Raw genomic sequence first — 60,948 nt, 5'->3', positions numbered from 1 at the left:
ACAGACAAACAGACAGACAGACAGACGGACAGGCAGACAGACATACCGATATCTTAGACACATACCGACACACACAGAATACACCCTCGAGCACGATGGATTGATTTGCAGAGAAATGTATAGATGGATAAAACGATGGAGAATTATAGCAAGAGAAATAGGAAGATTAGACGAGGAAAATTGTTACGGAGACAAACATACTCCGAGGTTAATATAATCACATTCTAGAAGCACCCATTCTCTCCCCCCCCCCCCCCCACACACACACACACGCACATACACGGACACACCCAAGCGCAAACACAAGCACGTACTTCCTTTGTGTATGTTCATTCACAAAGCCCTATCCTTAAAGAAACCCTCACAGTCCTGTCGTCAACGGGAAAATGTCGACACCAGATTACGTAACCATCTTTTGTCCTGGGATTGTCCTTGTTCGAAAGGAGAGAATTAGACTTGCATGCATTACCAGAACTTTCAGACGAGCCTAAAGCTGCCACAGGAGGAGCAACAATAAAGTCTCGTTGACCTCCGTTGGTATAATTATCATTTGAACGCTTGTTGCAGAAATCGTGGAACAAAATGCGGCGAAATACTTAGCTGGATAACTCAGAGAGGGAGGACATGTCTGTGATCTCGCTAGCGACTGAAACTTCTGTTTGATGAACGCGAATTATGGCACCTGTTCGCTTGAAATGGAGGGTGAAGCAGAGTTTGTACACTTTGATGTGTTTGTCGCTGTCAGTCACCTGTATGGGTCTTCTCCTACTCACCGAGCTTCCGGTGGATCTCGCCGAATGGACAGCCATCATCAGAAAGCGAACTTCCTCGTCGATTGACACTACCGACTACGATGATTACGCGTTCGACGTGCAGTCTCTTGCCAAACGCTTCGACGATCTGGCGTTCGGAGCGACCACCAACTTGTCGGGCCTGGTGGACGAGGTCATGCACGAGTCTGCCTTATCGTGTCTCAGAAGGAGTGTCGTGAATCTTGACAAGGATATACTTCACTTAAACATTCAGGAATACCTGGGCGGAATAGCTCGAGTGCAGAATGACGACAACCGGGTGCTGTACAAGATGCAGCATGCCCAACTGTACGGCGCGCCAAAATGCGTCATTCGCATCGCCAAGTATTGCTCTACGCGCTGCAGTCACTTCGTCGGAAATTTTTCCACAGAGTGGCTCCGGTTTAGCTGTCCTGGTGTGACGTCATGTCAAGTGGAAACGCGCTTCGTGAGTCATCTCACCTCGGGTATCATGTCTTCGACGGACATACTCATCATCGTTGGTTCCCTACACGAAAGACTTCATCTGGACGAGCTCATGGCAAGCCGACCCCCAGGTCAGCTCTGGATGTTCTACTCAAGGGAAAGCCCCCAACACGATCCCGAGTACGCTCCTCCTCAGGGAATCCCGAATCCATATAATCTCACTATGACCTATATGCCAGAATCTGATATGTACTTTCCCTATTGTCATTACAACAAGAAGACAGAAAGCCGTTTTCCACCACTACAAAAGAAGACCAAGTTGATGGCGTGGATGGCTTCAAATTGTCATCGTCTGTCATGGAGGCGGAACGAGATTGTTGAAAAGCTGCAGAATTACTTGCCGATAGACACGTACGGAAAGTGTGGGACGCTCGGCAAACTAAATGAAAAGGAAGCGCGGGAAACACTAGCGCAATACAAGTTTTATTTGTCGCTGGAGAATAGCGAGTGTCAAGACTACATCACTGAGAAGATGTGGCGCACGAGCCTGCCGAATGGTATCGTTCCGATTGTTTATGGCGCCAGCCGCAAGGACTACGAGAGAATAGCACCGCCAAATTCCTTTATTCATCTAGAAGATTTTACTTCAATGAAGGAATTTGTAGATTACATACGCGCTCTGGACGCGGATGATGAGCGCTACAACGAGTTCTTCGCGTGGAGGGAGCGCGGTGCAGTGGAGTGCCATTCAGCCCGGTTTTTCATCATGATGCGGCCAGAAGTGAATTTCTGTTTTCTCTTGAGGAAAGTGGTCCATCTGCACAAGAAGCCGGAGACTTCCTGGCAGCGGAAGGTTCCGGACTTCAAGAGCTGGTGGACTAACCAATGTAGTAACACTAGCCAAGAGAAAAAGGTGCTTGGATTTGACGTCCATCAACCAAAAATAAAGAGAACGAAGAGTCGAGTCCAGGCAAGCCACAATGAATCATAAACGTCTCTGCTACAGACAGCCTAAATATGAGCTGAAATAATTGAGTAAACTGATTTCTACACTTTGTTTTGCGAATAATATTTATTCGTGAGTATTGTAGATCGGTTGCTACCTCCAATGTTAGGCTATATACAAGTTTATTGTAAGTATCCATTTTAATTAGATTAACGTAATTCATGCAGAGATAATATGGAGACGGGTGGAATGTGGAACGATCAATGGTTACACTGAAATTTCAGTGTCTTAGAATAAGGCTTAAAGTTATGGTATAGTAATAGTTGAGGTGAAGATTCAGCTTTAAACTTTTTGCGAAATACTTCGAGAACAGTTTATAAATGTTAAAGAGTATACAATAAATCTAAGAGGAAATCAAAGTTTGTTTGATGAAAATCGGTTTTGGAATCGCTGCGATATCCAAATAAAAAGTAAAACAATGCGATCTAAAATAGAAGGTGGTTCCCACCTTTCATTACGTTCTATTTGTTTTGGATATCTCACCCATTTCAAAACCAATTTTCGTAAAATAAACGTTGAATTCCTCTTGAATCATATGTTCTTTCATGTTCCATAAGAAGTTTCTCATTATTTCAACAAATTGTCACTAAAAAAGTTTGAAACATAAGCCCCATCTCAACTGACACTGTACCATCTCTTTAAAGACGGTATATGGAGTGCATACATTGACATATAATAAAATCGTGGTTTTCATGATTGTGCGTGGCGACGCTTAATATTTGATGGCTCCATCTATACTTGACGACTTGTACGCGTGTACTATTTTTCACACATCTCTCCTCTCAAGATGTATGATATACTAAGTACAACAAGAGAGAGAACGGGGGAGAGTAATTTGTTACACTGCAGATAGAATAGAATTTCTTCTCGGTGTTAAGATGAGAAATATATACAAGAACGTTGGTTTGTATGAGTTTCCATTGGTCGACTAAAGCGCTTACGAGTCACACTCGACTTGCGTGATAATCTCCGACCAAGGCGTCTCTGTGGGAGAACCCTTGTACCTGAGCTACATGAGATCGTTAATACTTCTGCTCTCACCAAAGCGTGAGTATTATTGTGGTTCTCTTCTTAACGACATTTAAAGGGATCGTATGGTTTTACTTGAGCCCTAACCTCAGGTTTGCAACATTTTGTGGTGAGTTAATGAGAAACCTCTTATGAAAATAGTCATGAAAAAAAAAACATGTAATTCCAAGAGGAATCCAAGATTTATTTGATAAAAATTGGGTTTGAAATGGCTGAGATATCCAAAAACAGACGGCAATCCAACTTCAAGGTGGAACCCCCTTTTATAACGAGCGCTTTGTTTTTCTTTGTTATTGGATTTCTCAGCCATCCCAAAACCAATTTCCATCAAACAAACTTTCAATTTCTCTTAAAATAGTATGTTCTGTTCTATTTCATTCGTGGTTTCTTGGTATATCACAAAAGTTAAAAGCCTAATTCTCTTCTCCGCCAATACTATACCACCACATTAATGTGATGGTCTTGAGAGATATTGCTCTAAAATGTCAATTCAACTTCTACATGTAGTCTTAATACTGGCACACAACCTCCGTTTCTTAATGTCATAACTTCACTCTCGTCGTTTCAACCGTCATAGGGATCGCCTCTTTGAAGTATCACTGCCGTGTATACTGAACTTGTATAATGTTATACTGTATGGCCCGAATTCACGAAGGTGGTACAAATGAAACCATGGTTTAAACCATGGACAAAAACCATGGAGCGCCAAGTGTCGCATGGAATATTTCGTCACGAAATCAGTCATTTCGTCGATGAAATTATTATTTTGTAACAAAATGACAACATTTTGTAACTAAATGAATATTTCGTCCACGGAATGATAATTTCGTTAACGAAACCTGTCATTTTATCGACAAAATGACCAATTTCGTAACGAAATAGTCCGTGCGACACTTGGCGCTCCATGGTTTTTGTCCATGGTTTAAACCATGGTTTTGTTTGTACCACCTTCGTGAATTCGGGCCAATGTGTTTAAACTGGTTACAAAACAGAAGAAATAGATAGATCGGTTCATCAAAATGGGCCCTAAATGAGAAAGTTATCAAAATTTGCTATTTCACTTATACATCTCAACAGTGGTATTAATGGCAATTACATTTGCAAATAAGGTTAGGTAATGATGTTATATATGGAAGTTTATTATACGTGAAATAAAGAAGACTATTTTGATGTGTTGCAATAATGAAGCAATGATTACTTTAGTATTCAAGCAAGTTTTTGCCCTTTTTCAATCATTATGTTATAAAAAATAGCCTTGGTACACTGTATCCACTTGTACGGTAGTGGATAGCAATGATTGATAGTGTACAATTTTGTGTGTAGCAGTTTTTATAATGATATGATTATAACAATGATAATGATTATGATTGATACGAATATTGAGCGTAATATTAATCATAATGATAATACATATCAATTCATAAACTCGCTGAAGCCGAATCGTGTCAAATCAGAATTGTTTGATCTATATTATTGTGCATTCCCCTATGTGTATGAGTGTGTGTGTGCGTGTGTGTGTGTGTGCGTGTGTGTGTGCGTGTGTGTGTGTATGTGTGTATGTGTGTGCGTACTTGCCGTTTGCCGTCTCGTATTACGTCGACAAGATATGATTTCTTGTGAAGTTGCATACAATCAATCTCAGTCATCATTGAACCTTGTGTCTTAAAGTGTACATAAAAAACATGAAGTTTTTAAGTTACAGGACGTCATTTCGAATAAAAGTACAATGTGTAGATACAATGTAAAATTCCATATTGTAGACACGTATTTTTAGAGATTAAAATCACATCGCGCGTGAAATACAAACTACGAGTAGATTTATGAGATACATATTTGGATGTCACACTACGGTTATTATCAGTGCATCACAAAGGAGACACTAATTTGTATCACCTTCACGTTTTCAACTATATCATATCCCACTCAATATGTTTTACTTCTAACAATGCCCACACACTGTCACTCTAAAGCTGGATCCAGAGTTTTATGTAATACTTTTTGTATATATATATATATATATATATATATATATATATATTACTGTATGAATACATATGTATAATATATCCATATGTGTTTATACAATATGTTTTAGATAATGATATATTACACATACATGTAAACACAAAGTACAGTTTATTCGTTAAAGCAAACGCACATAAAACTTTATTTGTATTCGTTTGTGCCTTTTCGAATACTGATGAGTTTGGGTTGTCTTCGGCTGAATTGTCTTTTTTACTTGTAAGCTACATCTCAATTTGGGTGAAGAAAAAATTCAACACAAGAACCAAAGTTTTACAGTCTTGCTTCCCCGACTGCTTTCTTACGGTTTCTACAGTGCATGGCGTAGTGGAACAAGTCTATATTTAAATCATAATAATGATAATAAAAGATGCATTGTGGAATTTTGCCTTAGAACATTTGGCGAACACGAGACTTAAATTACTTTTTTTTTCTCTTAAACTGAACCGTTCTGATTATGAAATACTAACTATGAAAATAAAAACTCATGAGGAAAGAGCGCCATATCACACGAATATGGTTTCTGGTTAATGTGTTTGGAGGTTAGCATTCCCTTGGCTATGGGACCAAGATCCTTGAGACACCGCCAGGCAGAAAAGGTCTTCTTTGTCTATTGAAGCGTTTCCCAAATCGGACGATGCCATCTACTGTGTTCTCACGGTGTCGCGTCCTATAGACCGCCTGTGCAATACCGGTAAGTCCATCATTAGCTGCTGAATCGCGTACAATGTAAAGCTGGCCGTTGACGTAGTTTAATCCTATTGAAAGTTACTCAGTAATACTCATTGACAATACGCACAGCGACACACCCTATAACATAAGCGGGGGGTCGAAAGTTTAAAAGAAAAGTCAAGTTCCGCTCCCTCCACAAACTAAGTAGACCATGCTTGTTTTCAAATTTTAATTGTAACAAACAAAATTCTACAGGTCTACCTCAAAAAATTGTTGCGAAAGCCTCCAAATCCAAGATGGCGTCCATGATATTTACTGAATTTGTTATTTGAAAGATAGGATTTGATAGAAACATCAGATTTCACCAAATTTGATGCCACATGAAAGAGAATAAATTTCTTTTTTACAAGTTGATGCTATTTTTGTGGATTATTGTGATAACTTGGTGGAGATTTTAAAGAAAAAACTCATTTTTTTAATATTCTTCCGAAAAAAGGGGAAATCATCAAAATGCTTAATTCAGCATAAATCAGAGAAAAACTGAAAGATTATCTTGAAACGTTTCACGAATTTTGTTCGTCATATAATTAATATTTGGAGAAAATTAAAGGTCAGTACCATTTTTGATTCAGGAGTTATAATGTCTCAAACTTGAAAACTCATTTTAGGTAGAATTGTTACTTTTTGCACAATCTGTTCACATCAACTTTGGACATTACATAGTCAAGGAGAAGGGACCCAGAAAAAACTGACTTCCTTCAACCCACCCCACAGAAAAGGTTTGACTGCATCGGTGGTCGGTTGGACCCTCTGGAACACCCCTAGGTAGTATGTGGTTCCAAATTGTGGTATCAATAAAATTTTACAGGCCACTTTAGTTGTGACAAGACTCTGTTGGTTGTAAAAAAAGTCTGCGCACGCCAAGACTACTACACGCACCACTTGCACTGTAGCACTACAGGCGCCAGGAGTGCCAGTGGTGAATGTAGTAGTCTTGGCAAACGCAGACTTTTTCTTTGACAAACAAAGGTTTGTGCCTGCAAACTAACTTTTCATACCAAGTGGTAGGTGACGCTGATCGCTATTATTTTAAAGTAGATTGTTCTGAAGCAGATAAGATGAAGCAAAACATATTTTTCAAATAGAGGTAGAAGCTTGAAACTTGGCACCAACCCTGCTATAGATAGTGTAAGACAAAATATATATCAACTACTAAAAAAAATTCAAGATGGCGGCCATCAAAGTTGACATAGTGTATTGCGCAAAAATAAATGTGTTATTTCGATTTTGATACAATTTTGTCTATTTTGCTGTCTGTTTATATGTTTCATATATTCTGAACATTGTAATGCTATTTTAAACCGTCTCCAGTTTTTATGGAGGCATTTTTCAGAATGCACCATGAATATTTCTTTAAAAAGTTGAAAATGAAATTTAAAAATTTTTATAAAACCCATGTAGAAATTAATATCTTTACCATGAATACAGAGAGTAAAGCCAGTGATATTCTACTCTCAAAAAAAAAAATCGAGTGAAATTTTTCACTCTTAAAGGAGTGAATAACAGAAAAGAGTGAATTTTGCCTTTGTCATTGTGAGATCTGGAATGTCAGATGGATGGACTGATACACCTCGGCAATCACTGATTTGTGATTTGATGAGCTTTGAAGTGTGGTACAGCAGCCTGACTTGATCTGTATCAGATTCCATGCAAGTTCCATTGTGGTTTAGTGCTACAGTTAAAGGCACAGTAATTTTTTTAGATCTATTTTGTATATCTAACAATATTTAGCATTGATTATACTGATTCAAGTTTGTACAGTATTTGTTCTATTCCTAACTCACATTTTAGAACTATTTTGAAGGACTAAAGCTGAGTTTTTGTTTCACGTACACTAATGGTAAATAATGGCTTTAAAGACAACCTTGATTAATTACCGCCATCTTGAATTTTGTGTGGATACTATTTTTGTCGCAAAATATGACACATTGGCAAAGTTGGTGCCAATTTCCAAGCTTCTATCTCTTTTTGAAAGCTACTTTCTGTTCAATCTTATCTGCCTAAGAACAATCTACTTTAAAATACTACAGCAATAGCGACCAGCGTCACCTACCACTTGGCATGAAAAGTTAGTTTGCAGGCACTTGCAAGTCACTAGACCATTACAGTATTACATGTGATCACGTCAACACATTGGTGCAAATGCATAAATATGATTTTTTTTTTTCAAGTTTGAGATGTTAACATGTCAACTACAGTGTATGATATTGCCTGTAATTTCGTAAATATGAATTGTGTCTCAACCTCAGTAAATCTCAATCTCAATCTCAATCTCAGGTTTCAAAATAATCCTTCAGTTCTTCTTTGATAAATACTAAATCATGCATTTTTATATTTCTTCTTTTTTTCAAAACAATATGAAAATATGGATTTCCTTCCCCCCCCCCAAAAAAAAAAAACAACAACAACACCCCCCCCCCCATTTATCACAATACCCAGGTAAAGTGGTATCAAGTTGTAGGAAGTTTTACTCTCCTTCATATGACATCAAATTTGTTGCAATCCAATGTTTCTATCATATTTTATATTTGAAATTTTAAATTCAATAAAAATGGCGGCCCTATTGGATGCCATCTGTACTTTGGAGGTTTTTGCAACAAATCTACTGAGGTGTACCTATGGAACATTGCTTAGTATGTTTGAATGTTGAAAATATGCATGGTCTTGTTTATAGAGAGAGTGGAACTCGAAAAGTAAGCACGTTTTTGGATTTGACCCTCTGTGACATCTTTGGGAACAGATGCGTGTTAAAACATGATATTATGTAAAATGAGTTTTCATGTTTGAGACATTATAACTTCTGAACCGAATACAATACTGACCTTTAATTTTCTCCAAATATTGATTATATGACAAACAGATTCTTGAAACGTTTCAAGATAATCCTTCAGTCTTTTTGTTTGATTTATGCTAAATCAAGCATTTTCATGATTTTCCTTTTTTTTAGAAAAATATCAAAAAATTAGGTTTTTTCCTTAAAATCTCAATCCAGTTATCACAATTACCCACAGAAATGGTATCAACTTGTAAAAATTTTTATCCTCTTTCTTATGACATCAAATTTGTTGAAATCTGATGTTTTTATCATTTAATCCTATCTTTCAAATAAATTCAGTAAATATGGCGGACAGCTTGGACGCCTTCTTGGATTTGGAGGCTTTCGTAACATTTTATAATTTTTTTTTTTTTTTAGGTAGACCTGTGGAATGTTGTTTGTTACAATTAAGACTTGAAAATAAGCATGGTCTACTTAGTTTGTAGAGAGAAAACTCACTCGAAAAGTAAGCGAGTTTTGAGGGTTTGGCCCTCCCCTTAAGACGCGTTTTGTTGTTGTTTTTTTTTATTGGACAGACAGTGACTATAATACAACGGATAGGAGAGGTATATATACTAGAAAGGTGTCTAATAATCTTTTTGAATGCCTCGTCTCGGTTGATAACAGTCACTTTAATCAAGGGCGCCAACTTTCACTCAGATTTATTTTCTTTTTCCAGTATCCCTTTCACGTCTGCATAATCAGAATGTCTGAATCAATTGTGTTGAGAATACAGGTCATAATAACAATAATGAAGATAGTATTGATGATAACAATGAGAAGAAGATGAGAAAAAGGAAAAAAGATAGGAGAAAGGAAGAACTTAAGAAGGAAGAAAACCATCAAAATAGCAATGGTTTTAGTTGACAAACCAGTAATTCATTGTAACCGATTGACAAATTGCCATTCATCGACGTATATAACTATAAGCACCGATTGTTCAGTGCTTATAGAGTTACTATGGCAATGATAAAACTCATAGGCATGTATCCTCGGATGGGATTCGAACCCACGACTTCTTGAGTTCTTGACCAACGTCATATCCACTAGACTCCAGACTGTCATAGTCGTCTAGTGGATCTGAATCTTACTTAGGAGGGGGGGGGGGGGGGCACTGGTACAGAGCAGTATAGGTGTCCTTTGTGCGAAGACCCCTAAAACCGGACAATCGCGGATACAATGGAAGGACGCTACGCACACACAATCATGCATGGACGTCTTCTCTTTCATGTTGTTTGCGCATATGAAAAGGTTTGCGCATATGAAAAGTTGTCTTCCCGTGTTTTTCGTTGTGTTGCTAGTTCGTTTGCGGGAACCAAGGAGGTTCGAGAGATGGAGTTACAACTGACTATAATTATTCAATCAGCTGTCAGTTTTCTATGGATGGACAAAAGAATTCCACAGGTGCATTTGTGCCTTTGATGTTCGATGATTGAAGACACCATCTTTCTGAGCAATCTGAAGATTCATTTTTAACGCTAACATAATATCGGGAAAATGCTGCTCGTTTATATATCAAATGCAATGAAATTTCACCTAATGATAAAGCATATAAAACAAAAATCAATTCCGTTCGAAAATATGTGCAAAAGTGTAAATCTGAGCTGTATTTTGTGAAAGTGTTTGAAGTTTTACCCTCATGGAAAGCCGGTTTTATCACTTTTCTCCTTATTTCCGCTAAATGAAACTATGGTATCATCTTCAAGTATAGTTCTTTATGTCAGATTAGCGTACAGACACGTACAGTCGAGTAATTTTGATATCTATTTCAGAAATATTTGAGCAATTTCTATTCGCGCACCCCCGTACCTTTACCATTGTCTACCACCCATCGTTTGTAAGTAGGGATAGCGAAAAGTAATTACCATCACAGAGACATATCTTCCTTGGAAAGTGGCTGGTGATTATGCAATGAGACACGAGTCAATTGTCTTCGCATCTGAGCGGCAGATCCAGTTTGACACATACTTCAAATATTTTTGAGTGGCGGCTTCGAGCATGGGATCAAAGCGATGTTGTGACTCCATTTCACTCTCTAAAGCTGAGAACGTATCGAATGAAGAGAGAAGACGTTTTGGTTCGTATTATTCAACGCAAACTTCAAGGGGGAAATCCAGTCCAAAAATAAGTTAGTCTAATTTTTTTTTTAAAAGAGTAAAATCTTACGAGTTCAATAGTAAAGATTTACCCGAAATCGGATGCCAAAATAAGGAAGTTGTGAAATTTTGAAGTTTTGCTAATTTATGCAAAACATTTCATGTAAAGTGGATACGAGTATGCAAAATAGAGAGCTGATCATGTCATAACCTCTGTTTTCTGTTGATCGTGTACAAAAACAAAAAAAAATGATGAAAATTCAATGTTTCTGTCATTGAAGTCTGAAACATGAAGTTATTCCTGGTTTTAATAACTTTAGAATAGTGATCAGTTAGATATATCAGGATTTATGCCTCGCGCATAATGATATTGCGTTTTAATGAAAAACTGGAAATTTTAAAACTTTTATGTACAAACTATATGGCAAGGTGTGAGGGAATGACATGGTCACTTTGCCATTTGCATATTCATGTTGACCGTTCAAGAACTGTTTACTGAAAAATCAGCAAAACTTCAAAATGTCATAGCTTCCTTATTTTTCACCCGATTTCAATCAAAATTTTACCGATGAACTCGTAATATTTTACTCTTTCTTATTAGACTAACTAATATTTGGAAGTCCTTCTGATGGACCCACTGATAAGCTTGTGTGTGGAGATTCCACTATCATACTCTGAAGCCTCCTACGTTACTCACCTCTCGAGGAAGGAAAGTGAACGTAAAATACAGCCTGTAATCCCTTCCTGGAATTTCCAAGAAGTGATCTGATTATATTCAATGGGTTAGTCAAATACCGGTTAGTGATTGGCTAAACACAGTCACGTGATGGAGGAACATTGGTTATGTTCGCCCATGGGAGAGCATTTTGTAAATGTTCTCCCATGAGAAAACATTTTCACGTAACGAATGACAGAAGGACCCACGCACAGTGAATTTGGCTCTGCGCGAGCGATCGAGCGCGAGCGATCGAGCGCGAGCGATCGAGCGCGAACGATCGCGAGCGATCGAGTGCGGGAGGCTATAAGTCCCTCGACTTCGTCTCGGGACTTATAACCTCCCTCAATAGCATTTCAAACCCTTCGGGTGGAACATTCGGTATGTTCCCTCCCCCGCCAGTCATCATCTAAACAATGTCGTATCTTCATGCACTAAGCTGCTAAAGGTATATTCATTCCCCCCTCCCCGTGTATGTTTCTTTCTTTCATTTTCTTTTTCTCTCTAATACCTAGTTCACGCCGACGCCGAATTGATGGCGAATTAAAGCGTAACAAAGCTTAATTAAAGCGTAAAGACCGTAATAGAGCGTGAGAAAGCTTTGAGCAATTCGGGACATTCGGCAAAAAATTTTAAACTGTTTAAAAATTTGAGGCGATCTGTCACGAATTGCGTAAAGCGGGGAGAGCGTATTAAAGCTTATCAAAGCGTCACAAAGCTTATCAAAGTTTTGCTCAAAGCGTATGAAAGCTTAACAGGGACACCCTGTACAAAACATAGTAAAATAGAAAGGCAATAGAATAAAAAAAAAAAAATAAATAGAAAAACTTTTTCACAAAAGCTTTTCACAAAGTTTCTTTCTATTTATTTTTTTATTATATTTCATTTTCTAATTTTATAATGTTTTATATTTCATTTCCTTTGTTTTATTTTCTTTGTTACAATTAGGGTTATTTATCTCACATATAACATTGATTTTCTTACTAATTTTTTTAATAAGTAAGAAAATCAATTTGTAATAATAATTGTAATTATCAATTTAACAAAAAATTGCGTATTTTGAAGATCTTTTATCGCACATATGTAAATTTCAAATTCTACAACTTGATTTCTCTAAATTTTCACTCCTGTTTTACAATAGTGGTATTATCTGATTTTTCATGGGGAAAGAATCAATAGAGTCTGTATTTATATTATTTACAAGCAGATGAAATACATAACAACAACAATAACATCAATAATAGTAATAACATCTTCACAAGTACACATAATACAAAAAATTATTTCAAACTTATATTATAAATAAACAAAGTGTGCATATGGGAGAATGTTCTTATTTCCAGACACACAAGTCTTTATCTTCATCATCTGCTTCTGACGATATCTGAGCCACTCCTTTCTTAACTCAATCAGGAAGTACCAACCCAGCCATTCTTTGTTGCCAGTCAACAGCACCCACTGGAGAGACGAAGTATTCTCTGAGATGATCTCTCTGATGTCTGGCATCCACAGTGGCGAGGTTCCCCCTTGCAGGTGGTTGCGGAACATCTTCCCAGTGAGGTCCATCTCTCCAGGCCCCTGGTACGAAGTTGTGCTCTTCATCTTCGTGGTCCACCTCATTGGCTGCCAGCGCCACCCTCTTCCTCAGCAGGTTGTAGAGCACCACAGCAGTCTCCACCAAATCTCTGACGTTATATACCTTCTGTTCCAGTGTTCCCAACAGGCACCGGAACCAAAGGCATTTTCCACCACTCTTCTCCCCCTTGAGATCCTGTAGTTGCAGATCCTCTGTTCATCTGTCATCCCTCTTCTACTGTATGGCTTCATCATGTAGCTCTTCAGGGCAAAAGCATCGTCACCCAGGATGAAGTAGGGAATATCAGGCTGATTTTCTCCAGGGAGAGGGCATGGTGGGGGCAGCCCTATGGACCCATCTTCTAGGCATTCGAAGAGCTCAGAGTCTGTGAATATCTGGGAGTCAGACATGTGTCCTTTACCTCCCAGCTCAATCCAGATGACCTTGTACTCTGCATCTACCATTGCCAGCAGTGGTATGGAGAAGAACCCCTTGTAGTTGTGGTAGAGACTGCCTGTGTTTGCTGACTTCTTAATGGCTATGTACTTTCCATCCAAGACATCAAGTGCATGTTGGACATTCTATCTCTGTTCAAACTGCTGGGCAAGGGTGCTCCATGCTTCAGGGGTGGTAGGTATGTTGAAGACCTCATCTTTATACGCCTCTACAATGGCCCTGCACACTAACTTCTGGAATCATCTCAGATATGGTTGAGATATCACATCTGAAACCATATGCCAGTGATCTGTAGTTGTCCCCAGTAGCCAGATGTCTCAAGGTGATTGCCAGATTGAGGCCAGCTGACAAAGGGTGCCTGTAGTTAGTCTCTTGCTTCTAGATGACTGGTGCCACTCTCTCCAGGATCTCATGGAACACCTCAGGGGTCACTCTGGTGAAGTTTCTGAAGGCAACAGGGTTCTCTAATCTCAGTTATGTGTCCAGGAGGCTAGTGTACTGGCCGTACTGCTGTCTTCTTTCTTCAGTGAGCCATGGCCTGGTCCAGCAGCTCCTGATGAATGGTCTTCTCCCTCCTGCTGGTAGTTCAACCTCCTCTTGTCTTTGCTGTTCTTCCTCTCTCTCCTCCGCCTCGAGGGCTAGGATGTAGTTATAGAGCAGGGAGACAAACGTCATGTCTACTTCATAAGATGGTTCATACTCTGGTACATCTTGAACTTCCATATCTTGTTCTTCTGCCAAAGATGCAATGATTTCGTGTATCTGCTGCATCAAACATGCTCTGGATCAGAGGCGGGATGCAATCGGGATCTCGAAATTCTCCATTGCGTAACAGAGCTTAAAGGACAAGTTCACCATCATTAACACAAGGATCAAGAGAATGCAGCGATATTAGTAGAACACATCAGTGAAAGTTTGAGGAAAATTGGACAATCGATGCAAAAGTTATGAATTTTGAAAACTTTTGTGTTGGAACCGCTAGATGAGGAGACTACTAAGGCTTGTGATGTCATATGAGTACAACAATATAAAGAAAATGTAAAGAAAATTCAACATATTTTCACTTTTTTCGCATAAAAAAAGAGCACTTGACTTGCCTCTTTCTAAAGGCAATGGGAATAATATTACCCATAACATATGTCAGTAACGAGTCAAGGGAATATGTACTTTTTTCAAAAGATGAAATTTTGTGAAATTCTCTTTATATTTTCCTTATATTGTTGTACGCATGTGACATCATACACTGCAGTAGTCTTCTCATCCAGCGGTGAGGGCAAAAAAACGTCAAAAATTCATAACTTTTGAACGGATTGTCCGATTTTCCCCAAACTTTCAGTGATGTGTTCTACTAATATTGCTACATTCTGTCAATCCTTATGTTAATGAAGGTGAACTTGTCCTTTAACAGAGCCTATCAATGCGCAAGAGAGCTTGATAATTGTATCAGAGCGTTATTTAAAGCGTGATAAGCGCATCAAAGCTTATCAAAGAGTATTAAAGCATATCAAGCGTGATTTAAAGCGTAACAAATCCTGATCAATCGGCATCAAAGCGTGAGAAGCCGTAGCGATTCGGGAAATATATTTGTCGCCCAAAGCGGGAACGAACTTCGTATCAGAGCGTATCAGAGCTTATCATAGCATAACATGTCTGAGGAGATCGTGAGATTTTTTTGAAAAGTAAACAAAAATGACGCCGAATTAAGCGCCGATTTAAAGCGCGACATTCGGCGTCGGTGTGAACATAGCTTTAAGAAGATGGTTGGATAGCTCATATTTAGCTGCAATAGCTGGTCTCCTGTAGGGTCCAGTTGAATGTGAGGCGGGACCATTTCACCGGGTTAAGCACCCTGCTCTTTACGATGAATGAATGAAGTGATGGGATCTTTTACGTACATGAGTTGTGACTCTCTCGCACACAGTACCTCCATTTTTTGTCCTATACATGTACATTGCACTATCTGAAGGACAGAGTGTTTTGTATCTAGACTAAAGGGGACATTATAATCACACAGAACATTCAGTAAATGTAACAAATAGAACACATATTCAGCGAAATTAAAGAAATGTATATACAAGTTCAAGTATTCTATACACAAGTAGGCTCAAACATTTATGAAGTTTTGAAGCATTTGGTAAATTCGTGTGCACTCAATGAGTAATTGAAAGGCCACAACAACACAAGATGCAGAAGAATTATATAAAGATAATTCCTCAAAATTTAACTATGTGAAACTACACATTCCCTCGACTTGTTCTGACATAATTATGTTAAGGCATTGTAATTCATTTTATAATCATAGTAGAACGATGCTTCATCAAACCGCAGAAATGTGATGTTTATAGACTTGATGGGGGAAAAAAGAATCAATTTTCAGTTTCACTTTTTTGTGAGATATTGAGAAACTAAGTATGAATTATGAACAGTGGCGTATCTAGGGGGGGGGGCAAGGGGGGCACGTGCCCCGGGCGCCACTCCTTGGGGGCGCAAAAAACGAAAAAAAAAAACGAAGAAGAAGAAGAAAAAAAAGAAAAAAAAGAAAAAAACGAAGAAGAAGAAGAAAAAATATAAAAAAGAAAAGAAGAAGAAGAAGAAGAAGAAGAAGAAAAAAAAACTCACCCGGAAAGGGGGGGGGGGAGGAGGGAGAATGGTCGGGGGGGAGGCAGAAAACCAAATCAAACAAGATAAAAACAAAACATGATGATGACGCGAACAAAATGACAATGTTTATTGTGTTCACACAAGAATTCCACGTTCTGTAAGCTGAAATACAAAATTTTTCGGCTCGCTCGCTGCGCTTGCTCGCCAAAATTTATATTAAAAAAAAGAAGACAAGAACAAAACGTGATGATAACGCGGACAAAATGACGATGTCTGTTGTGTTCACACATGTCATTTCATATTTAGCAGGCAAAATATTTCACGGAGCAGCGGCTGCAATTTCTTTTGTTCTGAAGCGATCGCCAAGATTATTGGATCAAAAGAAGGCGCCAACGGTTCCGAACATACGGGTGGGGGGGGGGGGGGCGCAAAAAAAACCCCAAATCAAACAAGATAAGAACAAAAAGTAATGATGACGCGGAAAAATAAAAATTTCGGCTCACTCGCTCGTACTGATTTAGAATATTTTTTCAAGTCCTCAGTTTGTTGGTATAAATCGCTATAATATATAAAGCAGTCATTATATCTTGATTAGAATTGTAAGATTTAAGCAAAAAATGACAAGAGTTCCATGTTTTGTAAGCTAAAATACAAAATTTTCGGCTCGCTCGCTGCGCTCGCTTGCCAAAATTTATCCCTCCCCCCCCCCAAAAAAAAAAAATAAGAGAAGAAGATAAGAACAAAACGTGACGATGACGCGGACACAATGACAATATCTATTGTGTACACACATGTCATTTTATATTTAACAGGAAAAATGTAACACGCTGCAGCGGTCGCAATTTAATCAAAAGAGGACGCCAACGGTTTCTAACATACGAAAGGGGGGGGGCACAAAAAATCAAAAAAGATAAGAACAAAACGTGATGATGACGCGGAAATATACAAATTTCGGCTGACTCGCTCGTACTAATTTAGAGTATTTTTTCAAGTCCTCAGTTTGTTGGTATTAATCGTCATCTATAACAAGGTCGTCACTATATCTTGATTAGAATTGTAAGATTTAATAAGCAAAAAAAAAAAATGACAAGAATTTCATGTTTTGTAAGCTGAAATACACAAATTTTCGGCTCGCTCGCTGCGCTCGCTCGCCAAAATTTATATGAAAAAGAAGGTAAGAACAAAACGTGATGATGACGCGGAATTATATAAATTTCGGCCGACTCGCGCGTACTAATTTAGAGCATTTTTTTAGGTCCTCAGTTTGTCGGTTTAAATCGTTATCTATAAGGCCGTCACTATCTTGATTAGAATTGTAAGATTTGATAAACAAAAAATGACAAGAATTCCATGTTTTGTAAGCTCAAATGCACAAATTTTCCGCTCGCTCGCTGCGCTCGCTCGCCAAAATTTAGCAAAATTCATTACATTTAAATCACCCTCAAAAAGACGCCTTTTAAGTGCTTGAAAAAAACATATCACGCGGACTTTGTTTAAAGTCCCTACCGGGATGGGGTTGGGGTTGGGGTTGAACACTTTTTCAGAAATTAGGGGCGCAATTTTCGCGCTTGCCCCGGGCGCCGTCTTCCCTAGATACGCCACTGATTATGAAAGAAAAACTATACCATCTCTTTAGAAATGAAATATACAACAAAGCATCACCAAGATAGGGTTCAAATTAAGTAGGGGGTTTTAGTCCACCTTATGGAATATGGTAGTGAATCATTAAAAAATATATGAATTATAATGAAACGATGCATTATTAATCCACGGAAATGGGATTTCCAAGACTTGATGGGAAAATTTATTTTAATTGATTCCATACCATGTCTAACTTGACTTCCACAAAAGAGCCAAAATCTAAAAGTATGTGATATAAAACTTTCAACAAACAGACAAATCATCGGATTGAAGTGTGAGAGATAATTATGGAATTGTATCTTTTAACAGTCATGTTTTTACCAGATAGTGACGCTGACGGAATACGAAATAGATTTTATGTCAAGAACAGGATTAGGTAAGTATAATGTTCACTAGAGACTAACTTGTGAGGTGATAACATCATCACCAGAGGCCGCGGAGAGTTTCATAATGTGTGTATGTGCGTGTGTGTGTGTGGGGGGGGGTAGGGGTCAAGGGTCAATGGTACCCCCCCCCCTCTCTCTCTCTCTCTCTCTCACACACACACACACACACACACACACTCTCTCTCTCTCTGAGGTGAGAACATTCTCTGGGAGGAACTCTGTGACTTTCCACTTATTTTTTTTCCCCAGTATTTCGTTTTAAGAGTAAAAAGTGTGTGTAAGTGTGTGAGGCGTGGGGCTGCAGCCCCCCCCCCCACCCCCACCCCTTGAGCGACTCCTGATCACTTCTGCCAATTTGAGCACTAGATAAATGAAATGCAGCTATCACCGATTTGTAAAGGATGGGAAAAGTTTTAGAATTCCATATCTTAGCTTTATCTTGAGTCCGCTTGCGTGAACCTTTTTACGTTTTGATCGTTTGAATTCAGTGCATTCAGTACAACCCACACAAAAATATGGTGCGAAATAACACTTTGAATTTACTTTAAACATCAAAAGTCGATAGATTTCTCATTTCTTCTCTGCGATGCAATAGAAACTTTGGAGTTTAAAGAACAAGTTTACCTTCATAATATTATACGTGTAGATTACGTGAATGCAGCAATGTTAGTAGAACACATCAGTGAAATTTTGAGGAATATCCGAGAATCCGTTCAAAAGTTATGCATTTTTGAAGTTTCAGAAGTTTCATCGGTGGAAGAGAAAACTACAGTTTCTGATGTCACATATACAGAACGATATAACGTAACTATGAAGAAAATCCAACTTATTTTCATATATATATATATATATATATATATATATATATATATATATACGGCATTATACATTTCATCTTAATCAAAGTATTTAGATAAAAGAACATACAAATCACATACGCTCACACAAACCGAGGGGGAAGTCAATTTATTTGATTTCATCCGTGCAAGGGAGGGGACAATTATCTTCCCAACTACAAGACTTTGCGTGTCGGGTCGGTAATTCGGATCCCTATCGCAAACACATGATTGTTCCTCAGAGCCTGCTTGAATAAGAATGTTTTATTTGGGGGAAAGGCGAGTCTGAAAAGGGGACACAGCACAATAGAACTTAGGCTTCAACTGATATATTGGTGTCTGTTGACGAAGCTTGGGGTACATGAAAACAAGATGTCACCGGATTGTCCTACTAGACTCACTTTTTTTCTTTCTTTCTTTTTTTTTTCCCCACTCATGTGATCTTTAATTATACGGCACAAGTTGCTTGGCGAGAAAGCCAATTATCAAACACTAGGGCAGGGTCTGAATTGCAGCAATTGTGCGTGTGTGTGTGTATGTGTGTGCGTGTGTGTGTGTGTGTGTGTGTGTGTGTGTGTGTGCGTGTGTATTACAGACACTTGGAAAGTTATGACATCACCTTACGATCTTGTGGAAATTCGAGATATGCATCGGGCAGATATTTTTGCAGGACTGTCCGGTAGTTCAGTGAGACTTAAGTTGTCAATTTTTTGCTTATATTGCTGAAATACATTCTTACCATCCTTTTACGCAATTCAGAAAGTAATAGCATAAAGTACTGAAGGGAAAAGAAACTGGCAATTATGAGAAGGAAATTAGGTTTGCAGTTAGTGAAGTGAGAATAACTGTATTTATTTGAAATACACGTAGTTAAGTGAATGAAGCGTTGTAAAGTGTACATGTATTCTATTTGATTGCTGGAGTGAGGTGAGGGTTTTTAAGGAGATAAGATTAGTTTTACAGTGTATAATGGTTCAAATTTTGGGGATATTTTCTGTTGCTTAGTGCAAACGCCTACAATTGTGATTACATTTATTTGTTTGTTTGTTTGTTTGTTTGGGGGAGGGGCGCTGCTGGCAAACGGTAGGGGGGGGAGGGGGTCTGTAGAACCCCATGAACCCCCCCCCCCCCAGTTACGAGCCTGCTCTTTCTACAGAACTTTTGATGAGTTGCTTTCAAGCCATTTCCGCCTCGTGTTTTAGTATCAAACACGCTTCATGGCAAATCTTGAAAGTGCAGAAGTGCATTTTCCAGTGTTCAATGTTAATAATTATTTCATGCTCATTACAGTGGGCCCTAATAATAAAGAAGTCCATGGGACCAGTGAAAGCACATACTGTAGTTTATCATATCTCGCTTTAAAAAACAAAACAAAACAAAAAACAAAACAAAAAACATGAATGGGGGGAACAATCTTGCTATGCCCAGAGTTTGCAACATCCCTGTGCTTAAAGGGATGGTACAGTATCATGGTGGAGATGAAAATTGGGCTTTAACTTTTTTGCGAGATACCAAGAAAACACTTATGAAATACAGTAGTACAGAGCATACCATTTTAAGAGGAATTCAAATTTTATTTGATGAAAATCGGGTTTGGAATAGCTGAAACATCCAAAAACAAAGAAATACAAAACGATCGTAATAAAGTGTGGGTCCCGCACTTTATTAGAATCGCTCTTTTTCAAAAAAAAATTTTCATCAAATAAACGTTGAATTCCTCATAGAATTACATGCTCTTTCATATTTCATAAGAGGTTTCTCATTATCTCACCCCCCAAAAAAAAAAGTTAGAAACCTGAAATTAGGTCTCAACCAGAACTATACGATCCCTTTAAAGTAGGATCCACTGCACTCGGCACCCATGCATGAAAACAGGAAAATGCGAAGCAAATACATCATGCAAGAGAAAATCACGGATCACGTGATTAATACGAATCAATGACGACAGGATTAATGGCAAGAGTTTAAAGTAATTTAATCGGTTGGAGAAGTTAGTATTTATATGCACACAGAGCATACGTCTCCTTGGCAGCGGGTGTCATGCACATGAATTTCACGGAGGATTCGTCACACTAACTACATACTATCCAAGAATTGATATAGGACCAACTTTATGTGACACGCGACATCGAGATATCACTCAGCAATATGAACTTTTTCTCTCGCTTTTTTTTTTTTCTCAAGAACACAAAGAGTCAAATTTTTTTCTGTTCCACAGACCTGCACCGAACACCTTCATGTACGCCTTTCGTAGACTGCTGGGAATATGTTATGCTACAAACACTGACTTATTGTTTTTCATATACGCACAAGGGGGGAAACTGCAGACTCTTATTTCCGCATTTAATGACGTTAAATGTTGAATCTTTGTGACATTTTAGGCAGACAACAGTTATGGAGTCCCGCGTTCGCATTTTGTATCAGTAATACAACAAAACATTTATCATTACATGACTTTACATAATGAATATGAATTCTAGGAATTGCGAGTTTCAACGAAAGTTAAAATCATCTGAATCAGGTACAAACAACAGTGGGTTACATTCTCTTGAAAAGATGAGTCTCTTTTCTTTTGACTGTTTTTGATCTCTTTTCTTCGTCGCTACTGACCAAGATCCAAGACTATCCCTGCAGTACACGTTTCACAAACAGGGTATATCGTTATCAACACGATACGGACATTTCCTACAAAATGCCAGTCCCTTCGAAAGAAATCAATATTTTGCGTGGCTTTTGTTTGTTTTATAAGATGTACTCTCAATGGGAACCAGTTCTTCCCTCTACAGTTACTTATATCATTCAAAAAATATCAGATAATTTGCATAAATTCATAATATATACAAATACATTGTACATAACATAGCAAACTTACATGTACACAGAGAGCTTATATGGATCTTTCTGCTGTGATACGGTTTGTGAGGGTTTGTACGAATATCATTATCTGATTAGAAATAGAATTGATGGTGCTGTGATTTTAGTCTTAAAATAGACCAGCTTCTATTGGCCTAGCATACTTCACTGCATCCCGTCGCACGCTTGAGTTGCTGAACATTATACAGCATATGAAGAGCTGCCGGCGCGGCAGCTTCGGAACCCCGGCAGGCTACTACCGGACAGTAGAAGAAGCCACGATCGGCACTCGCAGACCACGCCATAAAACTACAAACATCATTGGCTCAAGGTCCCTTTATTTGTCATCTCTACATTCCGTGTAGGGTGACTAGGAAGCAAAGAGTCTAAAAACATCGCACCAAGTCTAGAATTAGAACATCGTCAAGCACGCGTCACACTGTCCCGAATTTGAGTAAAGATGAACACTCGATAAAGGAAACATTCAAATTCGGCTCTGATCGTATAAGCATTGGGTTACTCGTGAGGACATCTTAAAGTCATTGTATAACCACCGGTGGAGTTTCTCATGTTGCTATTAATAAAAGACCGTACTGGCTTTGGCTTTTGATCGGCTTTTAGCATCGTTCAGGGCTAAACTTCACGCGAAATTGAAAATTCCATATTTTGTATATAGCCATCTTGTGGCAGTATCGGGACAATGTGACGAGAGCCTCAGGCCCTCCAAATCTTGAACGGTCATTACATGCTTTGACCAAATACACCTGTACTATTTGGAATTGACCCTCCTTCCGCGTTTCTTCATCTCCCCACCCTACATTGATGCTTCTAGCGTATCGGAACAAACCATATCACGATTAGGAAGCATTCATAAGATCAAAGGATGAATGTAGAGATATACATTTTGCCCAAATGGCGACCTTCATGGTTCTGTGTCATGCAAGTTGTAGTAGCCACTGGCGGATGTTGTTTGATAAATGTGGAATCCATCGGTACTACATTTCTCAAATTGAAATAATGCACTGAGATACAATACAAATCAAATACTGTTACAAATGAAATGAAATGAATCTAATGCTTCCCGATAAGAGCTGAGCTCATTATGTATTTGTTATATAATCCAAGGAATAATTTGGTTTACTAGAACATTCAAATTCCATGGACATCCTCATATCAAACACTGTCACTGAAAACATGATTGCATGTATCATGTATTGTTTGCATTTTTCGATTGCAAAGCTTAATGTTTGTGTTTTTTAGCTATTCAAACAAGTTCAAATGATATATAACATTACGCAGCAAACAAGACGATTCCATGTCAAGATGCAAATTATTTCTCATAATCGTTTTCAATTATATATCATGAAATATCTACTACAAGTGGCTCGTAAAACAAGTTTGTATGAAATGCAAAGCAAGAACACTTTCTGTATACCCGTGGAAGCCAGACGATAAAATAACAACTCGCCAAAACACAAAGTGCTAGTCTGTAGATTAATATGCACCATGCACCACACAACATAACTCATACTGCTCTCGATTGATATTGTTAGATTTTGGTTGTAATGTTAAATGTTAAATTCCAACTCCTGTTGAGGTGAACATCGACAAACGGAATGACATCACACAGGAGGTTGAAGTTTTCATTTGAATATAACCAAAAAGGAAAAAAAAAAAGGTTTTTGGAAAGTTAACACTTTTCAAAAAGAAAAATAAACAGTGATATCAGTTACAATTTAAACCGCATAGAGAATGCAAATCAGATGAAGAGATGCTGTTATTTTTCATGATTTTCCCGTTGCTTTGTGCATGAAAGAGTACGATGGAAATCATATTTAGCTAAATGATTAAATCATCTAAAAAAACCCTCTCCCTTAGATTATCACCATTTCTATGATATTACTATTTCTCAACAGCTGGATGCATCTGATAAGAGTTATTTGTTTAGATATCATTTGATGTCAAACATGGAAAATTAGTTAAGAACTTTAAGCAGGTCAAAGAGAGAATTGGAAAGTGATGACATCATCACAACTAATTTGCATACATATGTGACCAATACCACTGTTATAAGCTATCACCATTTCATGAAACACAAAAAAACTCCAAAATTCCATAAGTTGCTCATCCAGCATCCCCTTCTCATGGAAGTCTGCCATTAAGTCTGACTTTACACAATTCATCATAGTCAAATTGATCACAAACTAGAGTCTCTCTTTAATTACCGATCAAAAGTGCACCGACTCCACATGTTGCACATTAACACCATTATGGCTCTCAGCTAAGACTTTGGCATGACAAGCACCTGGTCCCTTACTTTGCACCCTTATTTGTTTTGTTCTGTTTTGTTTTCTAGGAAGGAGAATACGTATGATGCTACTAACAAGTAGAAAGAGTCTTTTGGTGGGTTGCTCTGCATCCAGTACAGTATTATCAATATTCTTTTAATGTTTCAGATGCCATCGATAGCTCTTTTGGCAAGCCGCCACCTCATATGAAATTCTCATGAGTATCACTCCAAGCTGTCCGCATCCTACGCACATATGCAGTATTGTATTCGACTGCAAGAGTTGAGCAGAAGTGCATGGATACTGACTCCACTACAGATTTTTTTTCCCTCTGATATCTCAAACGATATGGCAAGGTGTATGTTGAAACCAATATACTGTACAGTAAGATATTGTAGATCACGTTCCAAGTTGACAAAAAAAAAAAAGGGTTCTATATTCGTGGAGATGACAACCGAATATTTTGTTTTGTTTTTGTTTTTGTTTTTTTTAAAACAGTTATAAAATCAATGTCATTTAAGCAAGGCAAAATGTAACATTCAGCTGATGTTCGATAATTTCCCTCAGGGTGTTTATTTTTTTGCCACAAGTTCCTTTTACATTAAAGCATTCTGTTCCATTGCACATCCTTCTTCACAGCCATGCTGCCGACTCAAAAAGTTTCGATACTACACACTACAACTCACATCACGTTCCACAAATTTTGCTAGATATATGTATATGTAGGCGAGCAGGTTTCTGTGTTACAGTGATCATTCAAGAACGACACATCACTAGGCTGACACAATCTGAGCCAACAGAGACGCTTCACAACCAAGTTATCGACAAAATAAAGTTGAAATCAATACGAAAAAATAGAAATTACAAAATTTGAAGGAAAATTCAGTTAGCAAATACACAAAAAGCACCATTCTTTAAGACTTTCAACACTTATTGGCAATGGATGGATATCTTGTACAGTTGACTAATCCTATAAAGAACACACATATGACCCCGCCTGATATTCAGCCCACCACTTTTCTTCAAGACAAATCGAGGGATCGTTCCTCCCATAACAGGCACCACCTGTCCACTCTTCTAAACCAACATCAGGAACATGGGTGATATACATTGCATGAGCATCACAGACTCTTGATGATATCAGCATAATTTACACCAATCAGTGGTACGATATAAGTATAGGCTACAGCACTATTTTTCGACTGACTGACACATTGCATTTGATTTGAAAGGCATGAAGGTACAGTATACATAATAGGGAAGAAGAATAAAATAAAACAGCCATAAGCTAGAATGAATGATTAGGTTGCTTGTTGATATGTATTGAGATGGGAGAAGTAGCTGGGAAGTAAAAAAAAAACACAAACACACAAAAAAAAAAAAACCATTCTTCCTTCTCAGTTCTATTGGAAGATGTCCAAAGCAATCTATCATCAAATTAAATCACATCAAAGGAAAGTCAGAGGGTGCTACCCTTCCACTGTCCAACATCCCCATCGCCCCGCCCCCTACCCCTTCCATCCCTACCCCACTCTCCAAACCTAGAAGGACCTGTCAAAATACGGCTCTTGGTGTTGCCCCCTCCCCCTCCCCCATCTGCCTCCCCCCCCCCCCCCCATCTCTATAAACTTTTTTGTGCAAAGTAAGAATTCCAGATTCTGAAATACATTGTTGCTGATGTTCAGAAAGGCAAAATACTAACCTCAATGGGTTTTGTTATCTCTTTGAGTTATCCAATTTTTGCCAATTCTAAACTTCAAATTTAAATCTCAGAGCAAACAGACTCTTAACAATAAGCATAGCCACATCCACATCACACTCCTTTACAATGGTAATGTAGGAATGCCGAAAGGAAGCACACTGGTCTTGCTTCAGGCAGTAAGGAGTATGGGCTTGTTCCTTTTTCTTTTTAATCTATTTTTTTTTTCCGGGGGATTTATTCTCTAATCTTTAAAGGCTGCTCTGCTCATCAAAAGGAAGTAATCACTGTCATACAAGATATAAGATGCACACACCTGCAGACAAATTCCATACAATTTTACATTTACATCTACATGTAGATCATTACATGGTGCCAAATACAGAGCAGTTTCAACTATTGTATTTGTATTTATGCAGACATCGCATACATGCACACCTGCTCGCTAGTTTGTCTGTCTTATTTTTCTTATTTTTCTACATCACTGTTGTATATTTGCCCATTCAAGATATTTTATACCTATATAATATATATATATATGCTCATACAAGGGCAACTGTTTTTAACATCTGTATTCTTTTTTTCTTTTTTGCATAACATTTCAGAATAGCTGCATCAGACATTACAAAACATCTTAATTATGGCACCACTATAAGATCCAGCTCTAGGGCTTTACTGCCTCAAGAAATGCAGAGTAACACATGAGCAATACCATCCAGCAGTGACCAGCGATATACGAGTATATTACTGTGGAATGATCAGGACACGTTCGAAGTACGCCAGAATGGGGCGTGGCCACATTTTTGAGCAGGCGCTGCACACAGTCACACCATTTTGACAACAAATTACTGAACCACTGATAATTTTTTCTCTCTGTTTCTTTTTTTTTTACAAGAGTGAAGTTCTACGTCCTCACTTTCCTAACGCTGTTACAGATGTTTAAATTGGCTGCCATGGTTACCGTCGCTACTCCCTCTGTATAGCTGCAGAGTGGCTGAGGAAGAGGGAGGAGGGGAAAGGGGCGGAGCGTCGCGGCCATCACATCGGGCCACCGACCTTTGACATCGTGAAGTGCCTGGTGTAGTCGTACTCTATCGTCGGTATCACGGCTTGAACAAACTTGAGGAAAATTAAGAGATAGCTGCAAGACAGTTTACGTCAAGGAAAGCATCTCTTGGGTCTGTCTTCATCTTTGATCTTTCATCTTATTTAAAGGTGGTTACACCCTTAATGCCTTTTGACATGAACATTTATGAGTGAATGGAAATCAATTCATAAGAATATCTTAACACAAACTGTTTGCAAATGGTACATCAGATACATCTGATCATATGTCTGAATGTATAACTAATGTTTGCGTTTTCATTAATAGATCCTGTGCTTAAATAGAAACCAATTCATCTTGCTCAAAAGACATTAAAGCCAGTCATAATAATTTCTTCTTGAATAACAGTTCTAGGGTTCTACTTACACATTTACTTTGATTAAACCACGGACGTGAACAGTCACTCTCCTACCTCTCTGCTTACAAATTTTTCACTTTCCAAAGACTTTTTGTGGAAATACCAATAACCAACTGCTTGGACATTGGGATGGCAAGACACAAAAATTACACCCTCAAAATTTAGGTCAAATTTGCATGTTCTATAACAATATAAACTTCCTATGACGGATCATCATCACAAGTCTTTTTAACACAAGGTTAGTGCTTCTGAAAGAAAAATATCTGGTATGTTCTAAAAAACACTTTAAGCATAACACAGAGGAAAGGTGCTATCTCCATCTATCTCTCTCTCTCTCTCTCTACTACTACTACTACTGCAAACACACAAGCATGCATACATTCATACATACACACAAGAAGACATAAAAATATAATACATTGCATATACCTTCGCAGCACTGGAACCACTACTTTCGGTTTCAGTTCCTTCTTAACCTGTTTCACACTGAATTTTGAAACCCCCTAGACTTAATATACAGGCCACCAGATTCCCGTATAGAACAGGTTAACTGGATTGGAGCGATCATCAGGTAGTCCAAAGAAGGGCATGAAACCGGTGATTGCAATCCCCGTGCTCCCAAGGTACATGCCAGAAATTGCTCTGCTAACAGCATGATATGGCACTGAGCACTTTAACCAGTCTTTGACAAAGTCTTCATCCTAATTTATAAATATAACCAGATAATGATATAGACATATAAAATCTTACATGTGACCGTGCACCACAAAACGAACAAAAAGTCGCATGCAGTGATTTTGTGTGAGAACTGAAAATAGGTGAAATGGGTCAACCTAACCAATCTTGAGTTTTTCCATATTTTCTGAAAGAGCAAGACTTTTTCTATATTATATCAAAGTTTGGGATCATAAAACAAACAGAAACCTTGTGTTTTCAGCAGTTTTTCTCAAACACTTTTTTTGGAATAGTGTGATTAGGTGTTTCTCATAGAACCCTCTTCTCATTTCTTCTAAAGGACAAGTTCACCTTCATAGACATGTGGGTTGAGTGAACGCAGCAATATTAGTAGAACACATCAGTGAGAGTTTGAGGAATATCGGACAATAAGTTCAAAAGTTATGATTTTGTTAAAGTCTCTGCTCAGTCACAGCTGGATGAGAAGACTACTATAGCTTGTGATGTCACATCTGTACAACGGTATAAAGAAAGCATAAAGAAAATTCAACTTATTTTCCCTTTTCTCACATAACAAAAGAACACTCAACTTCTCTCTTTCAGAAGGCAAGGGGAATAATATAATCCTTAACATACACCAGTAACAAGTCCAAGAAATGTGCACCTCATTCAAAAAGTAAAGTTTTGTGAAATTCTCTTTTTATTTTCCTTATATTGTTGTACGCATGTGACATCACACACTGTAGTAGTCTTCTCATCCAGCAGTGATTGCGCACATACTTTAAAAATTCATAACTTTTGAACGGATTGTCGGATTTTCCTCAAAATTTCACTGATGTGTTCTACTAATATTGCTGCATTCACTAAATCCACATGTATATGAAGGTGGACTTGTCCTTTAAATACCCTCCCCACACTCTTCACTTTCAACTCCAACTACTTTTGAAAGAATGATGCTACTGCATTGAAAGTTGGCATTGATCATCTACAGAATGTGTTATGGAGCATGCTCAATTTCAGCTTAATCTGATAATCCCTTCATTGTTGTTGCTCTGGTGGTCAACATCCTGTTTTTTGGATTGGAAGAGGTTCATTATGGTGAAGAATGAATGAAGAAAGTAATCAGTTGTCTCACGATGTGCAAACGTTGAGAGGTTGCGACGTTTCGACTGCGAACTGCTAGTCTTCGTCAGGCAATGAACATAGACATTGCTGCGTGCGGTTTATATAGCCGTGAAGGTGGCCCGGGGCGACCGGGCGCGCGCTATTGTTCGGGTCTACTGAGGCGTGAGCTGGACTGCCATTGGCCGGTGCCGCTGGCCTGCTATTGGTCGAGGTGCTCCTGCATTGTGGTTGGCCGCTGTCAATGGCCAATCACCGGGCGCGGTGCTGCTATTGTTCCCTGCCGTGGCGTCTCGAACCGGTTCAAACCGGTTGGTCGAGTGGCGTCGAATGGCCGATAACCATTCGTCAGGGATGTCAATGCCGCTATCCCTGTTGATGTTGTTCGGGTGTAGACGGATGTGGATAGCTTCCTTGACACGCGTGTGTACCAATGCTTGTCCTGCGCAATGCAGCTAACCTTTTCCCAGTTGGGATGGTGCTCGGATGACCACGCATGTTCGGCGACAGCGGAACTCTCCGTGCGTCCAAGTCAAACATCTCGGCGATGTTCATGCATGCGCTCACCTACAGGTCTACCAGTCTCGCCAATGTAGACCTTGTCGCAGGTAGAGCAAGGAATCTTGTAGACAACTCCATCGCGCCTGTCGGGGAGAACGGGGTCCTTAGGGCGGACCAGTTGGTTACGGATGGTATCGGACTTGAAAACTACGCGAATATCATGCTTCTCCAAACGTCGCCGGAGTGTGTGAGCGATGCTGTCCACATATGGGAGGACCACGGTAGAGTTAAATCGGGCAGGCTTCTCGGAAGTGGTGTGCTTTTTTCCGGGAGGCGCGGTTCACGAACGAAATCGGATAGCCATTCAAAACGAGCGCTGATGAGACATGCTGTTTCTCCGGCGCAGTGCAGTGGGGTTTGGAGACGATGCGTGAAGCTCTCTCGTAGAGACACTTCACAACCCCGCGCTTCACAGACTTTGGATGGTGTGAGTCGTAAGCCAGGTACTGGTCAGTATGCGTGGGCTTTCTGTACACGGTAGTGGTCAAGCGGCCTCCGGTGTCGCGATGTACCAATGTGTCAAGAAAGGCGATGCGCTCGTCACTTTCTGTCTCCATGGTAAAACGGATAGATGGATGTTGCGCGTTCACGTGCTCGAGTAGATCATTGGCAGATGATCTAGCGGTGATGATGAAAGTATCATCAACGTAACGCTTCCACACCCTCGGGGCGCAGTTGGGTGGGCAGGTCTTCAGCGCCTGTTCTTCAAAGAACTCCATGTAGAGGTTCGCGATGACAGCAGAAACGGGACTACCCATGGGTGCTCCTTCCTGCTGTTCGTAGAAATCGCCGTTGTACATGAAATATGTCGAATGCAGCACGAACTTCAACAGATCAACTATCTTGGTCGATGATAGCTGAGTGCGCTGGGGGAGAGTAGCATCGGAGCTAAGTTTGAGAAATGCGGCGTCACATGCGGCGTCAATGGGTACGCTGGTGAACAACGACACCACATCGAATGAGACCATTACTTCATGCTCACCTATGGTCTCACTGCGTAGGAAATCAACAAAGGTCGCGGAGTCGTGAACAGCACGTTCAGAGGAGCCAACCAACGGGATGAGAATGTCAGCGAGAAACTTCGAAATGTCGTAAGCGAACGAGCCAATGCACGAGACTATGGGGCGTAACGGGGTGCCGGGCTTATGGATCTTGGGCAGTCCATAGATCCTGGGCGGTTGCTTCTGCGAAGGTCTTAACCTGCGGTAAACGGCATCGTCTATGTCACCATTCTTATGGAAGTTGCGCAGAATGGTAGAGAGCTTGCGGCAGAGACGATCAGTGGGGTCCTTACTGATAGCGCGGTATGGGCCGGAATCGATCAATTCGGTCATCTTGGCGCGGTAGACATCGGTATCCAGTACAACACTGGCGCGACCTTTGTCAGCTGGCAGAATCGTGATGGAGTCATCTTCCTTGAGCGATTTCAAGGCTTTGCGCATGTCGGGAGTGATGTTTTTTGTTCAATTCATCCCATAGCTAGCATGGCTTGGTAAAGATTAAACGTTTGAATACACCCTGTACTTCAGAGCCTGTTTTCTCAGTTCACACTTTCCAGAGTATGTCCTTTCTTTCCAATATTTAGATAGGTTACGAGAGTCCATATGAATTGAGTTATACATCATTTCAAAGCTTAGAGTCTCCTCTTTTAGAACCTACTCTTAACTAAATTTCCATGTCAGGCAACTTTTTGTTGGTTTTGCGATGCAGGGTCACATATGAATAAATGCTTCAGCATATTACTCTACTACATCTCATCCTTGATGGAATTTTGCAGCGTTGAAAAGGATACAGGTGCACGCCAAGATCACCTCCTCCGTCAGCCACAGTATGGATAATCTTCTTCATGACATCAGCATGCCTGGAATACAGACAGAGAGAGAGTAATATGATCATCGTTATACAAATACTGAATGCTCATGAGTGCAATGGACAGAATACTGTATACGCCATATATTTCGCGAATCCGGAATTCCCAACGATTTCGTGAGCGGTTAAATTCCCGATCGCCGAGTCCTGTACTGAATGGAGAATTGTACACGTGTATGTCACATCCACATCGGGATCAGAGTCAATATTTTCGCGTGTCTTTAATTTCGCGAATAGCACCTGACTTGCGAAATTCACGAAAATAAAAACCTTGCGAAATATTTGGCATACACAGTATTTCACTGAGGAGAAAGAAGCCGAGTTGAATGGTTTAATAATTTCATCTTTCACCAAATGAAATATTCTGTTCATTATGAAGGAATGAAAAACCTCTATTTGTTTCATATAACACCTGAAAATAGATCCTTGTCATTTGATGTTTTATGAATTTAGAAACAAGAAAGAATGTGTGAGATATGAGATCACAAGGGTGCTGAGCGCTATAAGCCAGTGCACTGTCCATCAATGTGCCTGATCACATGCACACTGCAAACACATGTGTTTTACATATACAGTGTGCCGGGCTCTCGGCATGCATGTGAATGGAGCAAATCACATGGATCCAAGATTGCGCGGTAAGTGGAGCCACAATTGCATGAATGACGTAACAGTAAGACGGGGCAAATGGTCAATATCAAACAACCAATCAAATGACAATGATCTATTAGTCTAATTAGCTGTTATTTAATGCCATCTAACTCACATGAGACTGACGAGTGAGGAGTGGAAAGATTCTCTTTGCTAACATAAAGTCTCATCCTGCAGTCAATTAACTATCTTGATTGATATAACACCTAGATAGATCCTTGTCATTTGATTGGTCGTTTGCTATTGATCATTCATAATACTATTACGTCATCGTTCGTGCAATTGTGGGTCCATTTACTATGCAATCTTGTATCCTTATGATTTGCTCCATTGCACGCAGGCGGACAGCCCTGCACATTACGTATGTAAAACGCTTGTATTTGCAGTGTGAGAATGCAACAGCGCGCTAGCGTAAAGCGCTCAGTGAGCACTCTCTCGGTCTCGTATCCCATACATTCTCTCTTGCTTCTAAATTCATAAAACATCAAATGACAAGGATCTATTTCAGGCGTTATATAAAACAAATAATAAGTATTTTTCATACGTGCAATGGACAGAATATTTCATTCGGAGAAAGATGAAATTTTTGTTCCATTCAACTCAGCTGCACCTCATTGAATGTATCATTTCATCTTTCACCTCATGAAATATTCTGTCCGCTGCACTCATAAACATTCATTATTTGTATCAAGACCCAGTAGCATGGGGATACCATGGAGTAGAAAGTCTGGCCCAGCTCTGATATATTCAAGTATCCTAGTGACAAGTTGTGCACAGACTTATTGCTGATTTCTGTGTCATGACACATGCTGCTAAAGAAACACCAATGAAGTCTAACTTCACTGATTAGTGTTCGCTTCGATGCACAAATTCGCTGATGGGCAAATTATACCATAGTAGGCCTGCACTAGTCATGTATTTCAAATGTACCATGAGAGGCAGCAAATTAAGATTGATGCAATTGGGCCACCTTTTCGCTCCATGCTGGTGATGGGTCTTTAGCATCTACCTTGATTTCAACCCGGAGGATTCATGAATTATAGGAGAGGGGGGGTCCGGAGTTTGCTTCTCAAGAAACTACTTTTCTCTATCACGGCATGATGCCCCATATTAGCCCCATCTGTCTCTTACTATTATTGCCAAAGACGAACATAAAATGACCAATAAGCACCCAGCCTTTCCGGCTCAGTGATATTTGACAGACAGCCACGAGCAATTCAGGTGATAAATGGTCTCATTAAGAAAGCACCATCAACAAGGAGACCTCCAGATAATTATCAGACTTTCACATTTGAATAACTATTAATTGGTTATACTGGGTACAGAGTTTCAGAATTTACAGCGCTTGGTATGAGGAATAAGAATGTTTTCAAGGATGTATAACAAATCGCAATGAACAAAGAAGATGACATGGCAGCTTCACCATAAGAATGCATGAGAGGGGCTCAAGGAAGCAGAACAAAAGAAGAAACCATGTAAAAATTCTACACAGGCAAACTTGTTAAAGAAGTGATATTGTAATGGAATTACATTGCTACATTGCTGGAATATGTGAGCCTCCTATGTTATCATCCTTGTTCAGTGTAAATTGTTTTGGGTTTTTCAGAGTATCTGTTTCTCTGCTCACGGACCACAATAAATTCCACAAATCTAAACATGGAGCTGTCGACTTATTTACTACACACGTGAAATTATGAAAATCGTCTGGACTTCCCCTTTAAGGCACTGAACCAATTGTCATACAAATTTTATTGCAACTGCTAGGGAATTCATGCTCCACAAAATTCAAATCTACTGCTGCTGTTGTCCAGTTTCCACGTCACAAGCTGGTCTGAAACATAAAACTTGTTGAACTCTATTTTACTCTGCATTGACTGCAAACTTGATTGCTTATTTCAAGTTGCTGGTAGGAGTGAACTCCAGTAACTTTAAATGCACTCTAAATTTTTACACCTGTGACTTTGTATGGGTACTGGAGATGAGAATACAAGCGAACTTGCCACACCACCATAAGTTTTGTTTTTGTTTTGTTTTTCTTGCTGGTAGGGTGATGAGTCAACACACACACACACACACACACACACAAAACTCACAAAGGGCTTTCTACCTTTGACCTGATGGTTGAAAAAAAAAAAATCTTATTGAGCACTTTGAAACTCTAGTAGGGGCCCGTTTCATAAAACTTGTCATCATTGACAACTGCCACATTTCTATGACAAATTTGCTCTCAGCCAATCAGATGCAAGGATTTCAGTAGCTTGTCACATCTATGACAACTTGTCATTGATGACAAGTTTTATGAAACGGGCCCCTGATCTGATGATAGGGTGTGATTCTGTGTGTAATTTAAACTAGACAGGGAAAATGCTGAGAGCTGAGTCTACAACGACGAAGGAGTGGGAAGAGATAGATAATGACGGTCTATCAATGGAGGAAAGTGATTGGTAGCCATCCATGGGCCACCTTAGAGCAACAACCTATCATGAGTTCTTGGCTGGAGGTGACTTTTGGGTGTGGGATGATAGCTTCGTGACTGCGTATAATCATTAGAATTTCAATTTCAATTCAAATCCATTTCGCATTTCTCAATGAAATAAGAGACCCGCGGGTCTAGCGTTCACCTGAGTATCGCAAGTTCACCTTTCACGCAGTCACTAATCTAAATTATTCACAGCTCTACTAAAATTTGACCAGGCATTCTCAAGTAGAAGATGAAAATGTACAATAAAAAAAAAAAGGGCCCAAATTTTTTTAAGATTCCTTAATTTGGGGAGATTGGGGCCCCCTGGGGCCCCCTGGGTGGGGCATGGTGCCCATTTTGATAAATTGAGATCCTGACCCCCTAGGGATGCTACCTGCCAAGTTTGATGAAAATCCATCATGAGGTTTTCAGGAAGAAGATGAAAATGTACAATTCAGGCCCCCATTCGGACCTTCCCCCCCACCCCCAAGAGGGGCACCCCTGGATCTGCTATGAACAAACTTTAAACTACAGTCATTAATGTACTCACTCATAGTATTATCTTAGCTCTATAACTTCTGATTCTAGAGAAGATTTTTAAAGATTTCTTCATTTTGGGGGGTTTGGGGCCCCCTGGGGGCCCCCTGGGTGGGGCATGGTGCCCATTTTAACAAATTGAGATCCTAACCCCCTAGGGATGCTACCTGCCAAGTTTGGTGAAAATGGGTCATGGGGTTCTCAAGAAGAAGATGAAAATGTACAATTTAGGCCCCATTAGGACCGCTCCCCACCCCCCTCACCTGGGTCCCAAGGGGGGCACCCCTGATTCTGCCATGAACAAACTTGAAACTACAGTCATCAATGTACTAACTCATAGTATTAACTTAGCTCTATCACTTCTGGTTCTAGAGAAGAAGATTTTTACAGATTCCTTAATTTTGTGGGGTTTGGGCCCCCCTGGGGGCCCCCTGGGTGGGGCATGGTGCCCATTTTAACAAATTGAGTTCCTAACCCCCTAGGGATGCTACCTGTTAAGTTTGATGGAAATCGGTCTTGGGGTTTTCAAGAAGAAGATGAAAATGTAAAAAGTTTACGCACGACGGACGACGCACGACGCACGACGGACGCCGGACGAAGGGCGATCGCAATAGCTCACTTGAGCCTTTGGCTCAGGTGAGTTAAAAAATGCATAAAATGTAGCAAAATGAAATGGTACATGATATCTAGCTAGAATGTACAATGAAATATTTCTAACACAGAACATGGCAGCCAATATATCAAAGTCTAAATCTGAGTAAAAATGCTAGAAAAATATGATGGTACCTACTCACAAGGAGGCTATTTATCATTATGGTGAAGTAAAAAAAAACAAACAAACAAACAAACAAACAAAAACAAAACAAAACAAAACAAAACAAAACAAAAAAAAAACGGAATCTGGGGCTGGAGAATTTAGATAGACAAAAGAATTCAAATCTAGTTCACAGTACATAGAAAAGGAGGTCATACTGTGGCTGGTGGGGAAAAGTCTGAATTTACAAGTACATGCCATACTTGACCTATGACCTAATATTGCTAGCACGTAGGTTGTAAACTTGAGTACTTTTGAAGTGCACTCTGCTACGCTTCACCTATGAGCTTTTAATGAGCTGACAATTGTGAAAAAAGTACCAGCACTTGAAAAATCAGTGTCCATCTCATGTTATTCTTCTATTATTGAAACAAAGGTTCCCTGTTTTCCTTACCTGCACGGATGCACCGAACACATAGTCTGCGGTAGATTTGGGTGGGATTCCATCGTGACGGTCTTCTTGACGTGGTCTTGACTGATGTCCTCGTACATCTGCTCCACGGTCAGCGGTTTTCGATGCTGCACAGAAAAATGACAATCCAAATAGACAGTTTCTGCTACGTACTAAATTTCAAGGATGCTTCTCTTCCTACAGCCTTGTATCAAATCATTCTATTCACCTGCTCCCTCTTAGTAAGTTCCTTAGACCCCGTTTACAGTGCGAGGCTCGAGCCCAGCCCCGCTTCAGTGTAAACGCGCAAAAGGCCAAATGCGGGGCCAAAATTGGCCTCGCATTTGGCCTCGCTCTGGAGGTGGTCTCGAGCCCGGCCTCTTCTTGGTGTAAACGCAAACTGGGCCAAATGCGCGGCCAATTTTAGTCTGGCTTCCAGACCCTCTGCCCGTACTATTTCGCTATTCAGGATATTAACCCCCTCAACGTCGAAAGCTAGTATAGTTTAAGCTGGTTTTGTCCTGCAAAAGATTTTTCCTTCGGCAAAGGCCTTTGCCCGAACGGCGACTTTGTCGCCACGGAATCCAGTTGGCAAAGGGTCTGAAAACCAGACTATACCAAATTGCGTTTGTATACAAGCAGAGCGCCACTACGACAAAATATTGAAAGGTTTGAATTAAAAGCGCGGCCGAGCCCAGCAGTGTAAACGGACAAAATTGCGAGGCTCGGCCGCGGCTCGGCCACGGCCGAGCCCGGCCCCGCACTGTAAACGGGGTCTATGGCAGGAATTCACTTAGCATTCATCAGTGGTTGCTAGGTAAGGCAAGCCTCCAGCAAGCTTTGTGCTTGTTCATTCATTCATTCATTCATATATTTCTTTATTTATCTTTTCATTCATTTATCTATTTATTTTTTCTTTTTTGTGAACTAAACATGCATAGGATTTGAATACATTAAAGACTTGGTCTGATAGAGTCAATATTGCTTACTCTTTCTCTCTTAATTGCTCTATCTATCCAACTATCTATCTATCTATCTATCTATCTATCTATCTATCTATCTATCTATCTGCATCTACTGCAAAAAGATTAGCCACTGGCCAGACATAACCTCTCCATGAAAAATGATATATTATCTAATCCTTCATGACACTAAAAGATGCATTTGGTTTGAAATTCACAACAGAGTCAATCCTACAACGATCTATTTGTAATCATCATTTTCCTCCCAGCCACAGCAGAGGGGCGGTTCACATGTCAAAAATTGACCAGTCTCAAACAGATGCAAAGTGTCATTAACTTGTACCAATGTGACCAGTTTCACACTGAAACTAATACCTGATCTAATCTCGCGCCAATAACTCCTTACTTCTCACCTCGTCATACCCATACAGCCATAGTCTCGGCGTCTGGTAGTATTTGTCGTACGTGATGTTCAGGTCGTACGTCCTGGTCTGCACGATTTCCCCTCCTGCGCCAGCCACGTCGGATCCAGCCCCCGGTAGCTTGCTGGTATCTAACGTCGCCTGCAAAATGAAAAGACGTTACGGTGTCACCTCTTTTGTTCACATTGGAATGACTGCTCTGCATCTTTTGCACTACCGCACACTCACTCATTCTTTGTCTACTTGAGTACCACCATCATCAATTTCTAGTGACACAACATTGAAGTCTACAGAAACTGCACGGAGCCAGTCAGTGGTTGGAATAGACAGTTCAAGATGAGTTGCCGTTTGACTTGAGCTCTTCAGGGTGTTACACAACTTTATTTTACCACTTGCCTAGTCGGGCAAGCAGATTTTCAAATTTGCTGCAAAACACTTGTCCGAACATTAATTTTACTTGCCCGAAAAGAAAGTCCAAAATATAAGGAAATAATACTGAAAATCATGTGTAAGTCACGGGCTTCATAAAAAACACAGTCATTTGAATAAACAGCACACTTTGATTCGCAGGCTTAAACACAATGGAGTAACAAATTTGGTCTGATCACATGCTGCCATTGCATTGCACTGAGGCTTCTTCATTAAGTGTTGGAAAGTTGCTGAAATTAAATATAAAGTGTGTGTGCTTCACTAATAAAACAGTCATTATCTTTAGGCTTCTGGACTGTATGGTTGACTTTGTGGGTTTGTGTGTGGGGGGGGGGGGATAAGTAAAAAAAAAAAAAAAAAAAAAAAAAAAAATGGCTTCAAAGCTGTTTGCTTGTCCAATTCGGGCATTCATTTGGTCTCATTGTTCAAAAAAACTTGCCCAAATTTGCTTTTCACTTGGCCCGGGCAATCGGGCAAGTGCTTATGTAGCACCCTGCTCTTGAAGCCACCATGTCCAGTGGTCATTTTTGCTACAGATAGGTACACCTTGTTTACATCGAATAGGCAGCTCTGAACTTTACTGCATATTCTACACTGATTAAATAAATTGTTCAAATGTATTAAATCTGCAAAAAGTCCGAGAAAATCAAAATTCAAATGAAATTATATCAGCTAATATATTGAAATGACCTCTGAAATATAGAAAACATAATTTTCACTTCTTACCGTTACAATGAGAATATCGAAGCTGAATAAAACACTGAAGTCCTACCAAAATTTAACTACTAGACTGAAATTTGATCAAGTAGATATCATCCCTAGTCTGCTATACTACAAGAAAGTCAGAAGAGAGCACAATTTAGTAGTGATGTATCAAGTGTTTGACATTCAATATGCCAAATTACCTGAAACTTTGAAATGGGTGTGAAGAGAGAAAAAAGGCCTCAAATTTAGTCAAACCAAAATTACATACAAATGCATACAAAACATTGCATCTATATGCTCTACATAACATTCAGTTCATCCAGATGATATTCACAACCATGACACACAGAAACAAAATATTTAAACAATCTTAATTTTTACATCCACAGCAATTACAGACTGATTGATATAGGTGCGGAATGCTCATGTAAATTATATGTACCAGTATGTAGAATGTGTTTGATTCTAAATACAAAAAGATATGCCACGTCATTGCAGTCTTTTAGTGGCTGTCCACAAATAAATTAAAGTAGGAGAATTTCACTCACAGTATCCTCTGCTTCGAGCATTCCACTCTCCTGATATGCTGAAATGGATGAAAGGAGATTGGTGGAAACAAAGAGATAAGTCTAGGAAAAAAAAAAATCTTACAAGGCTATACACTACACTCAACAATCATGTGCAACTTCACTCGGTGTTCTGCTACACTAGTGCACAATTGGAAGGGGGGGGGGGGGGTTGCAGATAAACTTACTGCAACACCCATTGACCAGAAACATTCATGACATGAAACTTTCCAAGATAGGAGCCGACAGCCTTTCCCAGAATGAAACTTTTGTGAATCGAAACCAGCGATCAATGCACTGTGTAGAGAAACACCTCCGCAAATCTTGGCTCATGAAATGTGCGAAAGTTTTATGCACACACAAAAAATCTGATTTTACAGTATTAGGTAATTAAATCTGCTTAATATTAGTAGTCCTTGTGTACACTATGCATTAAAGAAAGAAAAGAGACTAATCGTCGGATGAGAGTGAGAAGGGCGTTACGTTGCCACTAAATCCATAGTGTTCCAGGCAACCTAACGCCCTTCTCATTCTCAGCCGACAAGTTAGTGTAATCATCAGTTCCAAAGAAGCACTTTAATTAGAGGCAGAAAGATAATCAACGATCATGGAATATAATGTATGCTTCATCGTCCTAAGACTGCCATATTAATGGAGTCCATAGAGTATTATGCAAATCTAAACTAACAGAATGTCAATCAAGGAAGTTTCTGCTTCATTATTTGAAGAATTTCATGGCAAAAAGTGTTAACTCCATCCTTGTCAAGTTGAGATATTTGCGATGAAACCTGCCAAAACACAAAGGAAATAATAAAGTATGGGGCATTTTTAATCATAACTTCACAAATATTCCTTTTCTTGCAAAAAGTATCAGTGGAGAGGTTTTATTTTGCTCCGAGGATGGACTTACTTTAAAATGTTTGAAAATGGCACTTAGCCCATTTTGCAATCAAACTCTTCATTTGCTGCCATGCCCATCACTATACCAATATACTAAAACAACAAGTACCCTACACTGTCCCACACATTCCACTGTCCCAAAGCGTATTTTCATCAGATCTTCAATGCAATGAAACATGATAACAGTTGCAGATGTAACTTTATTCCACAAAAAAAAAGGTTCCTGTGAGGGCAAAGTATACTGTAAAAGTGGAAATTTTTGCAGTGTTGAAATTTTCGCGCAACCAGACACTAGCGCGAAAATAAAGTGTGCAAATATTATTGCTTGCCATGTGTTCCAGTAGTCTTGATTCCGTGGAATTAAAAACACGCGAAACTCCTCTTACCCGGCCAAGCGTGAAAAATTAGTCGCTCAAAAATATCCACTTTCACAGTATTTGCCTGTTGTGATATTTGCTGACCTCTAAGTCACTTCATCATTCCTAGCGAGAGGAAAAAAAAAAAAAGCATTCGCAGCTCTCAACCCTTTGTGTGCTGTGAGTGTATATTAGCACAGAAAACCAGATAACATTATACGCACTGTCCCAAAGTCCCTGGCACAGAAAGGGCTAGATACCTTCCATGTCTTCAGCCTCTTCATCGTCGTCCTCGTCGTCGTCGTCGTCACCTCCCCCGGCCGAGATCTCCGCCTTGGGTTCGAGGGTCATTTCTGCCGGTTTGTCTGCCGCACTATTTGCATCTGGACAGAAAGCAAAACATGGCGTGCGAATGATTACTCGAAACCAAACATCATGTATTCTCACCTAGTAAAGCCTAGAAACCACAGGCTTTCATAAAAGATTTCAAACCCAGACGTGAAACAAAGCCACTTAGGAATGAGTAAATTCTGTACTTTAGAAATAGCATCCTTGAAGTGGTTTTAAAGACAACATAAAACTCAGGGGCAGTTCAGCACTAGAAAAATACAATATATCACTGAGTACCTCATAAATGTCAAATACATACTCCCAACAGTTCTCAATGATGGCCATGAATGCATTTTTGATGAACTTATGAACATATCCTACTGGATATGAACATATCCAACTGGCTTTCATGTTCTATAACCTAATATATCTCAAATACTTCCAAAGATCCCATTTCCACTGCAATCCATTTAACTTTCTAATAATGACAGCACTTGATACAAAGCACATCTTCTAATGGATACCAAAGGCTCTTTCTTCGTGGTCACTTCTTCTCATGAATAAATCACGCTTCTGAACACTCTGGGCTGGTTTTCTCACGTCTACAATCCCTGCTGCTTTTCAATTCAGTAAAACTTTGATTAATGCTGTAAAACATTGTCATTTCACTTGCACCGTAGATTTCTCTGTCATCTACGTCTGCCTTTGCTGAACACCCATGACCTGTACTCACAACACCCCATGCCCAGTGCCCCATATCACAAAAAGTTGATATGATAGCAAGTCTTGTTGGAATGGCAATTGTCATGGTAATGACAAGAGTCCAGCTTCCCGATTGGCTGTCGCAATTGGAAGTTGCCATTCCAACAAGAGTGGCCATCCTAACATCTTTTATGAAATGGGGCCCAGATGATGCCCTCTCTACAGTACCTGCATTGTGGTGTGTGTCTACCCATCCTCCATCCTCGTCATTCTCCTCGATGATAGCCTCGTTCTCCTCCTGGTATTCCATCTGCTTGCATCGCTTGGTGCAGGGGACTGCAACAGACCAGGGAAAGGAGGAAACACGTCAGTTCTACTGCGATGCTCAAATACAGTCACACCTTAATTACTGTATACGCCATATATTTCGCGAGTCTAAATTTTTGCAAATCCGGACGTCCTGACAATTTCGCGAGTGGTTAAGTTTGCGATCTTCGAGTCGTGTACTGAACGGAGAAATGTGTACGCGTACGTCACATTCACATCAGCATCAGAGTCAATAATTTCACATGTTTTTAATTTCGCAAATAGCAGCTGACTCGCGAGTCATTACAGACGGGTAGCTGTTGTAGGCAGGTTTGATACCGTAGACATTGTAATGGATATTTTCACAGTCCCATATGATTTTACGTGTACCATGATAATATATATTTATAAGCCAGTTACAGGTGCAAAAAAAACAACAAATATTTCAAGGCCACTGTTCTGAAAACCAAAGCACTTTCTGGATATCACAACATGTTTATTTTCAACCAAGAAATGTAATTTGCATTGTGTCGCCCTTTCACTTTTATTATTCTTATTTCTGTGCATATACAGCAGTATGTGTATGCAGGAATGCAGGAAAATAAATGGAATATGCAGGAAACAAATGAAATGAAAAATGAAATGAGGTCACATGTTTCTATCATTATTTTTATCTTTCACTTAATTACATCATGTGAGAATTTAGCTAAGTTGGATGAATGCATTAAGGACACTAAAATAGAAAAATTTTTCACACTTAGTCATGTGAACTTTACAAGGTCATTGGGTCTGCTAGCCCTGAAGATGGCAGTTGGGGGTTATATGAGGCCCTGTGATTAGGCTCTAGGGTTACAAAGGTACTGAGATGGGCAGCCAGGGCAGGAAGCCCTGGAAAGGGTTATTAAGTCATATTCTTTTTTACAGGGGAAATCCAGTCCAAATGTAAGTTAGTCTGATAGGAAAGATTATATACCTCATAAGTGAGATTCTTATCACTGATTGGTCATGAGTATATCATGTGACATGGTGTAGTTCCGTCTATCTTGCCTTAGGGTTTCAGGTTTAATGATAATAAGCCAAAACCCTCGTGATAGTAAGGCAAAACCCTCGTGATAGAAAGTCAAAACCCTCATGATAGAATTCGTAAACCCTCCGTGACTTTTGCACACATAACAAGTACATAACATAGACTTCGCGCGCGGTGTCTGCACCCCCTCCGCGGACGTTCAATGTAATACTAGTACGTGCATCGTACAACACATGCACAATCATCACACCCGCTAGTTAGCGCACAGCAGGCATGTTTCAACATGGCATGGTGAGTGCTCCTCCGAGCTCCGTGATTTGAAGTGAGTTGAATGCGGCGCGGAGCCGGAGGATTTGGAGCAATTGCTAGAACTTTTCTTTAGGATTCGTAGGATCCTGAAGCAGAGACAACGTACAATGTTGGAATTTCAAATATTGAATTAAAACACGAGCAACGGGAAGCTGGATAATAACATACTGTAATCTTCTGTCAAGATTTTATGCAGGAGCTCGCAGAAGGCCGTGTGAGTACTGGGTAGTCTACGAAATGTACGAAAACCATGCAAGCGAGCGCTGTGGCCTGTAACGTTGTGGTAGGGCTAGGCCTAACGTTAGAATCGACTACTGTAGGTCTATCTCGTATTTGACTAGCCCCAGATCTTGATATAGCTAGTTAATATAGTTAGACCTAGTCTTAAACGATGAGGTATATAAAACAAATATTAACTGCTCTGTATTCGGATGGTGGTGGAAATTATCACTCCCTCGGTGCTTTTCATACCGACCCTTCTATCACCTCGGCTAACGCCTCGGGGTGATAGAAGGGTCGGTATGAAAAGCACCGTGGGAATGATAATTTCCACCATCATCCTCATGAGCAGTCAATATTTGTATACTAGAATTTTATGAGTTCAACAATAAACTTTTGATAAAAATTGGATGAAAAATAAGGAAATTATGACATTTTGAAGTTTCGCTATTTGGGGGGGGGGAAACAGTTCTTGAACAGTCAATATATATGCAAATGGCACAGTCAGCATGTCATCCCCTCACAACTTGCCATTTAGTTTATAAATAAAATTTTGAAATTTCCCTTTTTTCATTCAAATGAAATTATGTCCGAGGCTAAAATCATTGTATCCACGTATCTAACTGATCACTATTCTGAAGTTATTCAACAAGGAATAACATCATGTTTCAAACTTCAATGACAGAAACATTGAATTTTCGTCATTTTTTTGTACACGATCAATGGAAAATTGTGAGGGTATGACATAGTTAGCTCACTCATTTGCATATTCATGTCCACTGTACAAGAACTGTTTTGCAGAAATTCACAAAACTTCAAAATGTCATAACTTCCTTATTTTTCATCCAATTTCAGTCAAATTTTTACCATTGCACTCGTAATATTTTACTCTTTCTTATCAGACTAACTTATATTTTGGACTGGATTTCACCTTTAACAGTGTGGAATGTCAAACTGATTTGACACTTTCTGCAGGATTAGGCGGGGGGGGGGGGGGGGGGGGGAGGGGGAGGAGAGGGAGAGGAGAAGATGGTATAATGATGGCAAAAGGAACAATTGATTTAAAACATGGCCGGCGGAACCGTGGTAGCCATGGGGGCTCAGGCCCCCACACTTTTTGTGCACCATATAAAGGAATACATAAGGTGTCATCACTTTGGGCCCCCACACTTTTTTTAACCCAGAAGACACGTAAGTGGTACTAAAAGGATAGAGATCTTGAAGTGTGAGCGCGGTAAGGTTATGTTTTTCCACTGAAGACCTTTTTTGGGGGGGTTTGTCAGCTGAAGAAACCCTGAAATGGAAGGGGAGAGATGAGCTGAGGACCTTTTTTTTTGTTTTGTTTTGTTTTTATTTTTTTATTTTTTTATTTTTTGCTTGTTAGCTCATAAAACCCGGAAGTGGGCCCCCACACTTTTGAAAACGTTCCGCCGGCCCTGTCAAAGATATACACACCATTCCTTGTGAGTAAAAATTGCTTCTCATCCGGAAGGTAGTGTTTCTTCTTGCCCGGATCGCCAGGGCTCCATGACCACGTTGGGCAGCTGTGGACCAGATGGTCGCCGGCGGCAACAAACTCCTCTGGTGTGAGAACACCAGTCTCTTTGAACTTTGATTCCTGGGGAGGGAGGAGGCAAGAACAAGAAGACATTTGATGATGAATAAGAGTATGCTGTAACCAATAGCAATCTTCTTCTTCTTGAGTTGGTACGCAAGTCTCTTGAAAAGTACACCCCCATAATCACTAGGGGAAAAGCTTGGATAGTGTTTCATAATCTTACATTGTATAGCCTTTATTCTGCCATATAGATGAGCTTCCCTAATGAGACATTTATCATTGTGAGCTCCTTTGTGGAGACATGTTATATGCATTTAAAGAATAACAACATTTGACAATTCTACTCTATGTAAGACACACTAACAATGAATAACAGCACACTGCATGCAGAGCTGTTTATGCACATCAGTATGTGACACATGCTGATACAGTTTTCCGTTGTTTTACAGACTAGTATGTCAACTATCAACATTCAAACACAAAATGCAGGCTCTGGATCAGAGTAGTTTAAAGGGATGGTACAGTATTGGTGAAGATGAGAATTGGGCTTTTAACTTTTTGCGAGATACCAAGAAGAGCATACCATTTTACGAGGAATTCAAATAAACTTTGAATTCCTCATAAAATGGTATGCTCTGTACTATTTTATAAATGTTTTGAAGTGTGATGAAAATCGGGTTTGGAATGACTGAAACATCCAAAAAACAAAGTAAAACAAAGCGATCGTAATATAAAGTGTGGGTCCCACACTTATTAGAATTGCTCTGTTTCGGATATCTCAGCCATTTCAAAACCAATTCTCATCAAATAAACGTTGAATTCCTCATGGAATTACATGCTCTTTCATATTTCATAAGAGGTTTCTCATTATCACACCAAAAAATGTTAGAAACCTGAAATTAGGTCTCAACCAAAACTATACAATCCCTTTAATACTGTTGACCAAGTTCTTTCGAATCAACTGATCTACTTGAAGACTACTGATGGATTTTAATCATGCAAGGTTTGTCAGTAAGCATCCTCAAGGCAGAAACTTGATGAGGCAAACAGTGCGCAGTAGTTAAGTCTTAAGATCAATTTGAGTAGAGTGGTTACTATCAGAGATGTATATAATGTACAGCTGTCATCTTTATGATGTTGTTAAGTAGTCAGTATATTCTATTTTTACACTTCCACCTATTGTGTGTCATAAAAGAGTCAGATTATAATAAGCCCACTATATACATGTAGCTACATTCTGTTAAACATTCCAAAGATTTAAAATTAAACATTTAACATTAAACATTACAGAGATGTAAAAGTAGAAGTTTTCGTGGTGTTGAAATTTTCACGCAACCAGAAATTAGCGCAGAAATAAAAGCATGTGAATACTTTTGCTTGCCATATGTTCCTGTGCGTGATGTCTTCATTTTGCAGAATCATAAACATGCGAAACTCTTCTGACCCGGCCAAGCGTGAAAAATTAGTCACACGAAAAAATCCACTTTTACAGTAATAGTGTGCATTTCATTACAATGTACTTTTTTGAGAAAAGAGTTCAGACTACTTTCCATGTAATATCACCAATGTCCCATTACTGTATACGCCATATATTTCGCGAGTATAAATTTTCGCGAATCGGGAATTCCCGAATCGGGAATTCCCGACGATTTCGCGAGTGGTAAAATTCACGATTGTGGAGTCCAGTACTAAACAGAGAAGTGTACGCGCGTACGTCACATTCACATATGGGATCAAAGTCAATATTGTTGCATGTCTTTAATTTCGCGAATAGCACCTGATTCGCGAAATTCGCAAAAATAAAAACCTCGCGAAATATTTGGCGTATACAGTACGTGTCAAACGGTAGCCACTTCCATATGAATGAAGTGAATACCAACAATAGAAAGTGGTGACAACATCCTTCACTTTCATCCTTTCTTTCTTAATTCCTCATTTCCTTTTTCGCTTTCTCTTCCTCAGAGTCTATACCTCCAGCTACATTTTTTTTCTTTTACTGTTAATCTATTGTACATAATAATATTACACCATACAAATTCCATTCATAGCTATTTGAGTATTTCAATAAAAGACTCTTAACTTAATGATAAATTTAATGAAATTAATCTATAGACATTGATTTCTTTTTTATCTTTTTTTTTTATAAGGGACCTATTTCTTACTGATTATAAATTCCAACACTTTATGCAATCATAGTCTGACCTAAATTTTCAACCTTGATAATGTCCGCATGCGCTTTCACAAAGATACTCCTTTTTGCCATATCACAGCCGAGCAACAAATTCTACTGGCCTCACAACTGACACCCAGTTTGTCTGACAGAGAATTTTTTTTTTCTTTCAAAACAAGTGTACATACAGTTCTCTTATCATTCATGTACGTGCTTGTATCTCACTTGAAACTCATGGAGCAATGATCAAACTCTAGGAGAGAAAGAAAATACGAGGTGGCATCAATAAAGCAAGTTTGAAATATCATCAAGAGCAATAAACTCTTTGTGCGTGAAAGGTACTAACTCTTTGACCTTTGCACCCTGAAGAGAAAAGGACATGAATGCAGGGATGACGATGGTTAAATTCTCACACGCTTATCGATGCCTTTCAAACGACAACATGAGCTTCAACTCAACTTTCCATGCAGACTTGGTAAACACTTTCACTTTTAACATCTTGGCGATAAATGGTGAGCTCTTACAGTTAATGTGTGACTAAGAGAAACTGTTTACAACAGATGAACACATGAGGAGTTGCTGTAGCCCAGTGGATAAGACTGCAGACTCTAAGTCATGAGGTCCCTGGTTCAAGTCCCCGTAGCTATAATAGGTTGTTTCCTCAGGCAAGGTACTACTGTAAAACCAGAAATGTTTATATGCATTTACTGTAATTCAATTTTTAATTATCAAATTGGACATGAAAGTTCTTTATCTACAAATGTACACTATGAATGCACTGAATACCAGTGGCAATCTATGAAAATTTCATGCTGTGAAAAAGGCTGTTGGCTCCAATTTGCAAAAATTTCATGCTGCACAAATATCTTCCTTTACAGTGTCAATGCACATGTACACTGTATACTACTTGTGTAAATAGATACTTCTAAACACTCCAATACATTTGAACCAAATCAACCAACAGAAAGTGTTGATACAATGACATCAATTTTCAGGTCATCACTCAAAACATGAGCAATTGCAGGGTACCCGGTCTGCACTTGTAATCTGAAACTGAAGTTACTCATTATGCGAGGAATCTTTCAAGGAACTGAGAGCAAAAAAATCAATGTTCAATGTGTTTTAAAATGATTTACGGCAAGTTGAATGAAGTCAGATGAGAAATACAGAACTCTCTTAATATAAATTGTACAAGACAACAGTCCCTATGGCCCTAATCGTACAAGACCACAGTCAGACAGACATCTGGACAGACAGACAGAAACACATACACACAAGCATTTCTCAAATGAACCAACTTCTTTCAACTTGCTGCAATCGTTGCTTCCCCCATCAAGTCCCCGTCTGCATTAGATGGCTTACTTCAGTCCTATGTAGATTGTGCAGGGCAGCATACATCGCCGCAATCCCTCTCAAAGAGTGACTCATGAACGAGTTCGTTTTGAGGGACAATTTGAAAGTCATATTCATAGTCATAGTCGATATTGATGTTTCTGACAACCGATTTGGTTCAAGTTCACACGAGTAAATGGAAATATGCTAACGACATGTAACGTTACAGTAAACAACCTATTCAATATCCTGTGATTTTGGTGCAAATTTGGTTCAGTGAGATGCGTGGTGGGTCTAGGGCCTACATGAAAGGACATCAGCGGCCTAGCAGTTGAGCAGTGTACTGGTGTATGGGGATAATAATTATCGATTATGCACCCTGTTCTTTGGCCGCTTGGGATGAATGAATGAAGCAGGATCTTCAACATGCATCATGCACGAGTTGCAGTTTACGGCTCTCTCTCTCCTCATATGCAGGTACACACAGGCACGACAGGAGAAGGACCCCCATATTTTTATGTCCCATCCGACCAAGGGACAGGGACAATAACAAGGGTGTTTTGCCATACGGTTAAACACTAGGGCCTAGGGCCTACAGCTACTGAATTAGATCCCAACTTATAAATTTAGTCTATGTTAACACACAACATTACAAAGCATATTTTACAAATTTTGTGACTGTTGAGGAGTGTTGTGTTAGACTTAACACCACCCACACCGTTAGAATCACTTCTTTAGCCTAAACTGTCTACTCAGGATCTACCCAAATTTATCAAATTCCCAAAGAAATTTCCAGATAAAGACAAAGTCCCTCATTACGTAGGGTAGTCCTACTACTGACAGAAACTCTAGCGAGAGTCAACACGGCTACATACAGCGTGCATGCAGGGTATACGAGACCCTCACAGAGCAATCACGCCCACATTCGGTGGCCACTTGCAATTGATTTGGTCCAAGAAAGTCAACTCACACATACATACACGTACACGTACATTCACGGTTGTTGTTTTGATCGGAGATAGCGACACTCACCTTCAAAACAGGTGTTAAAAACTCGGCCACACCAAGGCCTATGCCTTTCATGTTATTTATCACGTTCTGCATGCTGTCATTTATCCCTCAGATCACTCAGCGATCAACCCAGTGGTCTCACAATTCGTAAAATTTCAGACAAATTCACAGATAAATGACAGATAACACAGTATCCCGTGTACACTATACGTACGGTGCAAACCTTGACCTGGCCCGGAAGCGGAAATCGTGAATGTCATCATGACGCGTTCTGTTTCGCAGATGGCGTTTTACCATTCATTGCGAAGTGGACTCTAAAGGGCCGTTCACACTGGAGCGGTTTTGCGGCAGCGGCAGCGGCAGCGGTTTGCCGCTAAACTCTGCCGCAGCGGCAACGCTGTTCACACTGGAGCGGTCTGCCGCTTGTAATATGCAAATCAAATTGTTTCCCTTTGCACCTGCAGTTTTCTAGTAATCAATTACATAATATGCACATGTATACCGTGAATACATCACCTGGGCCTGAGAATTAACAAAATCCCTTTTCCAAAATGAAACATACAATCAAGGGAATCAAGGATTCGTAACATGCAAGAAGACTATTGGGCAATCAGTACTGGAATCTCAGCTTTTCAATTTTTTACAAACATAAACAAAACACTTTTAACACGGACTGTTCAATGAAACTGCAAAATATTCATTGTGTTACCGATACTTGTATGCACGTAGAAATGATTGCATCGGACGACTGACATATATACTGAGAAGGCCGTACATAAAAGGTGTACATCTAACAACTTAATATCTCAAAATATAATATGCGAAGGTGACATTTTATGTGTTTTTTATGTGTTTTTTTTTTAAATACCAAATTACTCAGCATCCGCCCAAAGTAATATCTTATCTTGCTTCGTGTTGATGTGAATATGACTACATTTTTTTTCTGGTGTCGGCAAAGTAGTCTATCAGCTCTTTAAAAAAAAAAAAAAAAAAAAAAAAAAAATTCTTTACTTGTCATTCCAGTCTTTATCAATGAACTCTACGGATTGAATGTAAATGTTTGATTTGGTATCTGTACCAGTTCATGCTCTTTCTGGAAGTGTAGTTACAAAGGTGAGGGGAAGTCACCGTAAAGAATATACTCTGCAATGGATAAGTTTTAGGTACGTAATATGCCTACCATTCACTCTCCTACTCTCCTACTAGACCTACGTATGTAGAGTATAATGTGGTCCACAACCCGGAACCGGACCAGCAAACTCGCCCACATAACTGTACTTCTACCTATGGAAAAACAAGGGTAACATTTTCACTCTCTACAACATGTGTTTTATGTTATGCATGGGGAAGAAATTAATGGCGGTTTTGCGTCCTCTTAGAAAAAAAAACAAAAACAAAAAAACAACGAAAACCACTCACACACACACAATCTCACTTTGGATTTCAAATTCATATATCTGTATCTAAACCATCAAATTTACACTTTCAGAACTCTGGATAGAATTTTAGCAGACAGTCGATTTCCAAGTGAACCACACAACTGCTGGGTAGAGTGATTACCAAAAGCCAACTGAGGTCGGATTGATTTAAAGCAAGTTTTGTGGAAATGCCGCTCAATCATTTCTTCGATTAATTTAACCACCAAATGAAAACATTAGTTAACAGGATTTTTAACCAACTTACATGTACGTTGGTAAATGACAAACATCACTCGAAATACACATCAAACAATGCACATACACTGATACAAACCCCACAATGCAAATTTAGCACTTGAGACACTAATTCAGGACAATTGTTACAACATACATTCTCACTGATGTGATCTAATATGGCAGTCTGTTGCAGAAATAAAGTACAGTTTATGCATACTGTTAACATTTGCGAAGGGAAGTAATATCATATTCTGTGTTTCAACACAGCTAGCACATTCACATGTAAAAGGAAAATTCACGAGATCTGACATTGTATGAGCAACTTTGTAAATCTGAATGGATACATATGAGTTGTCAAAACAATAAAGTAATGGTAATGGATTTTATGAATGATTAAAGTACATGTATGATAATCAACACCAATGTAATTTTGATATTGGACCTACTTTCTATAAGAATAGGTATTCTCATCTCCTACATCTGAAAAAAAAAATAATTACTCAGTGCAAATTCCTAGCAGAAATGCATACTTTACAACATAAAACAAATCAGTTGTTTACATTTCATCTTTCCAACTTCATAAGGACCAATCTTGTAATAAGAAACAAAGTACTTGTATTACATGTAAATGGGGCTAGGGCAATTACCCCCTGGGCAATTACCCCAGACCCTTCCCCTGGCCCTAATCCTAATCTTAATCCTGAACCTAATCCTAACCCTAACCCAAACTCCTAACCCTAGACCTAATCCTAACCCTAATCTTTACTTTTACCTTACCACTATCCAGTATTTAAGCCAGGGGTAATTGCCCGGATACGCATGTACATACATGTAGGACAGGGAAAATAAAGGAGAGAATAGGATTGAGAGAAAAGAGCAGTACAGAGTTCATCAAATGAACTGAGGAAGAAAGAGTGGATACATGGGGTTGATGAGGCTTGAGATTTACAATGATATGGACATGTTATTGTAGTTACAAACACAAACACAAGAAAATCAGGATAAGCAAAGGAATACAACAAAAATGGGCACCTAGTGCTTACATGGTTCAATTTAGCATCTAGTCAGATAACAAAATCAAGTAACAAACAGAATAACATATTACGCATATAATGCAATGACCCGTTTTGAGTCATCTGACATCAAATACTAACTTAATGCAAGGAAAGTACAAACTGAGTGTTAAAGATTATACATGTAATGAAATATTTGATGCCATGTCAACATTTATAGATTTGGGTTTCAAGATAAACTTGAAGCTTCAAAAATCTGTAGTAACATGCTTCGGGTACACTTTAAAGTGCTTGGTCTACTGCTAATTATTTTACTCATTGCCATGCAGCATAAGACAATATTGCATCCATACTCCAAAGTCAAATACACACATGTGACAGGTACTATGTAGGTGCATAGTGAAAAGGTGGAATTTCATCACATGTTTGAATAGTATGTTGGCTACTCGCCTACCTGGGAGAAATGCAAAGAATTCTTTTGTTGTGGGCCTGTATATGTATATACTATCACATTTCTCCTGAGTAGAGTTCTAACTGCGAAGTGATAAACATTAGCCTGCCTTGTATGATAATCATGAAGAACTTGGTCACTTCTTACGAACATAGATGAAATTGCTTGGGGGTACATCTTCACTACTCAAGTGATAGATGAAGGATGCCAGTTATGATAAAGACAATTATATCTTGTGTTTTCAAATTACCATTCACATTATAAAGACGGAAAGTAGTTTGATCAACAATATTTTAGTTAAATTTTCTATAGATTTTTTTTTCATTACCCATGGCAACACATTAAATTACATACCACATTCACCTGTAATAGTGGCCACATATGCCAAATTCTAGGTCAACTCCTAAAAAAAGCAAGAGAGTTGTAACTTGGGTTGGAACCAGGTGCAAGCATGGTTAGCAACAATAGTGTTGACAGATATTTGGGCCAGGTGAGGTCATTTAGAACTAGTTTCCATGGCGATGTCACAGTTTGGTGCTCTATACATCCCTTGTCAACTTGTACACACTATGTGTGGGCGTGGTGTGTAATAATGGAATTAGCAGCTTATCACATATTTGATACTTGTCTACATAATCATAAGTAAAACTAGCTCCTTGAAAAGTGAATACATGTTTCAAAGAAGCATTGACCACTAATAGTATCAATATAAATGTACCTTATCATTCATACCTGCTACAGGTGTATAGTCAAAATACAACAATATCCAAATGGCAAATGGCTTGTGAAATAACATGGTCACTGTTATGAGGAGACCACAATTAAAGGTCAGTGCCTATTTCCCTATAACATTGTATGTACATGTACTTCTCAAGCAACTGCTGTTTTATTATGCGGACTTGATATGGGAAGGGTGGAGATGATGAATAAATGGTTGCATTATGGTTTACTCGGCAAATTTAGAAAATAAGGGATGGATGCCAAAGTTACAAATCCTCCTTGTTTGTACAGGAGTCCCTTTTAAAATGGTCTCACTGCCATGCAATGTGGCCAGCAGTTGAGATTTAGAACGAAGATCAACTTGAAGACAAGATCAGCTGCAGCCACAATGCCTTTGACAAGACTGTGCCCTGTGCTCACATCTGCAGATACATGTACCTGAAGAGGGTATAATTTGCTTTCTCCAATAAGAAGGGATGAAGGGCTGTGACTGTGGATGTTCTGTGTCGACCACATATGAGCAGTTAAAACAGTCCTTCCTGGAAGAACGAAAAAAGCAATATGAAAACAGTGTAAACATTTTGAAGACATATTGATGTGCATCATTTTCTTACGCCTGTATACACATGATACATGTATTTCCAGTAATTTTGTATCATATATTCACTAGCAACTCCAGCAAACTAGGAGGAAGAGTGACCAAGATTAGAAGGTCATGCTTTAATGCTAAAGATCTACTATGCACATACAGGAGTGAGTCAATCATGATATCAGGAAACAGGGGCAAAATTGTTTCAGAAGGGGAGGGGAGGTAGTACAGTCCTGTAAGAAAGCTACAGATCACAACAGAACAATTCACACCTCTGGCCTTCATGGTGTTATTTGTTTGGGTTTTTTTTTTTCCATGTCTAGCTTAATTACAAACCAGAACTATCTTTGCAAAGAAGTGTAACTCTGTCTAAAGTCAATTTTTTTGGACACCCCCCCCCCCAAAAAAAAAAAATAAATAAAAGTGACAGACAATTTTACATTCAAAGTCACATATGACTTGCATTTTCATGTCCTCCGAAACTGATTAAATCGGCATGGGCCAATTTCTTGACCTATGCACCTATGGTACACTATAATATACACTATTAAAATGATTGATTGGTCCATGCTGCATATTGTGATATGTGTCAAATGTATGGGATGTTGCCATAAAGAAAGAGAAGAATCTACATACATGTACATTTCCTTGGAATGAAGGGGCAGGGTAAAGATTAAAAGATGTGCCTTCACAGAAACTTCACTCTTAAGTTAATTTCACTCTTTAATTCTAGGTGACATACAAAATATGTACCTGTGTTGTAATTAGAATTATCAGGTATGGTACAGCACATGTACCATCACTTCCAAAATAAAGTTGTTGTTTCTTCCTCCCACAGGAGTAAGTCAAGTTCTGAACAATGGTTACGGTATAAATGTACCTAGAATGTCAATCTTTTGAATAATGCACTTTCAGTAAATGCTGAAGGCTGAAACTCACAGCTTTCTAGTCAATGAGTGAGCTTGCATATCAAAGCCTGGGCAGGGATGCAGCCTCCTTTGCATGGTCTTTCCGCATTCGCTGAATAGGACAGCAGCAGATTCAATCACTGTTTACCTGAGGGTAAATAATATTTATACAAGTGATGTGTTATACAAATGATGTGTTATACAATGCATTATAACATTATTTCCTTACATGAATAGGGGGAACTTTTTACTCAGTACAAAGAAAATGTAATATAAACAGGTCTCTTTTTAAAAAGCACCTTAGCCCTTCACTCCCATAGCCAACACCACATGCAGGAATTGATTGCCTGAACTTTTGATATCTGATTTTGCCTCTTAAATTGCTCCATTTTGCAGTACAATGCAAGTGCTACTAATATGCCAAGTGCTTATATCAATGAAACTATTCATGAAAATATACATTCGGTATTGCTACCAACATGAATTAACGCACTTAATTACCTGCAGAACACAATACAGAGGGTCATCTTTCCTACCGAGGAACACAAAGGACTGGCACAGCCTTCCAGATGAAGTAGTGGCTGCTTCAATCCTTGACACAATATGTCAAGGGTCAGCAATTAACCAACCACTGCATCATTGACATTTTTTCCCCTACCCCATTGCATTAATGCGGGTACCACCTATCGGCACCCTATGGATTTGCAGCTCGTTTATTCCAAAAGTATAAAACAAATTCGCCTAAGTTTTTCCTCAAATAAGCTGTAAATACTGCAGTTTCAAATCTCGTGACTGTTCTGTTGATTCTGAATCTCCGTTGTAAAATTATGCAATTTTAGTGCGTGCAATGCATTTCTTCGTGCGGCTGAAAAGGGGTACCTCACGATCTGCGCCCCTTCCCTCCATAGGTAATACATGTGAATTTTATAGTCATGCATCCGTTACCGAAGTGGATGTGTGACTGAAATGTGTTTAGTTTGTTTTGTTGGTTTGATTTTCGTTTCTTCGTTACTGTTTTCATAGCTAATGGCACTTAATCCCACACGTACCTTTTTGTTCTATACGTAAATAGCCATGATACGCAGGGTGTCGATGTACCCTGCCGATAGTTGGTACCCTGGTTACCATACATTGAAGAAACTGTCCAAGTGCATTGATTGTGGGAAATGTGGGCATCTTTGGAAAGCAAGACAAGATAATGCACATGCTTACCAGCTACAGTACAGTTAGGCTACAGTTAAAGTGATTTTAAAACATTACCTTTAACTTGGTCAGACTCAGAGGGTCAGCCTGAGAGGATTTGATATACTTTCTAACAAGATAAATCTGTCCTACTTCACTGCCTGTCTGATGTTGCGAGACTGAACGCGAGTAAATTCAAGTAAACATAGTCTTTGTCATGCCAATTGACAAAGTTGTGGTTATGTGTATGCATTTATACCAGTGCGGTGGCAGTATGGCAGTACAAAAACACCTACATTGTACGTAGTACGTGACCTACATCCAGGCCTATACTAATAGGCAGAGTCAGTACCCAAAACATAATACTATACCAGTGCGATGGCAGTATATGGCAGTACAAAAACACCTACACTGTACGTAGTACGTGACTAACTATACACAGCCCAGTCGCTGTAGGTAGTGTACTAACAGCGTCTGGTCGGGCTATACGTGACCTACATCTAGGCCTAACGTTATAGAACTAGAGGCAGAGTCAATACCTAGAACATAATACCTTAGGCCTAGGTCTAGAAACTTTAGACTACAGTCTAACTGTTAATAGAAGTATTTACGTTAACAGTACCATCAGTAGAGTATCAGGCCTAGACTCTAGAGGCTAGCTGTTTTTGTTGTTATTGTTATTTGAATTTATTTGCCGTTTATCATTTCCGTAATTTACGCCAAATCTTTACTTTTTAATTAGAATAATTCATAAGTTATGAATTGGGCTACTTTAATTCCATAATTTTCCCTAGGGCCTACATTAGTAATAGTTTATTTTGTTAGAAATAATTCAAAAATACTCTATGATATCAAATAAATCTAACGTTAGCAAAGAAGCATATTATAAACAGGTTGTCTACGCCTACGTAACCTTTTTTTTTTTTTTTTTTTTAAATTAGAGGATCTACGGCCTAGCCCTACTAGGCCCTACCGCTAGTACGGTTTACAATCAACCATATTATGTGGTCCATATGGGAAGCCCTTCCCATCTAACTGTTATGGACCCCATACATTATACTGGTCATTAGTAGGTGTGGGACTAGTCGGACTGTAGGAGTGCTCCTATGGACCTAGTAGTTCTAGATCTACTCTAGACATCAAGGCTTCAGTACCATGTTGGCAGAATACTATATCAGACATAGATAGGCGCGATGGGACTGTGATATTGATAGACTGCTTTCTTTCGCTGGCGAGTTTGCGTCTATGGCAAAATACGTGGAAAGTTACAATCTGCAATGTGGCCTCTGCAAGAGAGTGACCGCTGTCATGGGTCGAAACAAATGGCAAAACCTTGAGAAAACCAAACAAGCAACTTACCATTTAGCCCGATTTCATCACCAATGGTCTCCAATTCGATATTTTCCTCAGGAGTGTTTTTGTGAACATAATTGAGTTTATTGTACAAAAGTTGTCTTTTCTGGACGTCTTCGTTCAGCTCTTCGATCGACGTGTTGTACCTTCGCGAGACTCTTATTTTCAAGCTAAAGTTTATGACCCCACCCACATTAAAACGTCACAAACTAGCTCTATTATGATTGGTCAACAGCAACCTCGCCGCAGCGGCAGACAAGAAAAATCGCTCAGCAGAGCGATTCGAGAAAACCGCTTGCGGTTGCCGCTCTGAAAAGTCGCCGCTACCGCTCCAGTGTGAACGGTCGTACATGTACAACACGCGAGGGATTTTTGCGGCACGCCGCCGCCGCTGCCGCTGCCGCAAAACCGCTCCAGTGTGAACGGCCCTTAAGGGGCTCACACGGGTAAATAATTCCCCATAGAGACGTGTGTTAAAATTCAAATTTCAAAAAATTCTGTAAAATAGCTGGGAGAAATGAGGTGTTTCATCTTCACTAACCTGAATAAGTGAGATATTACCTTTCATCCATCAGAATGCCAGGGTGGGTTGTTCTGCTCTAATTCTGTCCAGGGGTCCGCAAAGCCAGACTACGAGTTCTTGTCACTCAAAAAATCACCTATTTTCCGTACACGTACCCAATGAAAAATAGTCCCCTCAAATTCCATCAGAAAAGCTTTCATCTTCCAACCAAAATGAAGTTTGTAGAGGAATTCATACTCAATATCTACAGCTATTCATTTGTTTGCCAAACTACATCATTGATTTTTAATTAATTTTTTTTTCATTTATTTTGGTATAATTTGTGAAGGGGTCTGGGACAGTCCATTTTATTTACAGGTGTGAGCCCTAAGCTGCAGCATGATAAAGTTTGAGTGAATAACTGTAATTCTTTACACGTCTTGACGAAATAGCTATGTATAACAGATGTAAATTCCTTTGTTCGTTTAATATCCAGAACATATTTAGATCCTATTCTTGTGCTACCTCAAAATTTTCTGATCTGTTTTTGCTCTGTTCTATTTTTGTTGTATTGTTGTTGTATGTCTCACATTCAATGAGTGAATAATATTGTTATGTTAGGTCGGAAAACTTTTTGACATAATTGACATATTTTCATGTCAAGCATTCATCGTAGATTCCCAGGAGCAGTCAATCCTTGCTAAGAAGTAGGTATTTGTATGATCGCAGAATGCATTAAAGTTTGGTGAATGTTGCTAATTAGGGAAGCATTCGTTGAATCGGAGTCAAAATTAGTGCTTGGTATCTTTTAAGTAAATTATTGTCTTTGCTTTGTGCTAAAGAAATACGGTTTTATGATCTCACTTTGCAATATAGAAAACTCACATTTCCTATTCCTTCGTTACTTCCGTTGTACCATGATTTTGGTTGTTATTATTAATAATGTAGGAGGGGGTTTACTATGGAATGTCACATTCATTTCCTCTCTTTCGTTCTTTTTTTTTTCTATTTCTATTTTCTTATTACTTATATGGTACTATAGTCCAGTACCTCACTTGGTCTCAGTACACTATAGATAGGTCCTAAAAGAAGTTTTCTTGGTGATCACAATTGCGGTGAGCAACAACATCCATAATGAATATGGAAATGGGAATGAAAACAAAAACAACCATTCATGAACCACAGAGGTTCATGTTGAACCTCTCATCTCTGAATGAATCGGCTTCATCACAAACCGATGGAATTTGTGGCATAGCGCCCTCTTTAGTTTCAAACTGTTTATCAATAATCTGCGTGCCATTGAGGCCTGTCTATGATCAAGAGGTGATGAAACATTCATCACGGATTTCCATACCCGTATTGACGATAGATAATCCTGATAATAAAATAACAGCAAATACAATATAGATGATAATGATGATGATGATGATGATGATAATAATAATAATAATAATAATAATAATAATAATAATAATAATAATAATAAAGATAATAATGATAATAATAATAATAATAATAATAATAATAATAATAATAATAATAATAATAATAATAATAATAATAATAATTCATGATGATAAACTATCATAATCATATCATCAGCAATACATACTTCTTAGTAATCATTCTGGAGTGGCGACGGCAGGGCGGTCACGAATTTTGGAGGCGTAATTTTCCAGGTCGACTGTATTTTAAAATGTCACTTAATTATAAACACTATTCGATTGGATTATAGCTTTAAACTGAAATAAAACATCATAGAATGTAGCGACTGAGCTAGTGGTATCAACTGTCATTGACGTATTTGTCCTTGATATCCTTGAAAATGTTTTTGTTTTGTTTTGTTACGTTTTGCTTTTCGGGGATGACGCACAAACTGAGACACTTCTTCGGTATCGTAAATCCTTCTCCCCCTCCCCCCCCCCCCCCCTCTCTTTCTCTCTCTCTCTCTGTGTAGCTCGAAAAAAATGCTGCGTTTTTTGAGAGTTTGACCTAAATCAGGTCTAGATCTAAATTAGACCTAAAATAGCTGAAAATGCTCGACACAGAGTCCAAGTTATGGCGTGAGAGACACGCCCTACATGCACACCTACACGCGCATAAACCCAAACATGTGATTATATCTAATTTTCATGCAATGTTTTGACATTCTCTTTTCAAAACAAGCACCAACCCTACGCCACCCCCCCCCCTTCCCTAAATAAAGAACAAAAAGAAGGGAAGAACCGAAACAGAGAAAATACGGTAAAACAATATATTTTTTCGGGTCACTTCAATTATTGCATCCATCAGCAACTCTGTATAAAACCATCTACAAAAGAGATCATAATGTCACCCGGCACGTTAAAACATGAAGTTGATTATCAAAACACCTGTCGCCTGTTTGGGTAATTTTTTGTTGTTGTTTTCGTTGTTGCTATTATTTTATTTATTCCTTGATTTTAAGTCCGTCTTGTTTTTATATCACTTATCTATATTGGCTACGGGGATGCGATTATCGCGGCGTTACAGATTTATGCCGTAATTGGATAAGGACATTAAGTGGCCGGAATAGTACAGTCAAGGAGGTATCATAGTAACACCGTAATTGGTTCAGCCCCCACCACTATGATTTTTTTCCTCATTGCAGAATCGGGAGATTTTTTTTTTTTTTTTAAATATAACCAGGGTGGCCACCTCCCTGATATAACATATAATCTGGCCTGTCGCCTTATTTTGCATTATTGCAAAGAACTTCCAGACCATCTCTGGCTTCTTTCCCT

The 60,948-nt window shown here is 39.1% G+C and overlaps 2 protein-coding genes across 2 annotated transcripts; one reads left to right on the top strand and one right to left on the bottom strand.

Annotated features, from left to right (window-relative positions):
• Nucleotides 1–753: 753 nt before the first annotated feature.
• Nucleotides 754–2,208, top strand: LOC140244809 (uncharacterized). Its single transcript, XM_072324423.1, has one exon. It carries the CDS (start codon nucleotides 754–756, stop codon nucleotides 2,206–2,208), a length of 1,455 nt encoding a protein of 484 aa, XP_072180524.1.
• A 23,696-nt stretch (nucleotides 2,209–25,904) lies between these two features.
• On the bottom strand, nucleotides 25,905–50,013 carry LOC140244221 (ubiquitin-like-conjugating enzyme ATG3). The gene is made up of 9 exons (XM_072323857.1): nucleotides 49,835–50,013; nucleotides 45,198–45,360; nucleotides 42,110–42,217; nucleotides 41,110–41,232; nucleotides 39,576–39,613; nucleotides 37,885–38,034; nucleotides 36,513–36,637; nucleotides 31,582–31,650; nucleotides 25,905–27,109 (listed from the first exon to the last, which is right to left on the bottom strand). Exons 1-9 carry the CDS (start codon nucleotides 49,904–49,906, stop codon nucleotides 27,007–27,009), a joined length of 951 nt encoding a protein of 316 aa, XP_072179958.1. The 5' UTR covers nucleotides 49,907–50,013; the 3' UTR covers nucleotides 25,905–27,006.
• Nucleotides 50,014–60,948: the final 10,935 nt, after the last annotated feature.

This window comes from Diadema setosum, chromosome 21, assembly GCF_964275005.1.
Source record: "Diadema setosum chromosome 21, eeDiaSeto1, whole genome shotgun sequence".
Lineage (NCBI taxonomy): Eukaryota > Metazoa > Echinodermata > Echinoidea > Diadematoida > Diadematidae > Diadema > Diadema setosum.
This window is presented reverse-complemented; position numbering and strand designations above follow the sequence as displayed.

Excerpts from the sequence above, each read along its gene's own strand:
- LOC140244221 (XM_072323857.1), bottom strand. The coding sequence starts at position 49,906 with ATGCAGAACGTGATAAATAACATGAAAGGCATAGGCCTTGGTGTGGCC. Across the intron at positions 42,218-45,197 it reads ATTTTTACTCACAAGGAATG|TCCCCTGCACCAAGCGATGC; the intron begins GTGTGTATATCT and ends GGTCTGTTGCAG. Across the intron at positions 39,614-41,109 it reads AGAGGCTGAAGACATGGAAG|CATATCAGGAGAGTGGAATG; the intron begins GTATCTAGCCCT and ends CATCCATTTCAG.
- LOC140244809 (XM_072324423.1), top strand. The coding sequence starts at position 754 with ATGGGTCTTCTCCTACTCACCGAGCTTCCGGTGGATCTCGCCGAATGG.